Source organism: Nicotiana tomentosiformis, chromosome 2 (genome assembly GCF_000390325.3).
Source record: "Nicotiana tomentosiformis chromosome 2, ASM39032v3, whole genome shotgun sequence".
In the NCBI taxonomy this organism is placed as follows: Eukaryota; Viridiplantae; Streptophyta; class Magnoliopsida; order Solanales; family Solanaceae; genus Nicotiana; species Nicotiana tomentosiformis.
This window is the reverse complement of record NC_090813.1, coordinates 188,458,869-188,530,957: the sequence shown is the minus strand read 5'-3', so window position 1 is coordinate 188,530,957 and position 72,089 is coordinate 188,458,869. Positions and strand designations below refer to the sequence as shown.

The 72,089-nt window shown below is 40.4% G+C and overlaps 1 protein-coding gene, 2 long non-coding RNA genes and 1 other non-coding gene across 4 annotated transcripts; 3 read left to right on the top strand and 1 right to left on the bottom strand.

Annotated features, from left to right (window-relative positions):
- Window positions 1–31,363: 31,363 nt before the first annotated feature.
- LOC138905839 (uncharacterized) lies at window positions 31,364–32,997 on the top strand. Its single transcript, XR_011413589.1, has 2 exons — window positions 31,364–31,851; window positions 32,739–32,997. It is a non-coding gene; the product is annotated as an uncharacterized lncRNA (long non-coding RNA).
- Window positions 32,998–42,912: 9,915 nt separating this feature from the next.
- On the top strand, window positions 42,913–45,834 carry LOC104097580 (uncharacterized). Its single transcript, XR_011414452.1, has 2 exons — window positions 42,913–45,028; window positions 45,102–45,834. It is a non-coding gene; the product is annotated as an uncharacterized lncRNA (long non-coding RNA).
- A 10,524-nt stretch (window positions 45,835–56,358) lies between these two features.
- LOC117277063 (small nucleolar RNA R71) lies at window positions 56,359–56,463 on the bottom strand. The gene has a single exon (XR_004507342.1). It is a non-coding gene; the product is annotated as a small nucleolar RNA R71 (small nucleolar RNA).
- Window positions 56,464–70,184: 13,721 nt separating this feature from the next.
- LOC138906272 (uncharacterized) lies at window positions 70,185–70,739 on the top strand. The gene has a single exon (XM_070194807.1). It carries the CDS (start codon window positions 70,185–70,187, stop codon window positions 70,737–70,739), a length of 555 nt encoding a protein of 184 aa, XP_070050908.1.
- The last annotated feature ends 1,350 nt before the right edge of the window (window positions 70,740–72,089 follow it).

Below are 72,089 nucleotides of genomic sequence, written 5' to 3'. Positions count from 1 at the left end.
AATAATTTGTGCATATTGCATCAATTTCACAAGACAAATACATAATCTGCACAAAGGCTACTGGGTTTGGCCGAACCCGTAAGCAAAGGGCTAGCTCCGCCCCTGGATGAAAATACAGATAGGTATAGCGCATCCCATATATGCGCAATATCTATATAAATATCCGCCCAGTCTTCTTCTTCGTGACAAAACCAAAAATAAATCCCCCCCCATGGCCCCCCATTTTTAAAGCTTAAAAGCTATATTGGAGCCCACCCGTCCCCCCAAAAAATTGTGTCCCCTCCGTATTTTAGCGAGCTATCACCGGATCCAAGGTATTGTCGTGCAGTGGATCTCGTCTATTCCTCGTTTCGGCTCCCAAATCATCAATTTTTTACAATTCAAAAAATTATAAATCGAGATTTTCCGACTTACTTTTTGTTAAAACTCATGTATAAGTGTTAATTAGTTATTTTTACTGTTTTGTATGCTTTTTGTGATTGTTTTGTGATATAATTATTTTTTTATCCGGATTAGTTTATTTATATGATAAACAATTATCAAAAATATATAATATTATTTTATTAAATAATTAGTGTTATATGTGATTTTAGTGTTGTACGTATATTAATATGTGACTTTATTGTTGTTTAGTGCTCTTTAGTGTTATGTTGTGCCTTTAATTGTTATGTGGTGCTCTTTAGCGTAGTAAGACTGATAATAAATTTTAACTTATGGTAGTTGACTTTGCTTATGGCCATGTAGAGTAGTGTGACTTTAGTGCTCTTTAGGATTATGTAGTCTAGAATAAAAATTACGTGCTCTCATTAATAAACTTGGTTAGAGTACTTAATTATGAATTTAATGTATTAGTAGATAATTATCAAATATTATATATGAATCATAAAATAATCACTTGATATTACAAAAGAGACGCTGCCGGAAATTTTGGGTAAAATATGACAGTTAACAAACAAATCGTTACGAATGAAATAAATTTAATATTATTTATTATAGTATTAAGTAGTATTTTTTATATGAATAATTATTGAATATATCTTGATTACTTATGAAAATTAATATTTAATTATGTTATAAGCCTAAAAAATCTGAATAAGATGATAGTTCAAACAAAACCCTGTAGAATTTTAGTCAAAAAATGTAGGAAACTAACATATGAAATATTAATATAGAAAATTTATCAACCTAAGTATTTCTTATATGAATAATTACTAAAATATCTTATTAGTTTTAAAAATTAAATATTTAATTCTCTGTTAACTCCAAAAATATCTGAAAAAGATGATAGTTCAAACAAAACCCTCCCGAATTTTAGTAAACAAAAGTAAGAAACTAACATATAACAAAATAATATAGAAAATTTGTCAACCTAAGTATTTTTATATCAATAGTTATTAAATATATCATGATTAATTATGAAAATTAATTATTTAATTCTCTTATAACTCACAGATAGCTGAAAAAGATGATAGTTCAAACAAAACCATGCCGAATTTTAGTCAAAAATGTAAGAAACTAACATATAAAATAATAATATCGAAAATGTATCAACCTAAGAAATAATATAGAAAATTTATCGATTAAATATTAATATAAAAAATATCGCAATATATTTAAAGATGTTAAACGATTAAATAGAAAAATATTTTAATTAATATTGTTCAATTTACGGACATCGTCATGGAGCTTCCCCTTGTGCATCCCAGGCCTGCATCTCGAGAGCTACTATTGCTCCAGGGCAACCATATGTCTTCACACATCTGGGATGGGCAGTGTCTGTCCCAGACCTTCCACCCCAGATATATAGACGATCTGTGGGAGTTCATTAGGGACAACCCACTACATCCCCGTATAGTTAGACGCCTTCAGCGGACGATTTTTTACAGGATTATAGAGATCGGCCGGTTGCAGTTTGACTGTTCCCCGATCACGGTTATAATAGACCGGTGGCGACCGGAGACGCACACGTTTCATCTACCCATCGGCGAGGCTACCATCATGCTAGAGGACATGGAAGTTCTTTTCGGGTTGCCCGTTGATGGTATATTTGTATCTTACCTGCATGATCTTAGGGACTTTACGGGAGATGACTACCTTCATATGTTGCAGAGGCTCACCGGTTTCCAGCCTACAGAGCCGACTGCGTTGAGTGGTGCCAATCGATTGCAGCTGACACCCGTTAGGCAACATCTGGTGGCGCTGCACGCGGAGATTACTGATGACTCGCCGCCAGAGGATATCGACCGGTAGACAAGGCTGTTGCTGCTGATGATGTTTGGCGGTAATTTTTTCCCGAACACTTTAGAAAACCTAGCCAGCTTGCGATTTCTACATCATCTGGAGTGGCTAGATGATTTACCTAGTTACAGCTGGGGTGGAGTTTTAGCTTACCTTTATAGGAAGCTGTACCGGTCGTCCATGAGCACCGTGAGAGACGTTGCCGGTTATATACCGCTGTTGCAGGTGAAAATATAGTCAATTCTTTACATGATTATAACAAAGATAGTGCAAAATGACTTCCATTTTACGTCCACAATCTATATTAGGTTTGGGCCTGGGAGCAATTCTTACAGTTCCAACCACCTCTGTCACCGATAGCTCCGGATGTACCACCTCCACCGTTTCTCCCACTAGCTAGGAGGTGGGTAGATAGGCAAGGCCACGCCCACGAGGTCGAGTCTCGCCATCATCTCCCTTATTACAGGGATTTGTTGGATTTGCTTGAAGGCGCTCAGGTACATATATACTTAAGTTTACTTGGCCTGGCTTGATATGTCTTGCGTTTACTCACGATTCTTGTATTTAATAAATAGTTCATATGGAGGCCATAGAGCGATGTGCTCAAAGTTGGATTGCCAGATTATTGCTCCCGCAACCGAGCTATGTGGATGTTTTCAACCCATCTTATATGTCTCGATATAGTCGAGCATCATGCCACCGAGCGAGTTCTTTGACAGTTTGGTTGACACCAACTTGTACCTATTCCGCCCACTTGGCAGTCCACACATTACCAGCAGGATGATCGCCGCAAGTTCGACCAGACATACTTGGCCTGGATAGAGGCCCGGATAGAGGATTGGGACCAGAGGTATGGTCTGATTCCGCCATACCCTCCATCTGAACGTTTGTATGGGGAGCATGAGTACATGGGTTGGTATCACAGTATTACCCGACTTCTCATCGGGAATCCCGTTCATCGCGCTGGTAGTTGGTATGTTCCATACGCCGGGAGGCATAATGCACTGGTATATTATTTGTTATACTTATTTATAATGTTACACTACTTTAACATCCTTCCTTAATTAATATTTTATATACTATGCAGGCTATTGGCTTACACCAGTTCTACCAGTTGGGACTGGAGATACTACAATATACAGGTGAGGGAGCGGTAGTTGTGCACGGGCTTGGGCATCAGATTACTGATCTTGCTGTTGCCACATTGAGACGTGCCCGAGAGGATGCACGCTTAGGATATGAGGTTGCTTATGTGACGCCCGAGGAGTACTATCATGGGCCACAAGTGGCCCCTGAACGTGGTAGACGTGGCAAGCATGGCGAGAGAGGAAGGGGTGGCTCACGTGGTCGTGGTGGTCGGCGAGAACGGGGTCCCCAGCAAGGGGGCGTTGAGGCATCCGTGGAAGATATTAGAGATGATCAGCCGGGTGACTACCCTGAGCCACACGATGCTCATCATTATATGCCGTCATTCAGACTTAAGCTGTCACCAGGCACTTCACAGTTGACCCCGTCAGTTCTAGTGTTGATCGCGGTTACGACCATTACATAGCATGAGTAGGATCAGTATTTTCCTGATCGTCCAGAGTCATCGAGGGTTGCTGCTGATCATCCGATACGAGAGGTGCATAGTGGACGACGACTGAGTTATGGCTCATCACCGAGGGTTGCTAAGGAGTTTTCAGGCATGGATAGGGATACATCACATCGGGGAGAGACATCATATCCTTCATCTACTCTGGTGAACCTCGATGTTCCCACAGAGCATTGTGTGGCTACTCAGGCGCATGTTTGTTTGTATTACTATTATTTCAATTTATTTTTACCTTATAGATTGGTCAGTAATATCTAAAGTATTAATATATTTTTAAAGATTTCGTCATCACCCGTCACGGAGACCACATTGTGCGATAATCGCTTGCCGGAGACGGATGATCTTATCTAGGAGCCCGCTGAGATCATGGTATGAACATTAATTTTTTTTGCTAGTATTCTATATTTCATATACTAAAATATCTTATTATTTTATAGGTTACCGATGGCCCAACGACCGCTTCTACCGAGCCTGCCAGCCTTACTAACGATCATGTTGCAGCGCATCCTCCGATAAAGAGGCGACGCGATGAGGATGTTCCTGATAGCGTAGCCGGGCGGGATGGGATACACCTCAGGCTAGCCAATGCTTTAAAGCATACAGTCTGTGCGACTTATTGATATGTATTATGAGTTGTATATATGACATTAAATATATAATAGTAAATTTTTTGATATTTTACATAATTTGCGCATGTGTTTTTATTTTTCGGGTTATTTATTAGTTTAACACTAGAACACAAAAAAAGACAGCTAAACATAAATTTAAATTCATTAAAAATTAAAGATAATACATGACACGTAAAACATAAAAATAAAAAACTACACTTAACGCATACATGTGTTTGTTTAGTCACTATCGCCCATTATTCTATGCTTCGACCGCTGAAATGTTTCTTCCAACCGATTATTTTGTTCTTCTGCCTCTTTGAGTTTCTCTTTCACTGCCGCAAGTTGTTCTTTCAATTTCAAGATCTGAAGTTCGTACTCACCGGTCAGATTCCAAATGTTTAGCATACATGATTTGTAGTATTTCTGGTTAATGAGTTCATCATACCATTCTTCAAAATCACTACAAAAGGGGATGATAACAAAAGACTATTAATTAACATGTTATAAAAAATCTATTAAACAACATAACTTTCAATAATAATAACTTACAACTTGTTTACACATCCAACGTTTGCGTCCTAGATTGCAATTTGACCAACATGGCTTCAAAATCGCACATTTGCTACAGTAACACCTTGGTACGTCATTGCATCCAAACATGTTGTAATGCTCGAAAATAAAAAATTAAAGGAAAGCTGTTTACTTCGTTTGGTTACGACGCAAATAATAATACAAAATGCGCGGGTTTTTTATAGGCAACTAAGAGTGATTTTAGGTTACATAACGCATATTGGTGATGCACTACGTATCGCGTGCTAATGATTTTTTACGGTACAAGTCAGTGCAGCTTTTTTAGGTCGACAGCTTTTTCAGGTCGACATGACAATCCACATAATGCATATTAGTGATGCACTACGTTTCACGTGCTAATGATTCTTTAGGGTACAAGTGGGTGCAACTTTTTAGGTCGACAACTTTTTCAGGTCGACATGACAATACACATAACGCATATTTGTGATGCGCTATGTTTCGTATGCTAATGATTCTTTAGGGTATAAATGGGTGCAACTTTTCAGGTCGACATGACAATACACATAACGTATATTGGTGATGCGCTACGTTTAACATACAAGTTCGTACAGTTTAGTTCTTCTTAAGATGAACAAACGTTCAAGTATTCAAAAACCAGTTCAAGAACCATTAGAACATCCATTTCAGAAATGCCACTAACATTTAATAAGTGGTTTAAGAAGAGGCAAAAAGGTGAAGGTAGTTCAACAGATCCACATGGAACACGTCATAACACAGTCGATCCCTACCTTAAAAAAATATGCTAGGTTGCTATATTGATTTGATTGATGACAAGTGGTATGAGGTTCTACGTCCCTTGAAAAATAATCCTATCAATATACACACCGATCTCAAAGTTGCAGGGCACATTATTGAGGGTGAAGCGCATTCTACAAAGCCTGAAGGTATGTAAATTTTGGGCGAAAAACTACAATGGGTTCCCCTTTACTCAAAAAAATATGATTATGAAGTACTATGCCACTGGCATGGGCTAGTTGTACCACAAACACTATCTGCAACCTTCCAAACAAACACACACAAAGATGAACCATAAGTGATTCGACATTTGATGAAGGAGATTTTAAAGACGGAAAAGGCACTAGCCGTTCATCATGTACTAGATGATCTTAACTACCTACAAGGAACGGAGGATCAGTATTGGGATTTATTAGAAAATGAATAATTGCATAAAGACATTGATTATCCTATTTTTCCAATAGTTGTCGAGTCGAAGGTACTACCTAAGTTTCAACCGCAGACGTTGGACGTATGAGTCCCATATTATTGTAGAAATCAAGCAAGTGGTCTTGTTGATGATAGCGATGAAATACGAAAAATGTGTGTCAACTGAGGCCTAGATTACGATGCCCTCAGTCCGGACGGATGCGTACAAGATGTTGACAAAGAACATGAAGACAATGACAATGAAATAGTGCCAGACAATGACGATAATGGCGAATGAAAATTGTTATGTATTTCTTGGGAAATATTTTAAATTGTTGTATTGAATCTTCAATACTAAATATCAATTAGATTTAACCCTATTGGAAACATAATTTTATTTCATAAATATTGCAAACAACAACATTACAGATATTTAGTACAACAAAAATACTGCAACAAAACACTAAGTTTATGCTTGAAAATTTGGCACATTGGATGAACTGCCACCGGGAGCTGAATTACCACCACTTCCCAAACCAACTGAAGGACATTTACGGCGATCGTGTCCTGTTTGGGAATATATGCCACATTTAAGCGCATAAACGGTATCACCAACATCCATTAGGTTCCGTATCCGCGTTCTTTTTTGCACTTGCCGTTGACACACATAATCCTTGTGACACACCATTTTTAAATGGTTCCGGCAGCCAATAATGCTCAGCACCCAATGTTTAGAGGTGGCCACTATAGGTGTTTACGTATACATCAACACTATATTTTTTATCAACGTACCTCGTTGCCGCAAAACCTGTATGTTGAAAGCACTTCATGGCATGTGAGCATGGCATAGATCGACCATTTCCCACACGAACATAATCTTCTAGATTCATTGATGGTGTGGGTATTATTACCGCGGTTTTGATGCAGACCAGTGCAAACTTCAAAAATATTTTGCTCGCTGCAATACTGCAAAAATGTATGCCACTATGCTCGCTTCCTATATTTCTTAAATCGTTTCATCGAATGTGGCAAAAATTCAACACCCCTTTCCATCGATAATGATGCACTTCTGAATCTTTCAACAAACCTCTCTGCCATCTGCTTGAATGACATCCGCACCATGGCAGTGATAGGCAATCCACGGGCAGACTTCAACAACCCGTTGAAAGACTCTGATATGTTTGTAGTCAAAATTCCCCATCTTCTATCACCATCCTTATGCAAAGTTCACTCGTCAAGCTCATGTCACATCAACTAATGATAGGCTTATGGGTCTTCCTGCCTAATCAAGTCCAGTCGCCTCCTGAATTTACACGCTTGATGATCTATTGCAGCCATCCACATTAAATCATGTAAGCTCTTGTTCGGATGAGCCCTTTGGAAATTGGCCTTCAAGTGCTTAACACAGTAACAATGGTAGGTATACGGTTCCTGTCATGCACGCAAATTTTATATAGAACTTAAAATACCACCATGCCGATCAGATATTAAACAAATACCTGAACGTTGTCTGACAATGTTCTCCTTCAAGTGGTTCAAAAATAATATCCAAGTCTCTTGGCTTTCATTGGCACAAATAGAAAATGCGAGGGGAAATATGCTTCCATTAACATCTACTGCAACGACGATCAACAACTTAGTATCATACTTTCTATAGACATGAGTACCGTCTATGGATATTACCGGCCGACAATGCACAAAACCATCAATGGCTGGTTTAAATGCCCAAAACACATATCTGAATATGAATTCTTGTATTCCCGGAATCCACTCAAGCTTACATTCAACAACAGTCCCGGGGTTAAAGTGTTTCAATGCAGCCATGTACCTGGGTAGAGCGGTAAAGGACTTATCTCAGTTACCATAAACAATCTCAAACGCACGTTTACGCCCGAAAAATGCCTTTCTTTTGGTAATGGTACATCAATATACTTGGTGGACAGATGTTATACACTCTTTAATCTTGTACCTTATGGACGATTCAATGTATGAAATCAAGACAAGAGAAATCAAGTCAACATTCAAGTTAAAATAATTCTCACTGAATATGTCCATATCACAAGTGTGGGTGCCAATGTATTTTCCCACAATCAACATATTTGTTTTCAACTTTCTCGCACGCAGCATCCATGTATAACCTTGAAACCATCTACGAAAAATAACCTTGTATACTTCCGGAGATGATTCATGAACCTCAATCTCACGACACTCTTTTATGTTGTACATTCGCATCGCCCTGCTTACGCGCACTTTATCAGAAAAAGGCATATTCTTTGACAGCACCGTTGGTCTAGATTCATCCCACATTGCTGTCCGAATGTTATCGAGATCCCTTGTGAGGGCATCCACATCCGGCATAGTAGGCAACTGATCAAGGTACGAAATCTTCCTTGAATGAAAGGGCACATGTGAGTCGTACACTCTGGGTCTAACGGGAGGTGAAGTCTGCATATATGGAGCATGCTCATTGGTGGCATCATGCTCCCTCGACAAATTAGGTTGCTCATTCTCATTCTCATCATCATCACCCTCATCAAGGAAGGGTGTTTCATCTCCAGACTCATCAACTTTGCTGTCATAATCACTATCATCTTCCTGACTCTAAGCATCTTTGAGATCCTGATTAAATATATCGTCTTCGGGCAATTGAGTAAGGACAAGACCTTCAAGTTGCTCGTTTTCACTGCACAACGAATAAAATAATGAGTTTTTCAAATTCATCCCAACATTATATATAAACTTTATCTCTTAACTTATAAATCATAATCTGTTAATATCTCATGATGCACATTATCGAGTTGCTGATGACTCCCGGATGGACCCCCATGATCCAAAATACCAAAACTGGGCATATTCCAACTATCCGTTGGTTCATAACTTGTAAAATTCATATCTGGCCGGTACTCTCTTTGGAATATATGAGTATTAATACAAATATCATACATAAAAAAAAATAGTAATACAAAGGAAAATTAAAATTTACCACTTGGCGTGTAGATTATGTAAACTTGGGGAGAAATTATGTCATCGCTCCTCATTCGCCCGTGGAGATAAGTTTAGATCTGGCCAAACTCTTTCAAACGGAACCTGTTCGGATAAAACTTCTCCAAAAATACCACCCGATGATTGAGGATTATCCCTATTTTGCGGAACCTCAATATTGCAAACGTTTTCAGATTTGACGTACATTTCCAATATTTTTATCACAAAAAGTTCCCGGTGTTCATCCGGAGTCCTCAAAAAAACTGTCAGAGTTTCATCGTCCTCGATGTTAAACTTAGCATAACAAGCAACCCCATGCGGAGTAACAGAATATAGATATCTTCCGGTTACTTTAATATTAACTGAACGTTTTCTCACATTCATTTTTTTACATAACAACGAAACCAATCTATCGTACTCCATTGTAAGTGGTAACTTAACAATACACTGTGGAGAACAACTATAGCGTACTGAGTTATTCTCCATGACAACCTCACCCCCCCAATATAATGCAACCCTAATTTTTCTCTCTTCGGATATTGTGACAAAATGCAGAAAGATTTAAGTAAACAAATATTTCGGAATGAGTAAAAGAAAATAAAAAGGATGCAGAAGACTGCCTATCCTAAATGGATTTTAACGAAACAATGAAACTCCTTAAATAAGCAAAAAACTAATGCAATAATTGAGGGTATAACGCATTCATTATACGCATGATAAATGCATGCGCTATACCCACCAATTATTTGTGGGTCAGTAAAATTCAAGTGTAGCGCATGGGTTGAATGCGCTATACCTTAGCGCATTCAACCCATGCGCTATATATAAATTGATCATCAGTTAGTTTTTTCACCTATTTTTATGATTTGAGTAAAAAAAATATCACACTTTGATTCCGGACTCAGTAACAAGTGCTCAATTTGGACATACGTCCTGCCACTTACTTTTACACAAAATTACCTGATAGTAAAGAAAATAAAATCTCCATCACTGAATAAAATCTAAAACCAAGACAATAAGCGGACGTGGTTACATAATGAGATAATTGCAAGAGAACTTATGGTTGAATTAAATCTTTCGCGATGAAAATGCACTTCTTCCAACTTTCAAACACGCCGCTACAGACGATTGTTAGCTCTTAATTACGCTTAAGAATCCTAGTTTTTTTTTTTTTAAAACTTAAGAACCCTAGCTAGTAGAGGCGAATCTATGTGTAACCATGAGGAGTCACTCGACCCAATAAACTTCGGGAGAAATCTTGTATATGTATATGTGTATACCTTGAAAATAGTTGATTTAAATCACTTGACACGCTTAACACTAAAAGCCTTTAGGGGATACAAATTGAGCAAAATACTGGTATCCCCGTCACGTTAAAATTCTGGGTCCGTCTCTACTAGCTAGCCACAGTTAGTTTGCGTCTAATGTTTCTCATCCTGGAATAATACACCTACACATCTTCATTGATATTGTGTTTTTGCTGAAAGGCCGAGAGCTAACTATCAAACTTTATACTATCCGCACTCATTCTTCTCGTCACCAAGATTTATAGTCTAGAGTGGTACCAAGTAAAATTCTTTCATACAATAGATGTGTGATTTCAATTCTCACTGTCCCTCTTCTTTGTGATCTTGTTCCATGAGGGGAACTATAGAACAAACGGTAAAGTTGTCTCTATGTGACCTATCGGTCAAGGGTTGGAGCCATCGAAACAATCATTAATGCTTGCATTATGGTAGGCTGTCTACATCACACCCCTTGTTGTGCGGCCCTTCCCCAAACCCGCGGGATGCTTTGTGCACCGAATTGCCCTATCTTTCCTGATCACATATTTGTCGGAGTTGAGGGGAATGAAGCCTGGTCCGAAATCATTCTCAGGATATGAAAACTTCTCGATCTACATCCACACTTTTCATGTTGCCTTCTAATGAAAGATCTCGAACCAGACGACATTCTCCTCAACAGTACATGTCTCTCTTTCTACGTAATTACCTTGTGAGAAAAAGAAAAGAGAGAGAGAAGATAGATATAGTGTTCTCATAAATGTGTGTACATTACATTTCTTAGGGTTCTTTAGTTTATATGCTTAAGAATGTAGATAGATTCTTATATTTGGGGCACACATAGGCCACTTCATTAAACCATATCCTCTAATGTGCTTTTCACACCTAAGGCACGTACAAACCGATATTCTCACAGTGATTAAACTAACTTATATAGTGATAATATATAGAATACAAACTTGTGTACAAATTAACTGAATTGCGACAATAGATCAATACTGCTTACATAATAACATTTTGTGTATGCCACTGCTTCGAGACAACTGGAATTATATAGAAAATATGAACATTGTCTACAACGTGCACAAATCAAATGTTTATGCTTTATGTGTCTCGGGTGGTTTAGGTTTTCACGCAAGTCCTACATACATGTACTCCCCGTTTCAATTTAGATGACATATTTCGCTTATTGAGAGTCAAACTGCATGAACTTTGACCAATATTTTAAAATGTATTTTTTATCATATTTACATGAGAGAGATTTCAACTTATACTACCTGATAAGCGAAATGTGTCATCTACATTAAAATAGAGAGAGTATATTTTTTTAGGTTTTTCATGCGTTGTTTGGTATTTGTACTGAGGCCCGCCCGATTAAATTCAGATTCGAGTTGAAAAATTTTATATTGGAGGTAAAACGCTCGCTAACAAAGACAATTTCATATTCAGTTTTTGAACATGATATCTCTAGTTAAGAATGAAAAAATACTTACTAGAAAGAATCTCTAGTATGCAGCTGAGATAATTCTAGTTTAAAGGTTGACCTGTTGAAAAGTAAATGATAAGGGAGTTTATTCCCAAGCAAAAGGTTATGTCTTTTATTCCCACTGAGGTAAAGGATGGGTAGCGCTTGGAGAACCTTAATGAACAGAGATGGTACGTAGTGATGCCAAGCTTAAATGGCAAGCTTGTTGCTGGTCCACCTGTTGGAATATAATTTCATAGGACAAAGATAAAAACATTGAGGGGTCTGTTTGACAGGGCGTATGAGAATAATACTGAATATAGTATATTAGTAATGTTAAATTAGTTATATTAAAATTATTTATTTTGAAATTAATTATACTGAGATTATTTCTTATTCATTATTTGGTTTGATATATTAAAAATAACATTCATTGCATAATTTTTTTTAAAAAATTATTTGCTTATAAAAACACCGTCCACACTCTTTGGAAAGGATTTAAAAAATATTTTGAAAGAGCAATTCTATCTTTTTACATGTTTATCTATGTATTAAGAACTATGATTACTAATGCTATGATTTACTATGTATAAGAGTAGTATTTATTAGGATGTATAATTAATACACGTATTAGTTATGCATAGATTAAAAAATACTACTATCAAACAAGTGATTAATAATATTAAAGCTAATATATATATTATTTTTCCTAATATATCCTACCAAACAACCCCTAAGCGCGAATCATGGAAAATTTAATGTAACGACCCGACTGGTCGTTTTGAGCATTTGTATTTCGTTAAGCTATTTGAAGTCTTGAGAAGCATCGTATTATGTATTATGACTTGTGTGAATGTTCGGTTTTGGTTTTCAGGTTATTCGAAATCGATTTGGAAGAATGAATTTAATTGTTGAAGCTTTAAGTTAGAAAAGTTGACCAAATTTAACTTTTTAGTATTTGACCTCGGATTAAAGTTTTGACGGTTTCTTTAGGTCCGGATGGTAATTTTGGACTAGAGCGTATGTCCGAATTTGTATTTGGATGTTCCTAGAAGGATTCAACACTAATTGGCGAAAGTTGGAAATTTGAAGGTTTGGAAAGTTCATAAGTTTGACCGGAAGTTGACTTTGAGGATATCGGGTTCGGATTGTGTTTCCCGGAATTTGAATAGTTTCGTTATGTCATTTGGGACTTATGTGCAAAATTTGAGTTCATTCCGGGTTGATTTGCTATGTTTCAACACGAGTTTTGGAAGTTGAAAAGTTCAAAGTTCATTAAGTTCGGTTTGAGGTGCAATTCGTCATTTCGATGTTGTTATGTGTGATTTGAGGCCTCGAGTAGGTTCGTGTGATGTTTCAGGACTTGTTTGTATGTTAGGACGGGGACTCGAGGGGCTCGGGCGTCTTTCAGATTGATTTCGGACTATTTTTCCTTCATTTTGCACTACTGTGTTCTTCTGATGTCTGGTGTCACATTTCTTCATCGCGATCGCTGACTTAGAGGTGAGATCGCGTAAGGGAAATTAAAGCAGAGTAATTCTTCTTCTACGCGTTCGCGAGTGATTGTTCGCGTTCGCACAAGTTGTGGCAGTTTGAGCATCGCGTTCGCGCTATTGAGCACACGTTCACATAGTGTTTGGGACTGTTCTGTCAGCTGTGTATACCGCGATCGCGAGCTTACTGATGCGATCGCGTATGGCATTTTCCAGGAGCATTGTTTTTCTTCTTCGCGATCGCGGGGGTACTGCCGCGATTGCGATTCATTAATTTGCTTAGTGATTATTAAGTACTCTATTTCGGGGGTTTCGGCCATTTTTGCATTTTTGGAGCTATAGTGCTCGAATTGAGGAGATTCTTGAAGCATTTTTCACCATGTTGATTGGATTTCGAGAATTTCGGAGGTCGGTACGCGCGAGATGGCATTTTTGGAGCATCGTTAGGCTTGCTAGGTATTGGATTTGGGTTGTTCGAGATAAGTAACACTTCTAAATTTGGTGTTGAGGGTATTAAACCCCGAATTACATGTTATGTGATTAATGTTGACGTGACGCGCATGCTAGGTGACGGGCTTGTGGGCGTGCACCGTGCAAATTGTGGTTTAGTCTATTTCATGAAACTGTGTAGCTATCTAATCTAAACATTTCTACTGTACTCTATGTGTTAGAGCACGTGAGCTGTAATTGATGCTAGATACCATGTTTAGGCTATATGCTGGTACCAGTGGGACCCATAGTGGTCGTTCTTTTATTGAGTTACTTGCTTAATTTCAGTTATGTACTCAGTCGCATTCATCATTACATATCATATCTCAGTCTCTGTTATTGTTTATTGTCACATCTCATATCATTGATTTGGGCTACTCAGCATGAGTGTTGTGAGCCTAGAGACTGGAGAGACTGATAAATGAGTGAGTCCTAGGGTATGATTGTGAGGGTATTGATACTATAACACGTGAGTTGTCCGTGCAGATCCAGATATTGATACTGTAGCATGTGAGTTATCCGTGCGGATCCAGATATTGATACTATAGCATGTGAGTTGTCCGTGCAACACGTGAGTTATCCGTGCGGATTATAGCGCTTGGGCTGAAGGAGCCCCTCCGGAGTCTGTACACCCCCAGTGAGCGCAGTTGCTGGCGGTTGTTATGTTTGGGCTGGATATGCCCTATTTTGTACTGAGTTACTGAGTGTGTCGAGTGATTGAGCATGACGAGTGGAAAGTGTGAGACAATGTAATTGAGTACTCTGAGAGTGTGAGTACATGAGTTCATCACTCAGATACATTGCATTTGACATACATACTTGAGATACGTGCACAGAGATATATTTCTTTTTGCTACTCCGACTTTGGTGACATTCATAATTTCAACCGCATATTGACATGTAGGCATAAAGATGTATTTTTCTCATGCCATCTAGAATTGAAACATCTTATTTAGTGTTGAAAGGTTTTTGGAAAAAAAAATCACAGTTTTCAAACTTACTCTTATTTTTGATCTTTTTTACGATTTCGGTAAAATATTTGGGTTTTCACTGATATACTTGAAAGGCAAGCCTATGTTTCTGGAACTGTGAACAATCTGAGTATTTTATCTCTGAGTTACTTGTTTTATTACTTTCGTTATGTTGTTATGAGCTGTTGTTGGCTATTGGTATTGGACCCGACCTATGTTCTAGCTCGTCACTACTTTCAACCTAAGGTTAGGTTTGTTACTTATTGAGTACATGGGGTCGGTTGTACTCATACTACACTTCTTCACCTTGCGTGTAGATGTTGGCTGATGATGGTGTTGTGTTCTATGTGAGCTGGATTTGAAGATGTACATGCGTTCCGGTTGTAGCTGCCTCTTGTTCATAGTAGCCTTAGATTTATAAAAATATGTTTATGTATTATTCGGACAGATAATGTATTTTTTTATTTCACACCAGTGTTGTAAATTCTAATCTTAGAAGCTTATGATTTGTACTACCAGTCCTTGGGGAATGTATAAGATTCAGATATTTTCTTTTACTTAAATTGTCTTATTAAATTTCATTGGAATTTGATAGTTGATAACTGGCTTACCTAGCGGGTTGGGTTAGGTGCCATCATGACTAGTTGGATTTTGGGTTGTGACATGTTGGTATCAGAGCTCTAGGTTCATAGGTTCTACAAATCATGAGCAAGTGTCTAGTAGAGTCTTGCAGATCGGTATGATGACGTCCATACCTATCTTCGAGAGGCTACATGACATTTAGGATAAACTTCCCATATTTCTTTCTTTATCGTGCGACATTGATTCAGCTTGAAGTATAACTATTTGAATTCCTTGCACGCATTCGTATGTGTATGTGAGCGCTCGGTATAAACGGTGTACCGGCGGCTTATGATTCCATGGATGAGGTACGAGATGTAATTTCTATGTGCTGATGATGGGCTAGTCTGGAGGACTTGAGGCCGAGTTTTTGAAGGTAGCTTGAGCACGGGGATTTTGGTTGTGTGAGCACGTGCTTTTGTACTTATAAGTCTGGTAGTATCCCTATTAGTGGAATTTGTGGCTCGATGAGTGGTTGGATGGCTATATGATGAGTATGATGTGACTGCGGGATGTGTTCAGATGGATTGAATGTGACGAGAAGAGTTTTCTTGAGATGTAAAAAGGACTATTGGTTGCTTGATTTCTATCTTGATGTGACGTATAGTCTCGAGTTATGAGTGTATTGGAGGATTTTTCACATTTTTTAACTGTGGAACGAATTAGATTCTCATGCCTTGTTGATGAGTTCAGACTCAGGAAGATTAAGTGATTGCGTAGTAGTTGTGGCTGTGAAAGGGTATAAAGAGATGTTAGTTTGAGGCTAAGCAGGAGGGTTATAACCTGCGAGGTAATCTACGGATGTGTAATTTTTATGATGTTGTGTGGAGGCTTTCTTTTCTACCAGTGGGTTATATTTGTGCGATTTGAGGTTGGATCGGTTGTAATAGTTGACCTGACCATCACGAGGATGAATGCGAGATTTGCACATGATTTGAGGTATTAGATGGTTTGTATTATATGAGCTTATGAAGGATTTAGTTGAATCTCACTGCGGTATTATGGCAGTAATGAGGTTTGGTTATTGTAAGTTATCAGATGTTTTATTCCATGGCTTTGAGCCAGGTGGGGGAGTATGCTATCGACGAGTTGATTGTACGGTTATGTGTTGTAATGGTTTCGATTTGAGGTATACTTGTGGATCAGTTATGACTTGCAGAGGTTGAGATCGAGGATGACTCGAGTAAGTGAATTTCTAGATATGGGTTGTATTACACTCTGTGGGTATATGGAAATCATGGAATGATCGAGTGGTTATTCATGAAGGATGAAGTATGCATGGAGTAGGAATTTGCTTGGTTGCGTTAAGGTAGGGTTACTTCTTTGGGTGTTGTCGTGCTAATGAGGCACAGGTCGTTCGACCCGTTTGGGCGGTGCAATTGAGATTTGAATATAGTGGATGACTCTCGAGAATGGTTCTAATGTATTCAAGATTTATATGTAGCAATTGGGAATTTTCAGGATTTGTATATGGCTAGAAATTGAGATTTACTTTGGATGGTGTCGAGACTTGCGGTATTTCTATATCCTTATGGATTCTACATTTCAGTATCAAGAAGGTGAAGGAAATAACTTTAGATTCGCACAAGGTCTCTTCAGAGTGGGTATCTCGGTTGTGGTACTTTTGGGGTACTTAAGAGGGAATTCAGCGGCTTATGGGCCTTAGGACGGTGTGGTTCTATGCTAAAGTTCGTGGGGTGAGTTTTTGGTTAAGGATCGTGGTATTCTAGCAAGGAGAAGTATCAATTTGAAGGCAATTCGGAAGGAACTCGGAGAAATAGGACAGTTTAGTAGTAGATTGGATCAACACCGTAATGGATATGATCGGTTCTTTGGGTACTTATGATGTAGTGAGTTTCTACAGGTGTTTTGTGGCGATACTCTTGGGTTTGGCGACCTGTGTGGCTTGGTTGAGCTAGAGAGATTCAGTTCTGTCGGCTTGGTTATGTGCAAATGGGCTTCGAAGAGTTCTAGATGATTTCTACAATGGTTTGAGATGGATATTTCCTACCGACGTGAGAAACATGTTCCGTATTGAAATTTTCTCCTGGATGAGATAAAATGGAAGGTTTCTGACTGATCGGGTATGTATTCCGTTTGTGACTCAGTGTTGATTATGAGATTCTTGTACTCTTCACATGATGGTATGATTGATGCGGTGTGTTGTGTGGGATTAAGATTTGCGTGTGCAAGGTCACAATTCAGTTTTGAAGGGAAGGTCATGAATTCTTAGGCAACATGGACGATTTCAGATGACTAGGTGAATGATATTACTACTTGTTATTTCCAGAGAAGGGTGCGTATTTCAGAAGGCACGTTGTGTTTTGACTTGCGGATGCTTCATTAGTATTACAGTACCCTCTTGGTTAATCGACTGCTAATATTCGGATTTTTTCTATGTGGCACGAGAGAATTATAGAAGTATTCCTCATGGGATGATCGTGTGTGAGAGATAAGTTAGACATTCGGGCGGTGGAGTTAGGATCAGATATGGTGATTCGTGTGTTCTATGGATTTGGAGACCGGGAATTCTCAAAAGCAGGTTGTTTCGTGGTTGCGGACTGTGAAGATGTGGCCAAAGCTAGCCAGATGATTGTTTGTGTTATGCTTATGTCATTGTTGACATTCGGAGGGTTAATTATCTATTTGTAGATGACCAAGGTTGATTTGGGGGCCCATTGGTAGGCCTAATGAGGATGTGTATTCTACATCGGGTCGGATTGATTGGCTCCGTACTTCCATTGTGAGGGATGTGCTATTCGGTTAGTGGTTATATTATCCGTGTTCTGATATGTTCTATGAGTTGCAATTCTATGCTACAAAGGGTTGTGATTCGTTGGTTATATGCACACATGGTGCGGTTCTATTGGGGCCTTATAGCGGAATTTGATAGAGATAGGTATTTGGGTGTTGCATGATTGATTGCGCATTGGTTATGTTATTTAGGGTTTGTTTGGCATTGTGTCATTTGCTTCTCCGTGGTTATGGTCATGCATCTTGGGTACTTGATGTCGAGTTGCGTGTGGTTATTGATTTTGAGCAGGGTGGCTTGAGGTATTTCATATGGACCAGTATTTGGATGGGGTCACACATTGCAGCGGGGTTATGTGGAGATACGGTCCTTTGTGTTAGGTTCGTGTGTTGTGGTTCTACAGTGTGTGATGGATTTTTAGCATTTCGGTTATGATGGTACTTGTGAGCTTACAGGATGGTTCTATTATTGGAGTAATTTTTTATGTCTCAGTACGTTTGAATTGTTATGTATTGGTGCATGAAGTTTGTGGCTCTGAGTAGTATTGGTATGGCAAGTCAGTAGAGTAACTTGTAATTGATAAGATGAGGTCGTTGGATCTAGAATTGGTGCTATCGGATTTGATTGCGGTATATTTTTAAGGATAATGTCGCTGATCGACTTAGAAATTTGCTATAGTTCTTGTCGAAGGAGATGGAGTTCCATGACTTGTTGATCTGATGAATGGTTATGAGTTTCTGCGTGTTCTTTCATCATCTGCTGTGTACAAAGGGTTATAGAACAAGGTTTTGCTTGATATGAGGTTTATTACCGGTGTTGGGTTGGTCATCGAGCAGCTATTGCGGTCGAAAGTTATTTCTATGAGTATTTGAGTTATGTGGTATATCATGTGATTGTATCTTGGGCTATGGTTATGGCTTGATACATCTTGTTCAGACTTACACACTGTGTGGATGCGAGATTCAAGTCTTATAAGAAATTTTGGATGATGGAAGTTGGATTCTAAGGTTTACGGGCTAAGGTTGAAGTAATAATCATCAGTTATGTGGTGTTGTCGGGCCTAAATGGAATAGGGTAATGTGGGATCACCCACGGGTATATGCATGGTAAGGTTACACGGCGTTTTGACGGCTTTGGGACGACTCCTGGCACGTTCGAGGATGAACATATGTTTAAGTGAGGGAGGATGTAACGACCCGACTGGTCTTTTTGAGCATTTGCATTCCGTTCAGCTATTTGAAGTTTTGAGCAGCATCGTATTATGTATTATGACTTGTGTGAATCGCCGGTTTTGGTTTTCAAGTTATTCGGAATCGATTTAGAAGAATGAATTTCATTGTTGAAGCTTTAAGTTGGAAGAGTTGACCAAGTTTGACTTTTTAGTATTTGACCTCGGATTGGAGTTTTGACGGTTTCATTAGGTCCGGATGGTGATTTTGCATTTGGATGTTCCTAGAAGGATTCGACACTAATTGGCGAAAGTTGGAAATTTGAAGGTTTGAAAAGTTCATAAGTTTAACCGGAAGTTGACTTTGAGGACATCGGGTTCGGATTGTGGTTCCGGGAATTTGAATAGTTTTGTTATGTCATTTGGGACTTATGTGCAAAATTTGGGTTCATTCCGGGTTGATTTGCTATGTTTCGGCATGAGTTTTGGAAGTTGAAAAGTTCAAAGTTCATTAAATTCGATTTGAGTTGCGATTCATCATTTCGATGTTGTTATGTGTGATTTGAGGCCTCTAGTAGGTCCATGTGGTGTTTCAGGACTTGTTGGTATGTTCGGACGGGGTCTCGAGGGGCTCGGGCGTGTTTCAAATTGATTTCAGACTATTTTCCCTTCATTTTGCACTGTGGTGTTCTGCCAATGTCTGGTGTCGCATTTCTTTATTGCGACCGCGGACTTAGAGGTGCGATCGCGTAAGGGAAATTGGAGCAGAGTAATTCTTCTTCTTCGCATTCGCAAGTGATTGTTCGCGTTCGCACAAGTTGTGGCAGTTTGAGGATCGTATTTGCGCTGTTGAGCACGCGTTCGCATAGAGTTTGGGAATGAGATGGGGCAGTGTTGGTTATCTCTTCACGTTCCCAAGGTTTCTTCAGCAAATGCTTAGTTCTGTCATCTGTGTATATCGTGATCGTGAGCTTACTTCATCGCGATCGTAGGGGTATTGCCGCGATCACGATTCATTAATTTGCCCAGTGATTATAAAGTACTTTATTTCGGAGGTTTCAACCATTTTTGCATTTTTGGAGCTATAGAGCTCGGATTGAGACAATTCTTGAAGCAATTTTCAACATGTGGATTGGGTTTCGAGAAGTTCGGAGGTCGGTACGCGCGGGATGGCATTTTTGGAGCATCGTTCGGCTTGCTCGGTATTGGATTTGGCTTGTTCGAGATAAGTAACACTTCTAAATTTAGTGTTGAGGGTATTAAACCCCGAATTACGTGTTATGTGATTAATGTTGAGGTGACGCGTATGCTAGGTGACGGGCGTGTGGGCGTGCACCGTGTAAATTGTACTCTATGTGTTAGAGCACGTGAGCTGTAATTGATACTAGATACCATGTTTAGGCTATATGCTGGTACCAGTGGGACCCATAGTGGTCGTTCTTTTGTTGAGTTACTTGCTTAATTTCAGTTATGTACTCAGTCGTATTCATCATTACATATCATATCTCAGTCTCTGTTATTGTTTATTGTCACATCCCATATCATTGATTTGAGCTGCTCAGCATGAGTGTTGTGAGCCGAGAGACTGGAGAGACTGATGATTGAGTGAGCCCGAGGGCCTGATTGTAAGGATATTGATACTATAGCACGTGAGTTGTCTGTGCAGCACGTGAGTTGTCCCTGCGGGTCTAGATATTGATACTATAGCACGTAAGTTATCCGTGCGGATTCAGATATTGATACTATAGCATATGAGTTGTCCGTGCAGCACGTGAGTTGTCCGTGCGGATCAAGATATTGATACTATAGCACGTGAGTTATCCGTGCAACACGTGAGTTGTCCGTGAGGATTATAGCACTTATGCTGAAGGAGCCCCTCCGCAGTCTGTACACCCCCAGTGGGCGCAGTTGCTAGCCGTTTTTATGTTTGGACTGGATCTGCTCTATTCTGTACTGAGTGACTGAGTGTGTCGAGTGATTGAGCATGACGAGTGGAAAGTGTGAGACAGTGGAATTGAGTACTCTGAGAGTGTGAATACACGAGTTCATCACTGAGATACATTGCATTTGACATGCGTACTTGAGATACGTGCACAAGGATGCATTTCTTTCTGCTACTCCGGTTTTGGTGACATTCATGATTTCAATTGCATATTGACATGCAGGCATATAGATGTATCTTCCTCATACCATCTGGAATTGAAACATCTTATTTATTGTTGAAAGGTTTTTGGGAACAAAAATCATAGTTTTCAAACTTACTCTTATTTTTTATTTGTTTTGCGATTTCGGTAAAATATTTGGGTTTTCACTGATATACTTGAAAGGCAGGCCAATGTTTCTAGAACTGTGAACAATCTGAGCATTTTATCTTTGAGTTACTTCTTTTATTACTTTCATTATGTTGTTATGAGCTGTTGTTGGCTATTGGTATTGGACCCGACCTATGTTCTAGCTCGTCACTACTTTCAACCTAAGGTTAGGTTTGTTACTTATTGAATACATGGGGTCGGTTGTACTCATACTACACTTCTTCACCTTGTATGCAGATATTGGCTGATGATGTTGCTGTGTTCGATGGGAGCTGGATTTGAAGATGTACCTGCATTCCGGTTGTAGCTATCTCTTGTTCATGGTAGCCTTAGATTTATAAAAATCTGTTTATATATTATTCGGACAGATGATGTATTTTTTTTATTTCACTCCAGCGTTATAAATTCTAATTTTAGAAGCTCATGATTTATACTACCAGTCCTTGGGGAATGTATAAGATTTAGATATTTTCTTTTACTTAAATTGTCTTATTAAATTTCATTGGAAAGGATAGTTGATAACTGGCTTACCTAGCGAGTTGGGTTAGGTTCCATCACGACTATTATATTTGTATGTAGGGGTAACAAACGGGAGGGTCGGGTCGGATATGGGACGGGTAAAAAACGGGTAATGAAAAAACGAATAAATTATCCGACCCGACCCGGCCCATATTTAATATGGATAAAAATGGGTTAACCGGCGGATAATATGAGTAACCATATTATCCATGGCTTCTTGAATATGATCACTTTTGGGAGAATTCTTAGTCTCCTAAACTTGAGGAACCCCCAATTTGAGGCTTTAGAAATGTAAAAGTTAAACTTATTAGTTATCCATTGGTTATCCATTTTCTAAATGGATAATATGGTTCTTTATCCATATTTGACCCGTTTTTAAAAAGTTCATTATTCAACCCATTTTTAGTGGATAATATGGGTGGTTAACTATTTTCTTTGAATTATTTTGCCACCCCAATTTGTATGTATCATGAGATGCTGTAGCTTAATCTCCTTTTGAGTTTAGCTTATTTATTCTAAGAGTGTCATAAGATTGTTTATCAAGCTTTACCTCAAAGATATTTATAGACATCGTTTAACTTAAATACATCGATTGTGATGACCCAAAATATCATATTTAATTTAAATATTCATTTCAGTGTTTGGTGACCTCGAAAAGAACTATTCATCATTCCTCGACTTGCATGCACAGTCCATATAATTTTCCAGAAAGTTTTTATATGAAAATTAATTAAAATACGTAATAGATCTTTAAAACTCAACTGAGTTGACTTCGGTCAACATTTTGAGCAAACGGATCCGGATCAGTATTTTGACGATTTCGGTAGGTCCGTATTATGATTTAGGAGTTGGGCGTATGCCCAGAATCGAATTCGGAGGTCCCTAGCTCAAGTTATAGCCATTTAATGGAAACTAGAAATCTTAAGGCTAAAGGTTTCCAAAGGTTGACCGCGGAGCTCACTTTATTGATATCGGACTCGGATTGAGATTTCGAAAATTGAAATAGCTCCGTTATGTCATTTATGACATGTGTGCCAAATTTAAAGTCATTCCGGATTCATTTAATATGTTTCGACACTCTGATGTTGTTCTGGAACTTTTGGAAGTGCGGGGGCACATGTACTGATTCTCTAATTTGTCCACAATACATGTGCGCATCAATTCCTCTCAAAACAGATTTTTTACTCTCCACTCACCATCAATTTGGGGTCCACGTGTTTTGGATTTTTATGGCTTCTTTTCCAAGATAATCACTTAGGCGGAAATATAGATTCACTCATACATAAAAGAGAGAGAGAGAGAGAGAGAGAGAGAGAGAGAGAGAGAGAGAGAGAGAGAGAGAGAGAGGGGGGAGTGGGGACAATACTTTGAGGGGAGGAGAGGATTTTTGGGAAGAGAGAGAGGGAACGGGGGACAATAGAAAAAAGGGAACTTTTGGGCAGAGAATTGGGAGGTTTTTCGGATAAACATAGGGACAAAGAACTACAATATTGGTTTTTTGTTTTTATATATATGAAAATTTTCCGTTTATGATTTTGGGGTTCTTGGTCATTCATAGATAAAAGAAAAAAAGATTTCAATTCTTCTTAGTTTCAATTTGATTCCAAATTCGAAAATACACAAATATTTTCAAGTTTCCTCTCTGATTTTTGGGTTCCGAAAACATGGAGATTAGCTGAGGTCCGTTGACTGCTCATGAGGTTCAAGTTCATGGTTCCGAATCCATTTTTATTGCTGCCTTGCTTGTTTGCTGCCGGACATTCGAATTTCGGTGCCGGATTTACTTGTAATAGCTTCCAAACAGAAGTAATCGAAAATATCTTATATTCAGATTTGTGGATTTCGGACACGAATTTGCGAGGCAAAGGTTTATTAGAATCTTGAATTTGGTTGCAAAGTGAGGTAAGTATCGTGGTTAACCTTGACTTGAGGGAGTATGACTTATTTGTCTATTTGCTATGTGATTTAATATGCGGGTACAACGTATATGTGAGGTGACGAGTACTTATGCATTGTGATTGAGTCAAAGCATGCGGGTGGAATTTGTTTATCGAGAATAATTGCCTATTTAATTAAGATATTCATGCTTAAGTTTATTATTGGTTATTTGATCATTATTCGTGAAATTATTATTTATTTAATTATTGTTGAATATTTTGGAAGGTGAAGTCGGTATTCTGGTATTGAATTGATTGGTAAGTGTATATTCCTGCATTTAAATACTCTTCCGAATTTATATTATTATTTTCATGGTAAAGAAGAGTGTAAAAGCACGAAGAGTGTTGCCGTGCCATTTGTGAGTATAAAAGCACGAAAGGTGATGCCGTGTCAATTTCAGAGAGTGTAAAAGCACGAAGGGTGATGTCGTGCCAAAAGAGAGTTAAAGCACGAAGGGTGTTGCCGTGCCAATTATTATTATTATTTATTTATCAGTTTATAGGAGGAATGAGAGTAAAAGCACGAAGAGTGGTGCCGTGCCATTTTTATATTATCAGTTGCTCATTTTATTGTTAATGAATTAATTGGCTGCTATGTGACACTTCTCCCCTTTGCATGTTCCCTCCCAAATTTATAAATTGTTATTTATTGTGTTATTGTTGTTTCGTATTTGTATATACTTGTACAGGTTATTTACGTACGTGTCCTGTCATAGCCTGGTCACTACTTCATCGAGGTTAGGCTCAACACTTACGGAGTACATGGGATCGGTTGTACTCATACGACACTCTGCACTTTTTGTGCAGATTTTGGAGTTGGTCCCAGCAGCGTACCATAGACGTGCTCAGATTCAGCTAACCAGAGGAGACTTGAGGTATAACTGCACATCGTTCGCAGTTCTGAAATCCCCTTCTATCTTATCTTAGCTGTGTATTATCTTTTAAACAGCTTAAATTTTATTCAGACCTTTAATTGTATTATTCTAGTAGCTCGTGCACTTGTGACACCAGATTCGGGGATGTATTTTGATAATTCGGTATTTATGATCTTCCGCACTTTATTTCAATAATTGACTTCTATTTAATTTAATTTGCTTAAAAATGGTTAAGATTATTTTAACATTGGCTTGCCTAGCAAGTAAAATGTTAGGCGCCATCACGGTCCCAAAGGTAGGAATTTTGGGCCGTGACAGTTGGTATCAGAGCACTAGGTTACTTAGGTCTCACGAGTCACGAGCAAGCTTAGTAGAGTCTGAAGGATCAGTACAGAGACGTTTGTACTTATCTTTCAGAGGCTATGAAGTTTAGGAACAATATCACTTCTTTCTTATTCTGTCATGCAATTTTATTCTATCATCAATGATTGAACCATTCTATTCTTATTCTCTTGCAGATGGCGAGAATACGTAATGCCTCTACCGACGGACAGGGACTAGAGCCCCCGGTGGCAACTATGACTAGGGGTAGAGGACGAGGCCGAGGTCATGCTAGAGGCCGAGGTAAAGGCAGAGGTAGAGCTCAGTCTAGAGCTTGAGCAACAACACCTATTGTAGAACCTCAGGTGGATCTTCAGGAGGAGGTTCCACTTCAGACTGTACCAGTTTGACCAGTTCAGGTCCTGGAAGGATTCACTGCTACTCCAGTGCTTCAGGACGCTCTAGTCCGTTTGGTGAGTCTTATGGAGGGCATGGCCCAAAATAGTACGTTTCCTGTGGCACCAGCCATCTCACAGGCTGGGGGAGGAGCACAAACTCCCACTACTCCCGCTCTGGAGCAGATGGCTCCACAGTATCAGACTCCAGCAGCTCCGCCAGTTGGGGTAGTTCAGTCAGTTGTTGCAGCACAGGCCAGTGATAGGCCCCCTATGTCTTCTGAGGCCTTATTGAGACTGGATAAGTTTACTAAGCTCTTTCCAGTTCACTTAAGTGGTACACCTTCTGAGGACCCATATGATTATCTTGACCATTGCCATGAGGTATTGTGGAACATGGGTATAGTTGAGACCAATGGGGTCGATTTTGCTGTATTTTAGATGACGGGTTCCGCCAAGAGGTGGTGGAGAGATTATACATTGACCAAACCAGTTGAATCGCCTGCATTGACCTGGGAGAAGTTCTCACAGCTATTTCTAGAGAAGTTCATCCCTATCACATTGAGAGAGGATTACCGCAGGCAATTTGAGCATCTACAACAGGGCAGTATGATTGTTACTCAGTATGAGACCCGTTTTGTGGATTTAGCCCGTCATGCTCTCCTTTTACTACCTACGGAGGGAGAGAGAGTGAGGAGGTTCATTGAGGGACTCACTCACTCTATCAGGCTTCAGATGGTCAAGAAGACCGGAAGTGAGATATCCTTTCAAGCGGCTGCTAAGGTTATGAAGAGGATGGAGATGGTTCTTGCACAGGATAAAGGGCAGGGGTCTGATAAGAAGCCTCGTCAGTTCGGTGGGTTCAGTGGTGCCTCATCTGGAGGTCATCCTTCCAGGACGTTTCATTCAGCGCTCCAGGCATCCCACAGTGCTTCAGGTGGTCACAGCCCTCACGTATCTCATTCCGACCAGCTAGCTTACAGTGCACCACCAACTCCTATTAATGCACCTCCGATCAGGAGTCATCAAAGTGGTTATCCAGGTCGACATGGACAGTTCCAGGGTCAACAGTCACAACAGTCGAGGACCTGTTATACTTGTGGTGATCCGAGACACATTACTAGATTTTATCCTCGAGCATCGGGCAGTTCACAGCAGCAGGGTTCTCATGCTATGATTCCAGCACCAGTTGTTCTGCCACCCGCCCAGCCAGCTAGGGGCAGGGGTCAGACAACTAGAGGTGGAGGTCAGGCCGTTAGAGGTGGAGGCAAGCCAGTTAGAGGCCGTCCCAGGGATGCAGTTCAGAGTGGTGGGGCCCAGCCCCGATTTTATGCTTTTCCAGCGGCCTGAGGTTGAATCATCTGATGCCGTGATTACAGGTATTGTTCTAGTTTGCCATAGAGATGCTTCAATTCTATTTGATCCAGGATCTACTTATTCCTATGTGTCATCTTATTTTGCTTCATATCTGGTGATACCTCGTGATTCTCTGGTTTTCCTCTGTGTGTGTCCACTCCAGTGGGAGATTCTATCATGGTAGATCATATCTATCGTTCGTGTGTGGTTATTATTGGGAGTCTTGAGACTAATGTGGATTTTCTACTTCTTGATATGGTAGATTTTGATGTCATCTTGGGTATGTATTGGCTGTCACCTTATCATGCTATATTGGATTGTCATGCCAAGACGGTGACCCTAGCCATGCCGGGGTTACCTCGATTAGAGTGGAAAGGAACTCTTGGTCATTCTACCATCCGGGTTATTTCTTATATGAAGGCTCGACGTATGTTCGAAAAAGGGTGCCTAGCCTATTTGGCTTATATTCGCGAATCCAGTGCGGATGTTCCTTCTATGGACTCAGTACCAGTTGTTCATGAATTTCCAGAAGTATTTCCTGCAGATTTGCCGGGGATGCCACTCGATAAAGATATAGACTTCTGCATCGATTTGGCTCCGAGCACTCAGCCCATTTTTATTCCACCATACCGTAAGGCTCCGCCAGAATTGAAAGAACTAAAGGAGTAGTTACAAGACTTGCTTGATTAGGGATTTATTAGGCCTAGTGTCTCTCCCTGGGGTGCACCTGTGTTATTTGTAAAAAAGAAATATGGTTCAATGCAAATGTGTATAGATTTTCGACAGTTGAACAAGGCTACTATCAAGAACAAGTATCCACTGCCAAGAATTGATGACTTATTCGATCAGCTTCAGGGTGCCAATGTGTTTTCAAAGATCGATTTGAGGTCTGGTTACCATCAGTTGAAGACTAGGGCATCTGATATACCTAAGACAGCTTTTCAGACTCGGTATGGGCATTACGAATTCCTAGTGATGTCATTTGGGCTTACAAATGCCCCAGCAGCATTTATGGATTTGATGAATCGGGTGTTCAAGACCTATTTGGATTCTTTTATGGTTGTGTTCATTGATGATATCTTGATTTACTCCAACAGTTGAGAGGATCATGAGCAGCATCTTCGGAGTGTGCTTCAGACTTTTAAGAATAATCAGTTATATGCCAAATTTTTAAAATGTGAATTTTAGTTAGACTCAGTTGCCTTTTTGGGGCATGTTGTATCGGTAGAAGGCATAAAAGTGGATCCTAAGAAGATTGAGTCTGTTCAGAATTGGCCTAGACCTACTTCACTTACAGAGATCCGGAGTTTCCTGGGTTTGGCAGGTTATTATCATCGGTTCGTGGAGGGGTTTTCATCTATAGCAAGCCCATTGACCAGACTAACCCAGAAAGGTGTTCCATTCGGATGGTCAGGCAAGTGTGAGTTGAGCTTTCAGAAGCTTAAGACTGCTTTGACTACGGTGCTAGTGTTGGTATTACTCACAGGTTCAGGATCTTATACGGTGTATTGTGATGCATCTCACGCTGGGCTTGGTGTAGTATTGATGCAAGATGGCAGGGTGATTGCATATGCGTCGCGGCAGTTGAAAGTTCAGAAGAATTATCCTGTTCATGACTTAGAATTGGCAGCCATTGTTCATGCGCTGAAGATTTAGAGGCATTACCTTTACGGTGTCTCGTGTGAGGTATTTACTGATCATCATAGCTTACAATATCTGTTCAAACAAAATGATCTCAATTTGAGGCAAAGAAGATGGTTGTAGCTGTTGAAGGACTATGATATCACTATTTTGTATCACCCCAGAAAGGTCAATGTGGTGGCCGATGCTTTGAGTAGAAAGGCTGTGAGTATGGGCAGTCTTACGTATATTCCGGTTAGTGAGAGACCATTAGCGGCAGATGTTCAGACTTTGGCTAATCAGTTCATAAGGTTAGATGTTTCAGAACCCAGTCGGGTTCTAGCTTGCACAATCGCTCGGTATTCTTTATATGAGAGCATCAGAGAGCGGCATCATGATGATCCTCATTTACTTGTCCTTAAGGACACAGTGCGGCACGGTGATGCCAAACAGGTTGCGGTGGGGGAAGATGGAGTTCTGCGAATGCATGGTCGTATTTGTATGCCTAATGTGGATGGGCTTCATGAATTAATTCTGGAATAGGCCCACAGTTCCAGGTATTCTATTCTTCCAAGTGCCGCTAAAATGTATCAAGATTTACGGCAACATTATTGGTGGAGGAGAATGAAGAAGGATATAGTTGCATATGTAGCTCGGTGTCTGAATTGTCAACAAGTTAAGTACAAGCATAAGAGACCTGGTGGTTTTCTTCAGAAGTTAGAAATTCCTGAGTGGAAGTGGGAGCGTATCACTATGAATTTTGTTGTTGGGCTCCCACGGACTCAGAGAAAATTTGATGCAGTTTGGGTCATTGTCGACAGGTTGACCAAGTCAGCACATTTCATTCCAATGGCAATTACCTATTCTTCAGAGCAGTTAGCTGAAATTTACATTCGTGAGATTGTCCGCCTTCACGGTGTGCCCGTGTCTATCATTTCTGATCGAGGTACACAGTTCACTTCGCACTTCTGGAGAGCTGTACAGTGTGAGTTAGGCACGCGGGTTGAGATAACTACAATATTTCATCCACAGACAGGCGGACAGTCAGAACGCACTATTCAGATATTGGAAGATATGATTCACGCTTGTGTTATAGACTTTGGAGGTTCTTGGGATCAATTATTGCCACTTGCGGAGTTTGCCTATAATAATAGCTACAAGTCGAGCATTCAGATGACTATGTATGAACATTGTACGGGAGGCGATGTCGTTCGCCAGTTGGCTGGTTTGAACCGGGAGAGGCTCGGTTGTTGGGTACCGATTTGGTACAGGATGCCTTGGATAAGGTCAAAATTATTCAGGATCGACTTCGCACAGCCCAATCTAGGCAAAAGAGTTATGCCGACCGTAAAGTTCGTGATATTGCATTCATGGTTGGAGAAAGAGTATTGCTCCGGGTTTCACCTATGAAAGGTGTAATGAGGTTCGGAAAGAAGGGCAAGTTGAGCTCTAGGTATATAGGACCATTCGAAATTCTTAAAAGGGTGGACGAAGTAGCCTACACGCTTGCATTACCACCTAGTTTATCAAAAGTTCATCCGGTGTTTCATGTGTCTATGCTCCGAAAATATCATGGTAATCCGTCCCATGTATTAGACTTCAGCTCAGTCCAATTGGACAAAGATTTGACTTATGAAGAGGAGCCAGTAGCTATTCTAGACCGGCAAGTCTGACATTTGAGATATTAGAGTTATCCTTCAGTTCGGGTGCAATGGAGAGGTCATTTGATTGAGGCAACTACTTGGGAATACGAGTTGGACATGCGGAGTAAATATCCACACCTTTTCACCAGCTCAGGTACTTTTCTAATTCCGTTCGAGGACGAATATTTATTTTAGAAGTGGAGAATGTGATGACCCTGAATGTCATATTTAATTTAAAAATTCATTTCAGTGTTCAGTGACCTCAAAAAGCACTATTCATCATTCCTCGACTTGTATGCACAGTCCGTATAATTTTTCGGAAAGTTTTTATATGAAAATTGATTAAAATGTGTAATAAAGCTTTAAAACTCAATTGAGTTGACTTCGATCAACATTTGAAGCAAACGGATCCGGATCAGTATTTTGACGGTTTCGGTAGATCCGTATCGTGATTTGAGACTTGGGTGTATGCCCGAAATCGAATTCGAAAGTCCTTTGCTCAAGTTATAGCCATTTAATGGAAACTAGAAATCTTAAGGCTAAAGGTTTTCAAAGTTTGACCGCGGAGTTGAATTTATTGATATCGGACTTGGATTGAGATTCCAAAAATTGGAATAGATCCGTTATATTATTTATGACTTGTGTGCCAAATTTTAAGTCATTCTAGATTCATTTAATGTGTTTCGGCACTTTGATGATGTTCTGGAACTTTTGAAAGTGCGGGGACACATGCACTGATTCTCTTATTTTTCCACAATACATGTGCGCATAAATTCCTCTCAAAACAGATTTTTACTCTCCACTCACCATAAATTTGGGGTCCACATGTTTTAGATTTTTCTGGCATCTTCTCCAAGATAATCACCTAGGCGGAAATATAGATTCACTCATACATAAAAAGAAAGAAAGAGAGAGAGGGAGTGGGGACAAGACTTTGAGGGGAGGAGAGGATTTTTGGGAAGAGAGAGAGGGAGTGGGGGACAATAGAAAAAAGGGAACTTTTGGGCAGAAAATTGGGAGCATTTTCGGATAAACATAGGGACAAAGAACTACAGTATTGGTTTTTGTTTTCTTCATATATATGGAAATTTTTCTTTTCTGATTTTGGGTTCTTGTTCATTCATAGATAAAATAAAAAAAAAGATTTCAATTCTTCTTAGTTTCAATTTGATTCCAAATTTGAAAATACACAAATATTTTCAAGTTTCCTCTCTGATTTTTGGGTTACGAAAACATGGAGATTAGTTGAGGTCCGTTGAGTGCTCATGAGGTTCAAGTTCGTGGTTCCAAATCCATTTTTATTGTTGTCTTGCTTGTTTGCTACTGGACATTCGAATTCCGGCGCCAGATTTGCTTGTAATAGCTTCCGAGCAGAAGTAATCAAAAAACTCTTATATTCAGATTTGTGGATTTCGGACACGAATTCGTGAGGCAAATGTTTATTGGAATCTTGAATTTTGTTACAAAGCGAGGTAAGTATCGTGGTTAACCCTGACTTGAGAGAGTATGATTTATTTGTATATTTGCTATGTGATGTAATATGCGGGTACAATATATATGTGAGGTGACGAGTATTTATGCGTTGTGGTTGAGTCAAAGCATGCGGGTGGAATTTGTTTATCGAGAATAATTACCTATTTAATTAAGATATTCCTGTTAAAGTTTATTATTGATTATTTGATCATTATTCATAAAATTATTATTTATTTAATTATTGTTGAATATTTTGGAAGGTGAAGTCGGTATTCTGGTATTAAGTTGATTGATAAGTGTATATCCCCGCATTTAAATACTCTTCCGAATTTATATTTTTATTTTCATGGTAAGGAAGAGTGTAAAAGAATGAAGGTATTACCGTGCCATTTGTGAGTGTAAAAGCACGAAGGGTGATGCCGTGTCAATTTCAGAGAGTGTAAAAGCACGAAGGGTGATGCCGTGTCAATTTCAGAGAGTGTAAAAGCGTGCCAAAAGAGAGTTAAAGCACGAAGGATGATTCCGTGCCAATTATTATTATTTATTTATCAGCTTATGGGAGGAATGAGACTAAAAGCACGAAGGGTGGTTCCGTGCTATTTTTATATTATCAATTGCTCATTTTATTGTTGATGAATTAATTGGCTGCTATGTGACACTTCTCCTGCTAAAATTTCTATATCACTCCCCTTCGCATGTTCCCTCCCAAATTTATAAATTGTTATTTATTGTATTATTGTTTTTTCGTATTTGTATATACTTGTACAAGTTATTTACGTACGTGTCCTGTCATAGCCTCGTCACTACTTCGTCGAGATTAGGCTCGACACTTATGGAGTACATGGGATCGGTTGTACTCATACTATACTCTGCACTTCTTGTACAGATTTTGGAGTTGGTCCCAGCGGCGTACGATAGACGTGCTCGGATTCAGCTATTCAGAGGAGACTTGAGGTATAACTGCACATCGTTCGCAGTTCTGAAATCCCCTTCTATCTTATCTTAGTTGTGTATTATCTTTCAAACATCTTAAATTTTATTCAGACCTTTAATTGTATTTTTCTAGTAGCTCGTGCACTTTTGACACCAGATTCGGGGATGTATTTTGATAATTCGGTATTTATGGTCTTCCGCATTTTATTTCAGTAATTGACTTCTATTTAATTTAATTTGCTTAAAAATGATTAAGATTATTTTAACATTGGCTTGCCTAGCAAGTGAAATATTAGGATCCATCACGATCCTGAAGGTGGGAATTTCGGGCCGTGACATCGATGGTATATGGAATTTTTACACTATCATATTAACTTTAATTGTTGTGGCAGGTTATCTGGTTTATTTAAAAAGAAATGATCACTTTTTACCTGTAAAATTCTTTGAATGACCTGACAATATAAAAAAATATGCCTGTCATGTATATAAGTTAAATTCTTACCGTAGACTTCATTAAAAGGTGAAAATTGTAATCTTGGAGCATCCTTAAAAGATGAGATTCCTAATCTTAAAATAAAATAAATTTCTTGCTGCAACATGTATCTTATAATGTAAAAGTTCTTTAAATTGTTGGTGTATATAAATTTAACTCGTCTTTTTTTGTTTACATAGCGACCTGGCAAAAATGTTTTATTTTAAGAGAAATTTTCAGAAACCACTATAGTTTAGTGGCTATTAACTTCTTATAACTACCATTTACATATTTACTTTCTATAGCTAATATTTTGTTGCCACCTGACTGTATTCGATGTATTCGCGCTACTGTATTCATGAATACAGTCACGAACTTCACCTAATAAGTAGGGAGTCCAACTGTTTAATAATGGAAAGATGATCAATTAGTGTGTATCGCTCCTAATTTAACTCAACTAAATCAATTATACAAAACTTTATTGCTATCGGACTGTATTCGCTGTATTCGCGCTACTGTATTCATGAATACAATCGTGAAATTTTTCTAATAAGACAGTCGGGTCCGAAGACAACAATCTCGAAGAGAATGGTATTCATAAAGGCGAATTAAACACCTGCCACCTGATAGCATTTAATGAAGAATATTCTATAGCATTAAGTGCACGATCTATTTCAGAGAATATGACATTCACTGCCTACCATTACACATTCTTCAATGACCCTCATAATTGTCATTTAAGAGGGACTTGATCCTAGGACCTTATTCCCTAGGTGCAACAATAAATAGTGAGCTCTCCAACCATTGTAAAGAGACGTATTTTCTAACAAGTATACATTACATTCTATTAAAAGTTCAATAACATTTTACTTTCTCGCTTATTCATATTGTTATTACTGCCTCCGGAAGCTCTCTGCTCCGGGAATCAAGATTTCTGCTATTTTATCTCAACTTCAAGGCTAAGTCTTATATTTTTGTCTAATATATTTATCATTTTAGGATGAAATTGATTCACTTGTCTATAAACCACGTATAAATTCAACTGTACCATTTTACGGGTAAACAGTTTGGCGCCCACCGTGAGGCTTAGAAAATTGTGTAATTGAATTGATCCCTGTTTCTATTACTAACTTGTTTTATTATTTGTTCTTAGCAAATATCATTAAAAGTGGCAGATAACGATGTCAACATCGCACACAACGTTGAGGCCTAAGGAAATCAGCCTCAGCACGAAGATTCCATCAGTGATACCCGCAACGAGGGGGATGAGGCCATGCCGATTCATGGCGGGAAATATCCACGACATGTTCAAGAGGAAAATCCTGATGATGCTGAAGACGAGCACGTCATTGAAACAGTAAGGATTCTGAGGGAACAAGAAAAGGCCATTATGGGCCATCTCTCACTGCAGGATCAAGTCATGATGGAGTTAAGGCAGGTACTGTCGAGTGCTTCCAACAATGAGATTGGACAAGGCCCAGTTCCTATCGGTGCTCCCGCAAATCAAACAATGCATAAGGTCGATAATAACACCCCGAGGGGCGAAGTCGGCTTTGACAGAGCCAGGGGAAATGGTAGCGGGTCCGGTAACAACAACAAGAATGATCATTTTAAAATCAAACTCATGTAGTTTATGAGGGAAATAAATTCTCGAATAGATCAGATTCCGGGCGCACCACCAGTGTTTAAAGGACATGACTCAAAGAAGTACACCCAATTGTCGTTCAAACCAAGCGCGGCACCAGAATTGATCCCGAAGCGGTTCAAAATGCCAGATGTGCCGAAGTATGATAGGACTTCAGATGATCATGAGCGCATCACCACCTACGCAATGGTGGTGAAGGGAAACGATCTAGCCCCGCATGAAATTCAGTCAGTCTTGTTGAAGAAATTCGAGGAGATCCTCACAAAGGGGGCCCTGACATGGTATTCGCTCTTTCTCGAGCACTCCATAGATTCCCTTAAGATGCTCGCAGATTCTTTCATTATGGACCCATGCTTGTAGAGTTTTTCATTAAGGACTATGCCGGGGCCAAAAAGGTACAGGCCGGAAAGGCCGACATATTCAGGGTTGCACAAGGAGAATTCGAGTTGCTGTGGGAGTTCGTGACTAGATTCCAGAAAGAAAGGATGTTGCTCCCGACCGTACGAGATGAATGGGCAGCAGAAGCCTATACTAAAGTCCGAGAAGTTCCGATGCTTCTCGAAAATTGAAAGAAAGTCTGCTCGAGTTCCAGGCAACAACATGGGAGGATGTTCAATACCAGTACTATTAAAAGATAAGATTTGAAGATAATCAGCTCGGCTTTCCGGTGTCAACCAAAGGCCGAGACCGGGAAAAGAATAAGGAGAAATTGAAGGATGATTTCGACACAAATTGACAGACTTCAAGGGGTTGGTTTTTGCCTTATGAATGAGCCGAAGGACGTGACAGAGGTTTCCGGTCAGCGGATAGATTCGCTACCGACACGAGAACTGATCGCAGCCGGAATAACAGGTCATTGCAGGACAATGAGACATCGGGTTCTTGAGATTCTTCCTACCCCAGGCTTTTCGAATATAACTTCAACGTCAGCATAGTGGAGCTGGTGTCAGCTATGAGGAACATTAAAGAAGCACGGTTTTCAAAACCAATGAGATCCGATCCCAACCAAAGGGATCCTAATTTGTGGTATAAATACCATGGGATCAACGGTCACCGAACATGGGACTGTCGGTATCTGTGCGAGGAGGTGGCGATATTTCTAAAAACCGGCATCTCAGAGAAGTTTTAAGCGACCGGGCTAAAAACAACTACAGGCACAATCGTGATAATATAGAACCTTCGAAAGCAGGATAATATCCCCTACGCTTGACGATCAACATGATTTTCAGGGGGGAACGAGATAAATGGTGTGATATTTTCGGCGGCAAAAAAGACAAAGGTGTCAGTGACCCAAAGTAACAAACTCCGGGAAGTTGCTGAGGACGACATTACTATCATGGAGGAAGATGTAGATGGACTGCTACTGCCACACAACAATGCATTGGTAATCTCTTTAAATGTCTAGATTTTAAAATCAAACGTGTTTTGGTGGACCTAGGAAGCTCGGCCAATATTATTGTGTTGGAGCAAGCCAAGATAATCGGAAGTATCATTCCGGCCACAAAACTCCTCGTTGGGTTCAACCTAGCGAGCGTAACAACCTGAGGAGAGATCATGCTGCCCACAAATGCCGAGGGGGTGATGAAGACGACCCATTTTGAGGTGGTGGATGGCGATATGTGCTATTATATTATCCTGGGGAGGCCGTGGTTGCACGAAATGAAAGTTTTGCCATCAACATAACATCAACTCCTGAATTTCCCAACTCCCGAGGGAATTAACCAAATAAGAGGTGACCAACCGGCAGTAAGGGAGATGAATGCATCAGTTTCCGATAGCAAAGGGAAGGAGCATACAACACAGCAATTACAAGAACTGACGCCTGCTCCCGAGCCGAGCGAAGTCAACCAGGGGGAGGAGTCATCGGTTACCAAGATATTTCTAGGTACCAGAAGAAACGGATGCAACAAAATCCACAGCGGAAGAACTTGAACAAGTCGCGTTGTTCGAAAAGTTCTTAGAGAGGAAGTTCCACTTGGGGACAGGACTAAACCCCGAGCTCAGAATTGGCCGTGCACAAATTAAGCCTTGATCCAACACCCCTCCGGTAAAAGAAAAGTTAAATCACTTGATTGATATCGATTTAATCTGAGAGGTAAAGTATCTTGACTGGCTAGCTAATGTCGTAGTAGTTCCAAAGAAGAATAATAAATTTCGCATGTGTGTAGACAATAAAGATTTAAATAAGGCGTGCCCAAAAGACTCATTGCCATTGCCAAATATTGATCAAATGATTGATGCGACGGTCGGGCACGAGTTTGTGAGTTTCCTCGATGCTTGATCTGGGTACAACCAAATCAAGATTAACCCAGAGGATCAGGAAAAAACTTCGTTCATAACGAATTTCGGCACATATTGTTATAATGTGATGTCCTTCGGGCTAACGAACGCCGGATCCACTTATCAACGGCTCGTAAATAAAATATTTGAGAAAAAATAGGGAAAACTATGGAGGTTTACATAGATGATATGCTTGTTAAGTCCTTGAACTCAACTGATCATCTTATACATCTGCAAGAAACCTTTGACATCTTAAGGAAACATAACATGAAGCTTAACCTCGAGAAATGTGCATTCAGGGTCAACTCCGGTAAGTTCCTGAGATTTCTTGTGTCGCAAAGGGGGATCTAGGTTAACCCCGACAAAATTAAAGCCACCGAAGATATCTCGCACTAGCTATCAAGCGTAAAAGAGGTTCAAAGGCTGACAAGGAGACTGGCCGCTCTGAGCAGATTCATTTCCCGGTGTTCGAAAAAAATGCCATCATTTCTTTGCACTCCTCAAAAAGAAGAATAACTTAGAATGGACTCCGGAATGTCAACAGGCTCTGAAGGATTTGAAAAGGTATTTGTCAAGTCCTCCATTACTGTCAAAATCGGAGGAAGGCGAAGAACTGGTGATCTACTTAGCGGTCTCGGAGGTAGCGGTAAGTGTCGTTTTAGCCTGTGAGAACGAAGGTACGCAATCTCCTATCTATTATGTAAGCAAAATTTTGACAGGAGCAGAAACTCGCTACCCACATCTAGAAAAATTGGCCTTAGCCCTCGTAGTCGCTGCTCGAAAATTAGGCCTTATTTTCAATGTCACCCGATAGCTGTGGTGACCACTTTTCCCTGCAGAATATTCTTTATAAACCTGAATTCTCAGGTAAGCTGGACAAGTGGGCAGTCGAAATAAATGAATTTGACATAGAATATAAACCTAGGACTGCGATTAATTCACAAGTGTTGGCTGACTTCATGGCCGATTTCAGTCTAGGATGGTTACCTTTGGCTACCAAAGAAGCAGTAATGGTGTTAGAATCAATATCAGGAGTTTGTACCTTGTTCATGGATGAAGCTTCCAATGTGAAAAAGTCCGGGCTCGGCATAGTGCTAACCACGCACTCGGGAGAAACCCTAAGGCAGGCCATAAGAACTGTTGCTCTGACTAACAATGAAGCATAGCATGAAGCTTTGATTGCAAGGCTCGATCTGGCACAGGGATTGGACTCTGAGGTCATAGAAATCAAATGCAACTCCCAATTGGTATTAAATCAGGTCTACGGGATCTTCAAAGCCAAAGAGGAACGCATGAAACAATACGTAATGAAAGTCCAGGATCTGCTCGCTCGGTTCAAGGAATGGTCAATTATGCACATCCCGAGGGAAGAGAATGCTGAAGCAGATGCACTAGCCAATCTTGGATCGTCCATGAAAATGAAGGGATCGAACTCCGGCACGGTCGTACAACTTATGCATTCGGTATTGGACGCGTATAGCTATTACGAGTTAAACACGACCAATTTGGTCTGGGACTGGAGAAATGAGATCATTGACTATCTTGAGCACGAAAAATAGCCTGACGATCCTAAGGCATCTCGGGCGCTTTGCACTAAAGCAGCTCGATACAGCTTCAAGAGAGGTCAATTTTACAGAAGATTTTTTCAAGGCCCGTTGGCGCAGAAGGGATTTGCGGAAATCACTCAGGCGTGGATTCCTTAGTGTTAAATTTGATTAGGACAGGATACTACTGGCCCCGGATAGAACAAGACGCCAAGGCTTATGTTCAAAAATATGATAAATGTCAGCGCTACGCACCGTTGGTAAATCAACCGACACAGCCACTATATAAGTATGGGATGGATATAGTCGGACCACTGCCTTCGGCCCTTGGTAAGGTAAGATTTCTTTTAATTTTAATTGACTATTTTTCTATGTGGGTTGAAGTAGGTACTTATCAGAATATCGGCGAACGTGAAGTGGTAGATTTCTTGTGGGAGAATATAATTTGTAGAATTGGGATACCAAAGGAGATAGCCTGCGACAACGGGCCATAATTTATAGGCACAAAGGTCACAAAATTCCTTGAAGATTTAAAAATCAAAAGGATTACATCATCACCCTATCATCTAAGCACAAAAGGTCAAGCATAATCAACAAACAAGGCGATTATACAAATCTCAAAAAGATATTGGGAGTAGCTAAAGGTAAATGGCCCGAAGAGCTGCCAGGAGTACTATGGGCGTACGGGACAACGGCCGAGTCAATCTTGGGGGAAACTTCTTTCTCTCTTGTGTACGGAGCAGAAGCCTTGATCCTGGTGGAAGTAGGGGAACCTACCTTGAGATATTTTTGGGTGGACGAAGAAACAAACAATGAAGCAATGCTGGTCAAATTGGAGTTGCTCGATGAACGTAGGGACTTGGCGCATATAAGGATGGCAGCCCAAAAACAGAGAATGGAAATATATTACAATCGAAGGGCCAATCACCGTTATTTCAAAGTAGGAGACTTGGTATTAAGGAAAGTGATTCAGAACAACCAGGAGCTCAATGCGAGGAAACTAGGTCCAACATGGGAAGTCCCCTACCGGGTTTCAGTTGTCACCCGGGAAAAGTGTCATACGAGTTGGAAATTCAAGACGGAGAGAAGTTGTCGAGCAACTGGAATGTGGCACATCTCAAGAGATACTATTGCTAATGAGCCTCGCCTATACTAAAAGTATGTGCTGCACTCATTTTCTCTTCGTCCAGTTTTTGTCCCAATTGAGTTTTTCTGGCAAGGTTTTTAACGAGGAAGCAATGGAAAGCATACTACGAAGAGGATTCAGTAGGAGAAATAAGACTTTTAAATGACAAGGCAGGCAAGAAAAGAGCCATTACGGAGCTGTTAGATAGTTTTTTGCTCGATAGCAAAGTTCCTACCGGGAAGTAAATTTTGCTGTCGAGCAAATATTACCTGACCATTCACAAATGCAAGCCACTGAGGGTTGTTAGATAATCTTTGGCTCGATAGGATAAATTCCTAAGGGGAAGTGAAGTTTGCTATCAAACTGAAAATTATCTAGCAATTCACTACTGGAATCCACAAAGGTGCAAAACTTCTAGTGTTCAAATTTGCATTCTTCGCATTTGAACATGGGGGGGGGGGGGGGGGAGGGGGGAAGGGAAAAATGATATGAGGATACGAAAACAATGACTGACATATCGACCGAAATACGAAACCCGGAAACACAATGGTATCATCTGGACAAGGGATTGTGCGACCAACCCTGTAAAAATAAGTTGTACAAGTTAGCCACAAGAAATGACAATTTCTTTTTAGTACAACGAATGCTTATGTACTTTTGAAAATGGAAGAAATAAAGTAAAGTCCTTTTATTTCTATCTTATTTCTTATCTGAATAATGAATTAATTTTATCATTTAAAATTTAAATAAATACTTCAAATGCTAGAGCCGCAATGAACAGGAGACGTCCTCTTCAAGAGAACCATAAACATAAGAGGGCCCTCTCCTATGAAACCCTCACGTTAAAGGGTTGATTTCGGAACAACTTGTGCCCAGAATCCAATTACTACTGGGGACAAATACACCCGAAGCCTCACATATCTCGATGTTGAAAACCTGCGAGAATACTTAAACAAAAAGAACGCAAAAAGGAAAACTTGCGCAATACTTAAACAGAAAGTACGCAAAGAGGAAACCTTGCATGATACTTGAATGAAAAGATGCTTATATTGACAATAAATGTGCCAAACAACATAAGTACAAAGATATGAGAAAGCAAGGAAAACAAAAACTAAGTTGCTACATCTCTGAAACACAGAGGAAGAGAAGCATCTACACCCCCAGGAGAAGTGGGTGGAGGACAATTGCTTGTCTTCAGCGTCTATGCCATGAGACATGAGAGGAGATAACCATGGATCGATTAATGAACCTTTATTCCCTAAATATTTTCCACGGGGTAATGTTAAATTTCAGCAAACGTGGCCACGATGCTCTGCTAACCAGCATGGATGATGACAACGATCGTGGGTAGATGGAAAGGTTTGTTACAGTTGTAAATGCCTAATTTTTAATCTTGTCTTTTACTTTTACATTATAATTTTTAGGATTATTATATGTGTATTTGTAGGATTTTTGAGTTAGATTATGTTAAATAATTTGATAAGGGGGTTAAGGGATTGGGTTTTATTATTTTAAAGCCAAAATTGGTCCAAAATGGACCAAAATCACAGGCCCAGTAGCTCCAAGACCCGGTCCAGATGGGGTGCCTGGAATACGTCAAAACGACATCGTTTTGGTTAAGTGGTGAGATTGAATCTCAGTCACTCATCTTAACTTGATCCGACGGTCCAAGATTACTCCCCACCCTAGGTATTTAAAGCCACAAAACCTAAAAAATTGGCCCCCATTTACTCTATTTTCTTCTTTCTTCTCCCTCTCTTCCCTCTCTCACCCTCTCTCTGCACCACCACCCATATCCGCCAGGCGAAAATCACCTCACGGTGGCGGCGCACCTCCAAACCACCCCAAAATTTCACCACTTCTTCTACTCAACCTCCTCTCCATGAATCCGAACCCCAAATCCCCATAACCCATCTCAATCTCCGTAAATCTAAGCCTAACCGAAACCCTAGCCGCCGCTCACCACCACCATACTCCGAAAATTTTATACCACCGGCCTCCTCTCACTCTCCTCTTCTCTATTCCACGCCCCAAAACCTTCAAACCTCTCCGAAAAATGACCGAACACTGGTTAGCCACCCCCACTGCCGCGTCACACCGCACGACCACCCCGGTGTCGTCCACCACCACTGCCTCACCACCCACACGACCCCACAACTCCGTTTTCCGCTTGGCTGGACTTGGAATCAATTTCGGTATGCCGAAATTTCTTTTTTCCAGCAAAATCCATTGAGAAAACAGAACTTTGGGAGTTGATTTATCGCGGTTCGCGTCGTCTTTGAGTTTGAGGGCAACCGTTTTGGATCATTTGGTATAGCCCCTAACCTTTTTTTTTCTCTTCTTTTCTTTCTTTCTTTCTTTGTTGTCCAGTTTCTATGTTCTGATTTTAGGTTCTGTTTTGATTCGTTTATTGTGATCGACTACTGATAATTAGAGTTTTAAGTTAGGTTTATTTAATTAGTTACCTCTATTTAGTTTAGTTGTTTGTTAGATTGTTATTGATTAAACGTGATCTTTAGTGTATTAATTAAATCGTTCACTTAGTTAGTTGATTGTTTAGTTGTTGAACGTCGTCGTATGTTAATAATGCTTGGCTAATTCCTGTTTTGAGCATTAGCTTATGAATTCAGTTGTTTGTTCTATGTTTAGTTTGCACAAATCAAATTGATTTAGCCTAGTTAGTTTGAGTATTAGTTACAATGAAAGTTGTTTATGTTTTGACAGTCCATAGTTGTTTAAGTTTGATTTGTGTTGAGCAAGTAATTTGGTGCTGATGGTTAAAATCTGAAATTTAGGTTATTTTATCATAAAATACGGTAATAGTAGCCTACTTTTTACTAGTAGGGTGGCTGAAATGATATTTTTTCTCCTTGCTTCTGACATTGCAGATTTTCAGGCTGTCCTTTCACCTTTTGGACAGATTTTGAACAGTGTTTAGTACACAAAGTCGGTCTTTTGAACAGACTTTTGGTGAACCAAAATCTGTCCAAAAAATCTGACTTTATTTGCCTATTTAAAAGGCTGCTTTTCTCCTACAAAGCACACTCTCTTACACTTAGAATACACATCCTTACTCACTGAAAAGAGAACACTAAACTTGAGAGAAAAAAGATCAATTTAACATCTATAGTAAGCTGAAAAGAAAGCTAAAACTCATGAGCTTTGTGAGTCGATTCTTAAGTGCAAAACCTTTAAGAAAGTAGAGGGATCTTGTAAAAATTTCTAGAGTGACTAATTGCGGGTTTCAATTACTTCGTTGTTCATCTCTGGTTCATTTTCTTTGGTTTAAGAGCTGCTGGTTGTTGCTGTTTGTTGATGCTGGTTTCTGTTATTTCAGTCATTTCTAACACTTTTACTTTCTGCTATCCAGGTATCCTTATAAACCTTTGTAATGCAGGTTTCTTTTCTTGATAGTTTCGAGCAATTTTCTCAAAAGGATTCGCTGAATGTTTGAGTGCTAAAACCTGCATATTTCTAACCAGTTTCTTTGTTGTAGTTAAATAGTTTTAGTTTATTTTGTAGTGTGCAGATCTATCTATCCCTGTTCCGCGTCGTTAGTTTGAAATACTTGAATCTAGTGCATAATCTAAAAGAACAAGCGGATGAATGTTTAGTATGTTGTGGTATGAGTTTCGCTATGTTTTTCTATCTACAAAGCCATGTGCTTTAGTCCTTGTTATGTTAGTATGCTTTTTGTAAGGTGGGTATGAAAAGCTGGCCGTTTACCTTTGTCAAAATTGGAATCGTTGTCCAAGGTGAATAGTTTTGGTGGAAAGAATATCCACCTTTAGTAAGTCAGCAAATAAAGTTAACTAATAGAATAAGTTCAATTCTTATGGATATCATGTGTACCTTGGTATGTCGCGTAAGAATTTGACTTTATGCTGCGTTTTCTTAGTTGGCATGTAGTTTCACTTTGCTGTAAGGTTTCACTGGAAGTAGATGTTTGGTTTTTCCCAAAATTAATTAACAATAGAGAATCTTATGAGTAGTAGGGACGTCCAGAATTTCTTAATGGACCAACATTCCCAAATCCAAATAGGAGGCGCCAGAATTCATTGAGATAAACCATTTGGATCTGATTTATTTTATTTTTATTTTTATTTTTTTTCTTATTGCAAATGGGCCAAGTAGAGTTATTTCAGTAGGCCCAAGTTTAAACTAAGCATAAGCTAGCCCAAGATTTAATTGTTATATGTTAGTAAAGTAATTTTAAATATCATATCCTTGACTCTTGAATAATTTAATTACTTAAATCACTTCTAATAATTAAGTTGAGCGCTAGGCGATTTTAGGCACGTATCAAATGAGACCATGTATTCATACACGATCCTTGGTCAACATTTAATTAATAAAATGGTCATGTGTGCATCCCGCTCCTTGACTCTTTAGTAGTAAAATATGTTCGACCATGTGTTCACACCCGTTCCTTGGTTAAACGCACGTGTTAAAAAGAAAGACCTTGTGTGCTTACATGCTCCTAGGTTGGCACAATTAATAAAATTTAATTAATTATTAAGCGGTACTAGACAATAGTAATTTAAGGCAAATAAAACACACTTTATCCAAAAATAATTCAAGCTAATTTTTAGTCAATAAAAGCGACCGTGCTAGAACCATGGAACTCGAGAAATACCTTACACCTTCTCTCCGGTCAACAGAATTCCTTACCCGGACTTTGTTTTTGCAGACTAATAATAATAGAGTCAAACATTCATTTGACTAGGGATTCAAATAAAAGGTGACTTGGAACACCCAAAAATCAATTCCAAGTGGCGACTCTGAACAATAAAATAATCCGTACTCAAATTTGTCACTTTAATCGGAAACACTCTTTAACCAACAATCCATAAAGCATAACATTCATATCTTTTTGGGGGTGGAAAAAAGGGGTGTGACAGCAGTTACCACCAAGGATATTATTCTGGCCACGACTCCATCCTTTCCGAAATTGTGGAACCGTACTTGTAAGTTCACCTTTTGTCTTTCCTTCTAGTTAAAAATCACCTCATGCTATTGTCGATCCCTCTTCTTTCACTTATTCAGCAACTTGGTGGACACTACCGAGGGTTGAAGGCTTGGACCATGGGTCCAAAAGATATTGGATGTCACTACGCCCGAGACCCGCACGTGAAAATAACTGGCCTTAAATATGGGTGGAAGGCCAAAAATCATGGTAGGTCAAACTCAACTTGTTTTTACCTTTCGTATAAGAAAATTGATTAACCCTTCTCTTCTGTTGAATTCAGGTCTACCCCAAGGCTCAGTTATCATCCCCGAGGAGGACGTTTTTGCTGATCCTTCAGATGCGACGAGGTTATTGCTTGAGGCCTTTTCCCGAATAGATGTAGTCGGTACTGCATCCGGTGCCAGTGCTTCTTCTCGGAGTCCCCGGTCGGAGAACAAGCAACAAAAAAGATGACGCTCCTCTGCGGCCGTGGGAAAACATAAAATAGAAAAAAGTGCAAGACCCGAGCTATCCTCGGATGATGTGGTGATGATCTCCGCACCCGAGCTGACCATAGACACCGTAGTGATCGACAATGATGGAGAAGCCAGTGATGAGGGGATACTCTACATAGAATATGACGACCTTCATCATCTCAACAAAATGCTCGATCTTTTGAGTTAGTTACACCAACCGAGGATGATGCCTTGGTATCTTCCACTACATCATCTCCACCGCCCGCAGTTGCCCGAGAGGATGATGTCCCTCTTACCCAATCCTCAGTTCATGGGAATTTGGGGCAAAATTATGCTGCCCCCTCTGAAGATCCCCAAAAGAGGAGGAGTGTCACCCTCTCGATTTCTACAATATTCCATCTGTTGTCCCGGCCGGTGGAACCTGCTAATTATTTGAAGCCTCTAGCTTTAGAAAAAGATAGGAATAAAATACAAACTCTCTCTGGAGAGTGTTTGTTGAATAATGTTATGCACAACGCAGCAGCAGTATAATCTTAGTTGCCTTTATTGTTTCTTCTATCATTGTTATGGCAAGGTTTTGAGATTCTATTTTGTAGGCTAACTTTCTTGCTTCCGAGGGCCTTCAAAGGTTGATTCTTGATAAGGAGGAACTTACCTTCGAGCCAGATCAATTGTTGGCCGAGCAAGATCATATTGTTGACCGCCTTCTGGAACTAGAAGCACGAGCTGCTGAGGCTGCTGAATTGGGGGCTCGGTTGCAGCAAAGCGAGCAAGGGGTAGTGACCTTTAGCCAGGAGATTGCCCCGTTAAGGGTACAATTTGAAGAAGCTAGGGCCAAATGGGTTGAAGTCCATAATGTCGTTCTTGTTGCATCCAATCGCGAGGCTCCATCTACTGAAAGATTGAGTAATTTGAAGGCAGCTAAAATGGTACAGTTGAATTTATACATGGTTTATAGACAAGTGAATCGATTTGATTCTAAATTGATTAACAAATTAGACAAAAATATAATACTTAGCAATGGAGTTGAGATAAAACATCAGAAATCTTAATTCCCGGAGCAGATCTTCCGGAGGCAGTAATAATAATATGAATAATCAAGAAAGTAAAATGTTATTGAGCTTTTGATAGAATGTAATGTATGCTTGTCAAAAAATTTGTGTCTTTACAATGGTTGGGGAGCTCACTATTTATAGCTGCACCTAGGGAACAAGGTCCTAGGATCAAGCTCCTCTTAAATGATAATTATGAGGGCCATTGAAGAATGTGTAATGGTAGGCAGTGAATGCCATATTCTCTGTAACGGATCGGTCACTTAATGCTATAGAATTTTCTTCATTAAATGCTACCGGGTGGCAGGTGTTTAATTCACCTTCATGAATACCATTCTCTTCGAGATCGTTGTCTTCGGACCTGACTGTCTTCTATCTTCGGCTCTACGTGTCATTTTTTGGCATGTGATTATTAAATATATACATATTTTACCCTATACAGATAGTCCCCCTGCTTTCTGGTGGCATAACCTTGTGTCACCGGGAAGTTGGTAGAGATACCGTTTTTGGTGGAAAATTCTCTGAGCCCCTCGGAAATGTTTCTGACTGTTGATTAGATGCGCCTCTCTCCACATTTAATGCTCCAAACACGCGTCATCCCATGATTTAGCACTATTTTTGCCCGTTATTGAGGTAATTATGGCCACAATTTTAGCCGTTTATTCCTTTACTTATACGCATCAAACTTCTTCATTTACACTTCATAATTTTCCAAACTTTCTCAAACTCTCTTTACTTAACTCATATTTGTCTTCAACTTTCTCTAACCTTCTTTGTCAGTGAAAACCCTTTTCTCCCTTCTGATAACAATGGCTTATATTTCAAGAAACCTTAGTTCCGCAAAGAACAAAGGTAAAGTTGATGATGTTGCTCCTCCTATGGTGAGCACCATTATTCCAAGAAGTCGTGTAACAACTAAGGACTTCGAAGAGAAATATCCTTCCGCTAACCCTCGCACGTGGGTTGTTGGTATGTATCCTTCTTCCATCCGTCCTTCCAGCATTCCTACTGTGAAGGAAGACTATCATTGCCATGATTTAAACATCATCGCACCTGACCTGGCAGAGCAGATAACCATACCCAAGAAGGGTTTCACGTATTTTTATATGTATCCTTTCACTTTGGGGCCGTTCTCTTTGAGCGAGGAGCTTGACTCCGTTATCGCGGAGTTCTGCATCCGTTATCAGGTATGTCTGGCATAAGTAAGTCCTTATGTGTGGAGGACAATTACTTGTCTTCGGCGTCTATGCTAGGAGATAGGAGAGGGGCTAACCCTGGCTCGATTAATGAACCTTTATTCCCCCAAATTTTCTGCATCGGAATGATAAATTTCAGCAAACGTTGCCACTATGCTCTGCTAACCATCATGGATGATGACAATGACCATGGGTGGATGGAACGGTTCATTGTAGTTTCCACTAGGGACATTATTTCGGCCACGACTCCATCTTTTCTGGAATTGTGGAACCGTACTCGTAAGTTCACTATTTGTCTTTTCTTCTAGTTAAAAATTACCTCATGTTGTTGTTGATCCCTCTTCTTTCACTTATTCCAGCAATTTGGTGCACACCACTGAGGGTTGAAGGCTTGGACCAGTGGGTCCAAAAGATATTGGATGTCACTATGCCCGAGACCTGCACGTGGAAAGAACTGGGCCTTAAATATGGGTGGAAGGCCAAAAATCATGGTAGGCCAAACTCATCGTATTTTTACCTTTCGTACAAGAAAATTGTTTAACCCTTCTCTTCTATTGAATTCAGGTCTACCCCAGGGCTCAAATGTCATCCCCGAGGAGGACGTTTTGGCTGATCCCTCAGATGTGGCAAGGTTATTTCATGAGGTCTTTGCCCAAACGGATGTAGTCAGTACTGCATCCGGTGCAAGTGCTTCTTCTCAGAGTCTCCGGCCGGAGACCAAGCAACAAAAATGATGACGCTCCTCTGCGGCCGGAGAAAAACATAAAAAAGCAAAGAGTGCAGCACCCGAGCCATCCTCGGATGTTGTGGTGATGAGCGTCACGCCCGAGTCGGCCATAGACACTATGGTGATCGATGATGATGGAGAAGCCAGTGATGAAGGGGTTTCTCTATGTAGAAGACGACGACCTTCATCAGCTCAACAGAATGCTCAATCTTTTGAGCTAGTTTCACCAACCGAATATGGCGCCTCAACACTCTAGGGGAGTATAATGTAGTGGAAGATGCCAATTCTAGCTTCCGAGTCCCAGTCGATTTTCCCGGTAACGTGAGGTTGGGTGTCACGACCCCAATTTCCCTCTGTAGGATGTCGTGATGGTACCTAATCTATAAGACTAGTTAATCCTAACATACATGCGGAAAATAACTAAAGTAACGAATAACTCTCAACTACTCAACAACTATTATAAAGAAAACTCCACAACTCAGCATATACTACTTCCCAAAACCCAGCGAATACAAGTCACATGCTTTATAAGATGGTACTGAACATCCCTATACATCAGTGTCTATAAAAGGATAAATAAAATAGACTAGATAGAGGGGGACTCCGAAGCCTGCGGATGCCAGCATGTATACCCTGAAGTCTCCGAACTGAGCTTGCCTCACTAGTGCCTATATTGGTAGGAGGTACATGGATCTGCACAAAACAATGTGCAGGAGTGTAGCATGAGTACACCACAACGGTACCAGTAAGTGCTAAGCCTAACCTCGGTAGAGTAGTGATGAGGTAAGGTCAAGGCCTTACTGGAATAAAAAAGAAACTGAACGAGTAATTTAAAAGTGTAATAATAGTAACAATGAAAATGAAACAAGTAAGAGATATACCAAGATTGACTACACTGAACTAAGGAAAATAATGCATCACAGAAGAAAAACAAGGAATGTTATGCCAAGGAAACAAAGCAATCAAAACTCAAGTGAAGTAATAGAGGAGTACCGACAAGAATCACTACCGAGATATCGCCTCGCAGTCTCAAATCACAAATCAATTCACAATCTTTTCTTATATCACCGCGGGAGCCTTGCATTTAGTTTTGAAAATCATTTTTCCGAAATAATTTCCCGCATTTTAGCCCACATTATCACATTGCGTGGCTTCAAATAGTACCCCTACTAGAAACACGCGTATCAAGCCCACCTTCTCACACCTCATGCGTTTCAATCCCAAAACCTTATACCACCGCATGCTTATCAATATCACAACGAATCACAAATTGCACCTTCGGTGCCCAATATCACAACTTGCCAAGAAACCAACAACAATAGTGTTTTCACAACAAGTAGACCATGGCTCAACCATAATATGCACAAGAGTATCAACAATTACAACCGGAAGTGAGTAACTCAACAAGAATAGTATTTAACCACTTTACAACTTTTCCTCAATGTAAATCACGGCCTTTATAACTCAATACCAATTTCAACGACAAGATATTCCAAAAATAACAATTTCAAGTAAAGAACTCAACGGCTAAATAATAAATAAGGAATAGAGGAACAATACCTCAACTAAACATATAAAGTCAATTAACAAATAAGAGATAAGACAAGTAGAGCATGTGAAGATAGACTAATGATGATGAATATAACATGTTAAGGTAACTCAATTAAGGCATGAAAGGAATCTACATAGCTAAAACCGGTAAATTTCCACACTTAGCCCATGTACACACTCATCACCTTGCGTACATGCCTTTCATATATCACAATTATCACAAACCAACACAAATTCTAAGGGGTAATTTCCCCACACAAAGTTAGACAAGACACTTACCTTTAAACACGCTAACTCAATCCACTAGTAAGCCTTTCCCTCGATTATCCAACTCCGAACAGCTCGAATCTAGCCAAAACAACTTCATACCATAAATATAAACTATAGGAAACTATTTCAAATAATAAAGTTTTGATCTTTGCAAAGAAATAAAAAGTCAACTCAAAGAGTCAACCCGGGCTTGCTTCTCGGAACCCGACCAAAATTACAAAATCCGAACACTCATTCGAAAACGAGTCCAACCATACAGCAATTACACAAATCCGACCTCAAATCGCCTTTCAAATCACCAAATATTAACCTAAGAAGTTTTCATAATTTTCCCTAAATTTCAAACTCAAATCACTAATTGAATGATGAAAATAACAATGGATTGGTGTAATATAGCCACAACCGAGTTAGAATCACTTACCCAAATTATTTCCTTGAAAAACTCTCAAAATATTGCCACAAACCAAACTCTCTAGGTCCAAAAATGAAAATGAGATCAAACCCTCGAAAAATCCCTATTTCTGCCCAGCGATTCCGCTCATGCGACCAAGAGGTCCGCTTCTGCGGAACCGCTCCTGTGGAAAAATGAAGCGCACCTGTGCATGCCACTCAAACCAGCCCCTCCGCTTCAATGGGAAAACACCCGCATCTGCCCACGCACGCATACAGAGGAAATACCGCACCTGCGACCAATGCCCGCTCCTACGCTTCCTTCCATCGCAGAACCGACTTCGCTTCTGCGGAGAGCTTCTCGCTTCTGCGATCCCAGGATCCCCCACTCACTACCGCACCTACGCTCTTGTGGCCACAGCCATTGCAGGTGCGATCACACTAGAAGCAACAGTGCTTCAACAATGCTTAAGGTCCAAAATTGATCTGTTAGCCATCCGAAATCTACCTGAGGCCCCCGAGACCTCAACCAAATATACCAACAAGTTCCAAAATATATAACGGACCTACTCGATGCCAAAAATCACATGAAACAACATCGATTCGATGAATCACAACCCACTTCAAGCCTATAGAAACTTTGAACTTTCGAAATCCAAAACTAATGCCGATTCATACCAAATCAACTCCGATTGACTTCAAATTTTACATACAAGTCATAAATGATATGACTGACCTATTCCAATTTCCGAAATCGGAATCCAATCCCGATATCAATAAAGTCAACTCCCGATCAAACTTTCCAACCTTCAACTTTCAAAGGTTCGCCAATTCACACCAAAATGACTTACGGACCTCAAAATCAACATTCGAACAAGCTCTTAAGACCAAAATTGCCATACGGAGCTATTGGAACTGTCAAAACTCCATTCCGGAGTCGTCTACACAAAAGTCAAACTATGGCCAACACTTTAAACTTAAATCTCCAACTTAGGGACTATGTGTCCCATTTCACTCTGAAACTCACCTGAAACCAAAACCTAACATCTCCGACAAGTCACATAACCAGAATACAACATAGAGGAGTCAATAAAAAGGGGATTAGGGCTATAATACTCAAAATGATTGTCCGGGTCGTTACATCATCCACCTCTTAAAATAAACGTTCGTCCTTGAGCGAGTATAGAGACATACCTGAAGTAGTGAAAGGATGAGGATAACAACTATGCATATCATGCTCGGTTTCCCAAGTCGCCTCCTTGACTGATTGACCCCTCCACTGAACCTTCACTGCAGTAATGTTCTTCGACCTCAACTTTCGGACATGCATGTCCAAAATGACCACCGGCTCCTCAATATAATACAAATCCTTGTCCTACTGGACTGAGCTGAAGTCTAACACATGAGACAGATCACCCTGATACTTCCAGAGCATAGAAATATGGAATACTTGATGAACTGCAGCTAGACTAGATGGCAGTGCAAGTTTGTAGGTCATCTCTCCAATCCTCTCAAGAATATCAAAAGGTCTGATATACCTAGGGCTCAACTTGACCTTCTTCCCGAACTTCATAACACTCTTTATGGGCGAAACCTGGAGCAAGACCCGCTCCCCAACCATGAATGCAATGTCGTGAACCTTTCGATCCACATAGTTCTTCTGTATGGACTTTGCTGTCGGAAGTCGATCCTGAATCAATTTAACCTTTTCCAAAGCATCATGAACCAAGTCCGTACCAAATAGTCTAGTTTCATATGGCTCAAACCAACCCATCAGAGACCGGCACCGCCTACCATACAAAGTCTCGTACGGTGTCATCTGAATGCTCAATTGATAACTGTTGTTGTAGGCAAACTTCGCAAGGGGCAAGAATTGATCCCAAGAACCCCCAAACTCTATCACACATGCACGAAGCATATCCTCAAATCTCTTAATAGTGAGATCGGACTGTTTGTCCGTCTGAGGGTGGAATGTTGTGCTCAATTCAACCCGTATGCCTAACTCTCGCTGTACGACCTTCTAGAATCGCGATGTAAACTGCATACCCCGGTTAGAGATGATTGATACTGGCACGCCGTGAAGTCGGACAATCTCGTAAATATAAACTCGAGCCAGCTACTCTGAAGAATAAGTAGTCACCACTGGAATGAAATGAGCCGACTTGGTCAACCTATCCACAATCACCCATACTGCATCGAACTTCTTCTGAGTCCGTGGGAGCCTAACGAAAAATCCATAATAACCCACTCCCATTTCCACTCTCGAATCTATAGCCTCTAAAGCAATCTACCTGGCCTTCACATGCTGACAATTTAGGCACTGAGCTACATACTCCTTTATGTCTTTCTTCATTCTCCTCCACCAATAGTGCTACCTCAAGTCCTGATATATCTTGGAGGCACCCGAATAAATGGAGTACCGCGAACTGTGGGCCTCTTAAAGAATCAACTCACGCAAACCGTCTACATTGGGCACACATAGCCTGCCCTGCATCCGTAATACACCGTCATCCCCAATAGTGACCTCCTTGGCATCACCTTGCTGAACTGTGTCCTTGAGGTAAAGTAAATGGGGGTCATCATACTGATGTTCTCTGATATGATCATAAATAGAAGACCGAGAAACCACACAAGACAAAACTTAACTCGGCTCCAAAACATCCAATGTAACAAACTGGTTGGCCAAGGCCTGAACATCTAATGCTAATGGCCTCTCCGCTACCGTAAGATATGCTAAACTGCCCAAGCTCTCCGCCTTACAACTCAAGGCATCGGCCACCACATTGGCTTTCCCGGGATAATATAGAATGGTGATACCATAGTCCTTAAGAAACTCTAACCATCTCTGCTGACGCAAGTTAAGATCCTTCTATTTGAACAGATGTTGTAGACTCTGGTGGTCGGTATAGACCTCACAAGGGACACCGTACAAATAGTGTTGCCAAATCATCAAGGCATGAATAATAGCTGCTAAATCAAGGTCGTGGACATGATAATTCTTGTCATGTACCTTCAGCTGTCTAGACGCGTAGGCAATCACCCTACCGTCTTGCATCAACACCACACCAAGGCCAACACGTGACACATCAGAGTACACAATGTAAGACCCCAAACCCATAGGCAACACCAGCACTAGGGTTGTAGTCTAAGCAGTCTTGAGCTTTTGAAAGCTATCCTAACACTCATCGGTCTACCTAAACGGAGCACCGTTCCGGGTCAATCTGGTCATAGGTTCTGGTCATAGGTGCAGTAATAGATGAGAAACCCCCTACGAATCGACGGTAATACCCTACCAAACCAAGAAAACGCTAGATCTCAATAGTTCAAGATGGTCTGGGCCAACTCTGCACTGCTTCAATCTTCTTCGGATCTACCTTGACCCCCTCACTCGACACTACATGTCCCAAACATGCCACTGAATCAAGCCAGAATTCACACTTTAAGAATTTAGCCTACAACTTCTTTTCTATCAAGGTCTGGAGCACAGTCCTCAGGTGCTGCTCATTATCCTCCCGGCTCCGGGAGTACACCAAGATGTCGTCAATAAATACAATGATGAACGAGTCAAGATAGGGCCGGAATACACTGTTTATCAAGTGCATGAATGTTGTTGGGGTGTTTGTCAACCCAAATGACATCACAAGGAACTTGTAATGACCATTCCAAGTCCTGAAGGTAGTCTTCAAAATATCGGACTCCCAAATCTTCAACTAATGATAGCCTGACCGCAAATCAATCTTTGAGAACACTCTGGCATCCTGTAACTGATCAAATAGGTCATCCATGTTTGGCAATGGATACATGTTTTTCACCGTAACCTTGTTCAACTATCGATAATCAATCCACATACACATATAACCATATGCCTTCTTTACAAACAATACCAGAGCACCCCAAGGTGACACACTGAGCTGAATAAAGCCCTTATCAAGCAACTCTTGCAACTGATCCTTTAACTCCTTCAACTCTGCTGGGCCATACGATTGATGGTAGGCTATAATCTCGTGTTTTAGTTGCTTATTGCACTCCAATTTACTGCACTTTATTAGTTTTGAGCTTTAATCGTTAGTGTTTTGCCCTAATTTTGTGTTTTACGCCTTGTAGGAGTGATTTCGAGCTATGTAGATATTACATAATGAATTTGAGCTATTCGGAGCTTTGAAGTTTTAGTAAAAGCCAAGGGATTAAGCTGGGATCACGTTCAGGGGTCGAAAATCACATCTGGATATCAACGCACGAAACAATCTGTACTCTGAGAAATCCCCACATCCGCGGTGCGTGGGGCGCCGCGCGTGGGTATTTTCCTGCTGCCTAACATATTTCAACTCTCTAGATTTCTCCACTAATGCCCCACATGGCGCGTCACCCCATGCGGCACGCCTGTGCTAATTTTACAGAGTAATTATCCTATTTCGCGTAGGAAAAGGTGATTTTATTTGGGCCCGACCCTACTTGGTATAAATACATGGAAAACGTTATTTTTGGGATTTTTGACATATTGGAGACCGAAGGAGGCTAAGGAGGAGAGGGAGAACAAAAGGCACAATGAGTTCATCATTCAATCCTCACTCAAAGACCCGAGTTTGGATCGTTTTATGTTTTCCTTTACTTTAAACAAATTTGTGATGAATTACTCCATATCTATGGAGTAGTTCTCGTTAGGGTTTGATGGATTTGGTGTATTGATATCTGTTTGCGGATTATAACTCTAGTTTTATGTATTGAATCATTTTGGATGAGTTAACTGTTGCATCTATATTCACTTGTTCATGTTATCGAGAGAGGCATAACATGTGATATATTTAGAAGTGAATTATCTAGAGTTAAATCCCAAAAAATTATCTTGCACGTATCCAATCCACCCCTATTTTCTCTTATTGATATCTTCCTTTTCTTAGTCTTTGCTTCGATTGTCATTAGTCAATTAGCTCTAGATTCTTAGTTAATTTTAGTATGAATCACATAAATCTAAATTGTTGATCATCTTGGATAGCAATCTAGCTACAAACTACGATAATACTATTTAACTCCAATCCCTGTGGATATTATATTATATTATACTATATTCGACTAGCGAGCATAATTAAGTGTGTGTTTTGTGCTCGTTAAATTTTAGCGTCGTTGCCGGGGATTGGCAATCAATAGTGTTTGAAATAGTTTGTAATGCTAATTCAAGATTTTTTTCTTTTATTTTTATTTTATTTTTCTCTTTTTACATTTGGTGTTCTTTGACTGTGCGCAGGTTACAGGTTAGATTGGTGCATGACTCGAACTTCTGCGAAGGAAGTGCTACCATACGAGCCAGAAATTGAAAAATAATTGTGACAGCTAAAGAAGGAAAGAAATCTCATCGAGACATCAGGAAAGGTTGGGCAATCCTCAACCAAAGATATGGCTGGAATCGGTGATGATAATGTAAATTTGGCTGCAAGAGAAGCATCACAACGACGAGAACAAGCTGCACGGGATGCATAAGAAACAGCTATTATAGATGCACAAATTATCTACGAAGAAGAGAGGGGTCATAGAATTGCTCAAAATCAACCTTTAGGTGCAGACCAATTCATAGATATAGCTCCCATTCTTGGGAGACCACTTGGCGATTATGCTAGACCGGTCTACAATCAAGGTTTACCAAACCTTTCAGAATTGTTGTGTCTTCATAGGGAAGCCAAATGAAGATCCAAACACACATCTAATGGACTTCGAGGAGATTATGAACACCTTTAAATACAATGGTATGTCACAAGATGCAGTGTATCTAAGGGCATTCCCATTTTCTCTTAAAGATGATGCAAAGCAGTGGCTTCGGAGCTTGCCCACGGGATCAATTAGAACTTGGTAGGAGATGACTAGAAAATTCCTTGATATATATTTCTCCTCGGCTAAAACGGGCAATTTTAGAAGAGAAATCCATAACTTCTGCCAGAAAGAGAATGAAACTATTTTTGAAGCTTGGAGAGGTTAAGGAAATTGTTAGAAAGTGTCAACACAGTGAAATTGAACTCTGGATGCAACTCCAGGACTTTTGGGATAGATTGACTCTGGCCTCAGGTAAAACATTGAGCAATGCAGCTGGAGGCCCGTTGATGAAGAAGACTCCAGAGGAGATAGTCACCATTCTACATGAGTTATCTAAAGATGCAAATCAGTGGCCCTCTGAGAGTGCGTAAAGAAGAAGATCAACAAGTGTTCACCAGGTTGATGCTAACACATCTGTGCAGGTACAACTTGATGTTATTGCCAAAGAGATAAGGAAGCTGGCCTTAGCCTCGATACAAAGCTCCTCACGCAGCTTGTGATATATGTGGAAGAGGACACCCTACTCACGAGTGTCAAGCCTCAACTGAGGAAGTGAATGCTGTGGGAAACTACAATTTTAATGCCATGGGTCATGGAGTTCACCGGTGTTTCATGGAGTTCACCTGGAGGTACAACGAATGCATGACAACAAAATAACTCTAGACCCCAGGGACAAGAAGCTCCAGCATACCAAAATCAGTAGAGGCGGCAATTTCAGCCTCAACAGCCCATTCATTCTGGCATAGAAGATCTCATGAAGGCCTTCATTCAGAAAACCGATGAGTGGATTGAAACTCATAGCACAACTATAAGGGAACATGGAGCAGCTATCAAAGAAATATGCACTAGTTTTCGAAAACTGGAAAGACGGGTTGGGCAGATAGCCACTCTATTATTTGAGATGATTCAAGGAACTCTCCCCGCTGATACTGAGAGAAATCCCAAAGAAATAGTGAATGTTGTAACTCTGAGAAGTGGGAAAGTATTGAAAGATCCCACCCCAATCCAAAAAGATGTGATAATTGCAAAAGAAAGTGGGGAGCATCTGAAAAGTGATAATAATAACAAGAAGAAGAAAGGCCCAACGAAAACTGAGAAGAACAAGGAGGAGGGAATTTCGAGAAGGGATGAATCTAATGAGAGCGAGCATATGCCTACTTTACCTTTCCCTTAAAATCTATATAGAGAAAAGCTGGACAAGCAGTTTGAGAAATTTCTAGATATGCTGAAACAGGTTAATGTAAATTTGCCAGTCACAGAAGTGCTTTCCCAAATGCCAGCTTATGCCAAATTCTTGAAGGAGATCCTGACAATGAAGAGGAAGATAGAAGAGACCTTAGTGGTGAAGCTCACAGAGCATTGCAGAGCAATATTGCAAAACAAACTCCCACAAAAGTGTGGAGATCCAGGGAGTTTTACTATACCTTGCTCTTTAGGCTCTATTAATTTTGATAAATCTTTATGTGATTTTGGTGCCTCTATTAACTTAATGCCTCTATCTATTTACAGAAAATTGGAGAAGGAAATTGGAGAGATAAGGTCAGTGCCAATATCTTTGCAGCTGGCAGACCAAACAACTCTGATACCTGAGGGGATAGTGGAAGATATCTTAGTTCGGGTAGATAAGTTCGTATTTCCTGTGGATTTTATAGTAGTGAATATGGAGGAGAACAAAGAGGTCCCCATATCTTAGGAAGACCATTCTTAAAAATGGGTAGAGCAATATTAGATATACACGAGAGAAAGCTCATGTTTACAGTGGGTGAGGAGACTGTAACTTTCGAGATGAATGTAGAAACGAGGGTGAAAAGAAGCCAACTGCAAGTGTTGAGTGGAAAGTGAAGGGATCAAAATAAAAGGCTGCGGTGAGTGAGAAAGATAAGTGTGGGGTGCACCCCAAGAAGGATGAGAAGAAGCTGACGGCATGGATGTGCGCATTAGTTCGAAGGCGAGGAATGGATCCCGACTTCGACTCAGACCCCGACTAGATGTTCAGGGAAGTTTCCTTTACCTTATGCTTTTTAATTATGTATCATGGGAACATGCCACAACTTAAAGTGTGGGGTGGGGGATAATTGTATGTTGTATGTATATGTGTTAGTTTAGCTTTTGTTTTAGTAGTTAGAGATAGAAAACATTTGAAAAACAAAACATAAAAACTGAAAACAATTCAATTTTTCCCGATAATGGATATCATTCGACGGGTTTCTTGAGGGAGTAAAGTCGAAGAAAAAAGACAAAAAATATTTTCTTTTGATAGGTAGTGTAATAATTCCCCCTTAGGGTTTCTTTGTGCCGCGGTTCTTTTCCAAGGGTTTTGGTTGAACCGGGTGTAATTAGTTTTTATTTTTGTTAGTAGTAGGAAACCTTGTACTGTGATTTGAATTGAAGGTAACATCTCTTAACTTTATTATGCCTTGAGAATAGTAAGTGCTTTAGCTGTGACGCTTGGGCTCAATTTTTTACTCTTGTATAAGTACCTTAAATTGTATGATCTCAACTCTGCTTAACTGCTTTGACTAGAGTGTCTTGATAATCCAATCTTGAGTAAGTTATGTGCCATGTGGGTGTGAGGTTTTGTGTTATTATGTGCATTGCATTTGATATCTAGAACTTGCCTCGTGTGTTTTCAATGCGAAATGGTAGTTTTGTTCAGTCTTGGAAGTGATTTAGGCATTTCTTTGTTGAGCTTTTTATATGCTATTACCCATATAATTGTTATATATTTTAATTAACCCCGTTGAGACTGTTATCCTATTTCTTTGGCAACCACATTATAAGTCTTACCCATTTGTTTGAATTGACCATCTATTTGAACCTTTTACCTCTCGTGAGCACTTGAATTTGTTATGAACTTTGTAAAAGTTGAAGTGTGGAGTGGTTGGTTTGGCTTTTGAGTGGAACTATTGAACTAAGGATAAAGGTGCACTATTTTGAAAAAGAAAGAGCCACTTGAATTGAAAAAGAAAAAAAATATAATTGTGTTATTGTGAAAAAACATTCCTTGATAGTGGTGACTCTTGATGTAATCGTGCTTAAAGAAGTAGGGAATTAATATATATTGATGTGAAGGCAGAGTTATGGTTTGACATAAGCGTGGGGTTTTGAATGGTAAATTGTATGTATTAAAGTGCTTAGGGAGGTGTAGTCTCTTTTATATCTAAATGTATCCTACATGCCCAATAGCCTACATTACAACCAATGATAGTCCTACTTGATCCTTGACTGAATGAGCTCAATTAAGAGTAGTACACTACGGGCAAGCCTATGGTGCATTGCTTGTGGCATATGAATGTTATTCCTAAGAGTGAGTGAATTCTTTCTATCTTGAGTTCCTAATTGTTTTTATATTTCATTGTATGTGGAACTACTCTCTATTGTGCTGTGAGGGCACTTGATTCATGAAGGAAAGGTAATATCATTGACCTCTATGTTAGAGTAAGTGAGCGGGTTATAAATAATGCATGGTGCTTGTGAGTCAAATCTTGAGGCGAAGATGTTGCGGTATTGTAGTTTAATCTGTTTTAAATATTCTTGGTGTGATGAGTTATGAGAGTTGTTTAAAAAGGTCATGTCTATAAGAAGTGTAGTTTGATTGCTCGAGGACGAGCAATAGTTTAAGTGTAGGGTGTTGATGGTAGGCTATAATCTCGTGTTTTAGTCTCTTATTACACTCCAATTTACTGCACTTTATTCGTTTTGAGCTTTAATCGCTAGTGTTTTGCACTAATTTTGTATTTTATGCCTTGTAGTGGTGATTTCGAGCTATGTAGATGTTACAGAATGAATTCGAGCTATTTGGAGCTTTAAAGTCGGAGTAAAAGCCCTAGGAATTAAGCCGGGATCGCGTTCGAGGGTCACATCTGGATGTCAAAAAGCACGAAACAATCCCTACTCTGAGAAATCCCCATAGTCGTGGCACGTGGGGCGCCGCGCGTGTGTATTTTCTTGCTGCGTGACAAATTTCAACTCTCTGGATTTCTCCACTAATGCCCTGCATGGTGCGCCGCGCCTGTACAAATTTTATAGAGTAATTGTCCTATTACGCATAGGAAAAGGTGATTTCGTTTGGGCCCGACCCTACTTGGTATAAATACATGAAAAAATGTTATTTTCGGGACTTTTGACATATTGGAGACCGAAGGAGGCTAAGGAGGAGAGGGAGAAGAAAAAGCACAAGGAGTTCATCATTCAATCTTCACTCAAAGACCTGAGTTTGGATCGTTTTATGTTTTCCTTTACTTTAAACAAATTTGTGATGAATTACTCCATATCTATGGAGTAGTTCTCGTTAGGGTTTGATGGATTTGGTGTATTGATATCTGTTTGCGAATTATAACTCTAGTTTTATGTATTGATTCATTTTGGATGAGTTAACTGTTGCATCTATATTCACTTGTTCATGTAATCAAGAGAGGAATAACCTGTGATATCTTTACATTATATTGTTGGTTGAGTTCATTAATTCTTTATAGTAATCGAAAGAGGCTAGTTGAATCATTAATTAAACCTAGTTAGGAGGATAATTGAGAGAGGTTCTCTTAAAGACCAATCCACTATGCATTCTTGCATATCTTCACATGCTTAAATTGGTTCATCTCGTGAGGTTAAAACTTAATCGAGAGAGGAGTTTTTGCTGAACGTTTGAACTAATAATTGAGTGAATTTTAGAGACTTGATTGAACATTAGAAGTGAATTATCTAGAGTTGAATCCCAAACAATTATCTTGCACCTATCCAATCAACCCCTATTTTCTCACATTGATATCTTCCTTTGCTTAGTCCTTGCTTCGATTGTCATTAGTCAATTAACTCTAGATTCTTAGTTAATTTTTGTATTAATCACATAAATCTAAATTGTTGATCATATTGGATAGAAATCTAGCTACAAACTACGATAATACTGTTTAACTCCAATCCATGTGGATACGATATTATATTATACTATATTCGACTAGCGAGCATAATTAAGTGTGTGTTTTGCGCTCGTCAATGGTGGAATAGAAATGGGCTGAGTGCCCGGTAACAAATCAATACCAAAATCGATATCCCTATCGGGCGTCATGCCCAGAAGATCCACCGGAAATACATCTGGATAGTCTCTCCCTACCGGAACTGACTCAGCGGTAGGAGTATCAATACTGACATCCCTCACATAGGCTAGATACGCACCACATCCCTTCCCATCCATCCGCTGTGCCTTAAGGAAGGACATCACCCTGATAGGAACATAATCTAAAGTACCCCTCCACTCCAACCGCGGCAAACCTAGCATAGCCAACGTCACCGTCTTGGTGTGACAATTAAGAATAGCATGATAGGGCGACAACCAGTCCATGCCCAAGATAACGTCAAAATCTACCATACTAAGCAATAATAGGTCAGCTATGGTCTCAAAACCACCGTGGACACATAAACAGGAGAACTCAAGGAATCACGGTATATACCCAAATATGTAGCAAAGTAAGATGATACATAGGAATAAGTGGAGCATGGATCAAATAAGACTGATGCATCTCTATGAAAAATCGGAACTATACTTGTGATGACTGAGTCAGATGCAACCCCCTCTATCCTAGTCGAAAGAGCATAACATCTGACCTGGCCTTCCCCTCTAGGGCGACCTCCACCTCTAGCTGGTTGTGCAGGTGGAGTGGCAACTGGTGTGGTAACCATGGCCTGAGAAGCCTGAGGACCTTGTGGAATAAGTGGAGCCTGAGTAGTCTGTGGAGGTGCACCCCTCCTGAGTCTGGGGCAAACCCTCACCATATGACGAGTGTCACCACACTCAAAACAAGCTCTCGGAGGACGTGGCTGCTAGAACTGGCTTGGGCCTGGTTAGCTGGTTTGACCGCTGAAAGCACCACGTGCAGGAAGTGCACTAGACAGTGGCGGTGCATAATAGGCAACTTGGGACCTAGGAGTGGCCGGAATACCGCTGGAAGCTGGAAGTGCTGAATGAACAGGACAACTCACACAGCCTCTACCATGATGGGCTGAAACTATGGCACGAGCACCACTATATGTGCTAGAATCTCGAGGCCTTTTGGCCTCTCTCTCCTCTCTCTCCCGATCCCACATACGCTCCAATCTACGAGCGATCTCCACAACCTGCTGGTATGGGGTATCAATCTCCAATTCTCGAGCCATGCTAAATCTAATAATGCGGTTGAGCCTCTCGATAAATCGACGGACTCGCTATTTGACTGTGGAGACTAAAGTTTGTACATGTCGGGATAACTCACTGAACCTGACAGCATACTCTGATACGATTATATCACCCTGGCGCAACTGCTCAAACTCCGCGCGCCATGCATCCCTAAGACTATGGGGAACAAACTCTCTCATGAACATCTCTGAGAACTGAGCCCAGGTGAGTGAAGCTACCTTGGCTAGGCTACCCAACTCATACGCTCGCCACCACTGATAAGTCGCTCCCTTAAGCTATAACGTAGTGAAGGCAACCCTACTCGACTCCACAATACCCATAGTACGGAGGATACGGTAGCACTCCTCAAGAAAACCCTGTGCATCCTCTGAAGCAAAGCCGTTGAAAGTAGGAGGGTGGTACTTCTTGTACCTCTCGAGCCTGATCTGCTCCTCCTCAGATACTGCTGCCCTATCCTTAGGCTGAACTGGAATAACCGGCTACACTGGTATGAACTCTGGGACCTGGTCAACCTGGACCCACTTCTCTGGGGCACGAGCTGCGGGAGTCTGTGCTCCTCCCCCAGCCTGAGATGTCGCAGGAGTAAGTGGAATCAACCCTGCCTGATCTAGAGTGCCAAATATGCTCAAAACCTGGACGAGAGTCTCTTGAAGTGCAGGGATAGTAACAGGTGTCTCAGGTGCCTGCCCTCCAACTAGAGCTATTATTAGCTCCTCTATAACAGCTTGGGTAGGTGCTCTGGCTGCACCACATGCCCATCTTCGGCCTATGCCCCGGCCCCCGCCTTTCACAGCTCTTGCAGGGGGCGCGAGTGTCTGATTATCAAATCCAACTGTGTGTGTCCTCACCATCTATGAGAGAATAGAAAGACAGAGATTTAGAATTTTGAATTCAACAAATTAGCACGATAAGGAATCAAACAAGTGAAATTTTTCCTAACAGTTCCATTACCTCCCGAAAATAAGTACAGACGTATCCGTACCGATCCGCGAGACTCTACTAAACCTGCTTGTGACTCATAACACCTATGAACCTAGAGCTCTGATACCAACTTGTCACGACCCTAATTTCGCTCTGTAGGATATCGTAATGATACCTAGTCTCTAAGACTAGGTAAGCCTAACATACATGCGGAATATAACTGAAATAACGAATAACTCACAAATACTCAACAACTATTATAAAGAAAACTCCACAACTTAGCATATACAACTTCCCAAAACTCGGCGAATATAAGTCACAAGCTCTATAAGATGGTACTGAATATCTCTATACACCATTGTCTATAAAAGGATAAGGAAATAAAATAGACTAGATAAAGGGGGACTCTGAGGCCTTCGGACGTTGGCAGGTATACCTTGAAGTCTCCGAATTGAGCTCGCCTCTCTAGTGCCTGGACTGGTAGGAGGTTCCTGGATCTGCACAAAATAATGTGCAGAAACGTAGCACGAGTACACCACAATAGTATCCAATAAGTGCCAAGCCTAACCTCGGTAGAGTAGTGACGAGGTCAGGTCAAGGCCCTACTGGAATAAATAAGAAACTGAAGGAGTAATTTAATAGTGTAATAATAATAACAATGGATATGAAACAAGTAAGAGATATACCAAGATTTACTACACTAAACTAAGGCAAATAATGTATCACGGAAGAAAAATAAGGAATGTTATGCCAATGAAACAAAGCAATCAAAACACAAGTGAAGTAATAGAGGAGTACCGACAAGAATCACTACCGAGGTACCACCTCGTAGTCTCAAATCATAAATCAATTCACAATATTTCATTATATCACCGGGGGAACCTTGCATTTTGTTTTGAAAATCATTTTCCCGAAATAGCTTCTCGCATTTTAGCCCACCTTATCACACCGCGTGACTTCAAGTAGTTCCCCTACTAGCAACATGCGTATCAAGCCCACCTTATCACACTGCATGCGTTTCAACCCCAAATCCTTATACCACCGCATGTGTATCAATATCACAACGAATCACAAATCGCACTTCAAGTGCCCAATATCACAACTTGCCAAGAAACCAACAACAATAGTATTTTCATAACAAGTAGCCCATGGCTCAACCACAATATGGACAAGAGTATCAACAATTACAACCAGAAGTGAGTAACTCAACAAGAATAGTATTTAACCACTTTACAACTTTGCCTCAATGTAAATCACGACCTTTATAACTCAATACCAATTTTAACGACAAGATATTCCAAAAATAACAATTTCAAGTAAAGAACTCAACTGTTAAATAATAAATAAAAGATAGAGGAAACAATACCTCGACTAAACATGTAAAGGCAATTAACAAATAAGAGATAAGACAAGTAGAGCATGTGAAGATAACATGTTAAGGTAACTCAATTAAGGCATGAAAGGAATCTACATAGCTAAAATCAGTAAATTTCTACACTTAGACCATGTACACACTCGTCACCTTGCGTACACGGCTTTCACATCTCACAACTATCACAAACCAACACAAATCCTAAGGGATAATTCCCCCACAAAAAGTTAGGCAAGATACTTACCTCAAAACACGCTAACTCAATCCACTAGTAAGCCTTTCCCTCGATTATCCAACTCCGAACAGCTTGAATCTAGCTAAAACAACTTCATACCAGCAATATAAACTATAGGAAACTATTTCAAACAATAAAGTTACGATCTTCGCAAAGAAATAAAAAGTCAACTCAAAACGTCAACCTTGGCTTGCGTCTCGGAACCCGACCAAAATTATAAAATCCGAACACTCATTCGATAACGAGCCTAACCACACAAGAATTACTCAAATTTGACCTCAAATCTCCTTTCAAATCACAAAAATTTAGCCTAAGAAGTTTCCCCAATTTTCCAACTCAAATCACTAATTAAATGATGAAAATAACAATGAATTCGTGTAATATAGCCAAAATCGAGTTAGAATCACTTACCCAAATTATTTCCTTGAAAACTCTCGAAAGATTGCAACAAACCGAGCTCCCTATGTCCAAAAATGAAAATAAGATCAAACCCTCGAAAAATCCCTATTTCTGCCCGGCGATTCTGCTCCTGCAACCAGGAGGTCCACTTTTGCGGAACCGCTCCTGCGGAAAAATGAAGCGCACCTGCGCATGCCACTCAAACCATCCCTCTATTTCTGTGGGAAAACACATGCTTCTACGCACGCGCTCCTGCGGAGGAAATGTCATATCGGCGACCAATGCCCACTCATGCGCTTCCTTCCATCGCAAAAGCGATTTCACTTCTGCGGAGAGCTTGCCACTTCTGATATCCCAGCATCCCCTACTTACTATCGCACCTACGCTCCTAAGGCCGCACCTGTGGCCACTCCCATCGCAGGTGTGATCACACCAGAAGCAGCAATGCTTAAGGTCCAAAATTGATCTGTTAGCCATCCGAAATCCACCCGAGACCCCTGGGACCTCAACCAAATATACCAACATGTTCCAAAACACATAACGGGCCTACTCGAGGCCAAAAATCACATCAAACAATATCGATTCTACAAACGCAACCCAATTCAAGCCTATTGAAACTATGAACTTTCGAATTCCAAAACTAATACTGATTCATACCAAAACAACTCCGATTGACTTTAAATTTTGCACACAAGTCATAAATGACATGAAGTACCTATTCCAACTTCCGGAATCGGAATCTGACCCCGATATCAATAAAGTCAACTCTCGGTCAAACTTTCCAACCTTCATCTTTCAAACTTTCGCCAATTCAAGCCAAAATGACCCAGGGACCTCCAAATCAACATTCGGACATGCTCCTAAGTCCTAAAATCACCATACAGAGCTATTGGAACTGTCAAAATGCCATTCTGGAGTCGTCTATACAAAAGTCAGACTACAACCAACTCTTATAACTTAAACTTCTAACTTAGGGACTATGTGTCCCATTTCACTCTGAAACTCACCCGAAACAGAAACCTAACACCCCGACAAGTCACATAACCATAATACAACATAGAAGAGGCAATAAATAGGGGATCAGGAAAAAATACTCAAAACTATCAGTTAGATCGTTACATTGGGTATCGGGTCTCTTCCATCCTCGGTTGATGAGCAACCAACAACTAGTACTGCGGTTACAGCATATGCTTCTCAACCTACAACGCCATCAACTTTATCTCCTTCTTCGCCAACCTTGCCTTCACCACCAGCAACTGTTATATCATCTCCATATGTCGTAGTTGCCCGAGAGGAAGATGTCTCTCTTCCCCAGTCCCTAGTTCATGGGAATGTTGGGAAAAATTATGCTACCCCCTTCGAAGATCCCCAAAGGAGGAGGAGCGTCACACTCTCGGTTTCTACCGGATGCCATCTACTATCTTGGCTGGTGGAACATGCTAATTATCTGAAGCCTCTAGCTTCAGAAAAAGATAAGAATAAAATACAAAATCTCTTGGGAGAGTGTTTGTTAAATAATGCTATGCACAACGCAGCGACGATATAATCTTTGTTTCCTTTATTGTTTCTTCAATCATTATTATGGCAAGGTTTTGAGTTCGTATTTCTATTTTGCATGCTAACTTTCTTGCTTCCAAGGGCCGCCAAGGGTTGATTCTTGATAAGGAGGAACTTACTTCCGAGTGGGATCAATTATTGGCCGAGGGGGGTCAAATTGTTGCCCTCCATCCAAAACTAGAAGCACGAGCTGCTGAGGCTGCTAAATTGGGGGCTCGGTTGCAGAAAAGTGAGCAAGAGGTAGTGACCCTTAGCCAGGAGATTGCCCCGTTAAGGGTAAAATTTGAAGAAGCGGGCCAAATGGGTTGAAGTCCATAATGTCATTCTTGCTGCATCCAATCGCGAGGCTGCCTCTACTGAAAGATTGAGTAATTTGGAGGAAGCCTTAAACTCCAAAGATAATGAAGTTACTACTGGAGAGGATAAGTGTGCCTGGTTGGAGGAGAGGCATAAGAGGGTCATAAAGCACAATAAGGTTTTTAGCTCCACTGTCCGTGACCTTGATGTCAGTCTCTGGGCTGCTAGATTCGAGCGGGACAACCTTTCTACCTAGGTAGACCAACTTAAAGAAGAACTTTAGCGTCGAGCAACTTCCCTCATTGTTGAAAAACATATTCTATCTACATCATGAGGAGAAAATCCTTGCAAGAGGCCAAAGCGGGGTGTCATTGACTTCGATGCCGAAATCGCTAAGGCCTGTGAGCTGGAGTTAACTGCCAAGGGGTCTTCTGGTCCGGCTTGATGCTATCGACTCTTCTGGTTCTAGCTCCGATTTCTTGAGAATTAAAGAAGAACTAGAAGATGATGATGCTGAAGGCCAAGATATTGAACCAGCAGCGGATCCACCCACTTATCTTGGAAGTGCAGATGCTTCTCTTCCTTCGGGTTCCGGAGATGCAACAGCTTAGTTTTTGCTTTATTTTCTTTCTCATATTTTTGTACTTGTTCTGTTTGGCACGTTTATTATGAATAGAAGCATCTTTTCATTCAAGTATCTTACAAGCTTTTCTCTTTACGTACTTTCTGTTTAAGTATTACGCAAGTTTTCCTTTTGCATTCTTTTCGTTTAAGTATTCTCGTAAGTTTTCCGCGCCGAGATATACGAGGCTTCGGGTGTATTTTCCACCGATAGTATTTGGATTCCACGCACAAGTTCTTCTGAAATCAACCCTTTAACATGAGGGTTTCATAAGAGAGGGCGCTTTATGTTTACGATGCTCTTTAAGAGGATGTCTCCTATTCATTATGGCACTAGCATTTGAAGTACTTGTTTAACTTTTAAATGATAAAATTAATTCATCGTTCAGACAAGAAACAAGATAGAAATAAAAGGACTTTACTTTATTCCTTCCATTTTCCAAAGTACATAAGCATTCGTTGTGCTAAAAAGAAATTGTAATTTCTTCTGGCTAACTTGTATAATTTGTTTCTAAGGGGCTGGCCGTGCAGTTTTCGGTCCCGATGATACAACTTTGTTTTCGGGTTTTGGGTTTCGGTCGATGTGGCAGTCATTATTTCCGTATCCTCATATTATTCCCCCCAGTGTTGAAATGCGAAGAATGCGAATTTGGAGCTTAGACAATTGTGTAATTGAATTGATCCTTGCATTTATTACTAACTTGTTTGATTCTTTGTTCTTAGCAAAAATCATTAAAAATGGCAGATATGTCAACATCGCACACAACATTGAGGCCCAAGGAAATCAGCCTCACCACGGAGATTCCATCTGTGATACCCGCAACGAGGGGAATGAAGCCACGCCGGTTCATGGCGGGAAATATCCATGATATGTTTAAGAGGCAAATCCTGATGATGCTGAAGACGAGCACATCATTGAAACAGTAAGGATCCTGAGGGAACAACAAAAGGCCATTATGGGCCATCTCTCAAGGCAGGATCAGGTCATGACGGAGTTAAGGCAGGCGTTGTCGGGTTCTTCCAACAACGCAAATGGACGAGGCCCAGTTCCTCCCATCGCTCTCGCAAATCAAACAATGCAGAGGGTCGATAACAACACCCCCAGGGGCGAAGTCAACTTTGACAGAGCCGGGGGGAATAGTAGCGGGTCCGGTAACAACAACGGGAGTGATCCTTTTAAAATCGAATTCATGCGGTTTATGAGGGAAATAAACGCTCGAATGGATCAGATTACGGGCGCACTGCCAGTGTTGAAAGGACATGACTCAAAGAAGTACACCCAATTGCCGTTAGAACCAAGCGTGGCACCAGAATTGATCCCGAAGCGATTTAAAATGCCAGACGTGCCGAAGTATGATGGGACTTTAGATCCTCAGGAGCACATCACCACCTACACAATGGCGGTGAAGGGAAATGATCTAGCCCCTCACGAGATTGAGAGAGTCTTGTTGAAGAAATTTGTGGAGACCCTCACAAAGGGGGCCCTGACATGGTATTCCCTCTTGCCCAAGCACTCCATAGATTCTTTCGAGATGCTCTTAGATTCTTTCATTAAGGAACATGCCAGTGCTAGAAAGGTACAGGCCCGAAAGGCTGACATATTTAGGATTGCACAAGGAGAATCTGAGTTACTGTGGGAGTTCGTGACTAGATTCCAGGAAGAAAGGATGTTGCTCCCAGTCGTACCAGACAAATGGGTAGCAGAAGCATTTACTAAAGGGCTGATGTTGCTCCCAATCTGAGAAGTTCCGATGCTTCTCAGAAATTGAAAGAAGGATGAGAATAAGGAGAAATTGAAGGATGATTTTGACACAGATCGACGGTCTTCAATGGGTCGATTTTGACTTATGAACGAGTAGAACGACACGGTAGAGGTTTTTGGTCAGCGGATATATTCTCTACCGATAGGAGAACTCATCGTAGTAAGAATAATAGGTCATTGAAGGATAAGAAGATATCGGGTTCTCGATATTCTTCCTACCCCAGGCTTTCCGAATACAACTTCAACGTCAGCGTAGTGGAGCTGGTGTCGGCTGTGAGGAGCATTAAAGAAGCACGGTCCCCAAAGCCAATGAGATCCGATCCTAGCCAGAGGGATCCTAATTTGTGGTGTGACTACCATGGGACCAACGGTCACCATACAGGGGGATGTCAACATCTGCTCGATGAGGTGGTGACATTGCTAAAAAACGACCATCTCAGAGAATATTTTAGTGACCGGGCTAAAAACAACTATGGCCACAATTAAGATAATGCAGAATCTTTGAAAGCCGGAGAAGATCCCCCATGCTTGATGATCAACATGATTTTCGGGATGGGGGGGGCAAGATTAATGGTGTGACATTTTCGATGGCAAAAAAGATGAAGGTGTCAATGATGCACCATAAACGACTCCGAGAACTCGCTGAGGATGACATTACTTTTACGGAGGAAGACACAGATGGACTGCTTCTGCCACATAACGATACATTGGTAATCTCTTTAAATGTCTTAGATTTTAAAATTAAATTTGTTTTGGTGGACCCAGGAAGTTCGGCCAATATTATTCAATGGAGAGTGTTGGAGCAATCCAAGCTCACTGGAAGTATCATTTCGGCCACAAAACTCCTCACTGGGTTCAACCTAGCGAGCGTAACAACACGAAGAGATATCCTACTGCCCACAAATGCCGAGAGGGTGATGAAGACGACCCTTTTCGAGGTGGTGGACGACAATATGGGCTATAATATTATCATGGGGAGGCCGTGGTTGCACCAAATGAAGGTTTTGCCATCAATATATCATCAACTGCTGAAATTCCCAACTCCCGAGGGAATTAAACAAATAAGAAGTGACCAACCGGCAGCAAGGGAGATGAATGTAATCTCAGTTTCCGGTAGCAAAGGGAAAGAGCATGCAGCATAGCAATTACAGGAACCGATGCCTGCTCCCGAACTGAGTGAAGTCAACCAGGGGGAGGAGTCATCAGAATCCTATCAGGTACCAAGATATTTCCAGGTACCAAAAGAAACAGACGCAACAAAATCCACAACGGAAGAACTTGAACAAGTTGTGTTGTTCGAAAATTTCTTGGAGGGAAAGTTCCACTTGGGGATAGGACTAAACCACGAGATCAGAAGTGGCCGTGAACAAACTAAGCCTAGATCCCAACATCCCTCCAGTAAGACAGAAAAAACGTCCTATTGCCGAGGTCAGAAATAAATTTGTCAAAGAAGAGGTAACTCGCTTGCTTGATATCGGTTTAATCTGAGAGCTAAAGTATCCTGACTAGATAGCTAATGTAGTAGTAGTTTCAAAGAAGAATAATAGATTTTGCATGTGCGTAGACTATAAGGATTTAAATAAGGCGTGCCCAAAAGACCCATTCTCATTGTCAATCATTGATCAAATGATTGATGCGACGGCCGGGCACGAGTTAATGAGTTTCCTAGATGCTTGCTATGGGTACAACCAAATCAAGATGAACCCAGAGGATCCGGAAAAAACTTCGTTCATAACAAATTTTAACACATATTGTTATAATGTGATGCCCTTTGGCCCAAAGAACGCCGGAGTCACTTATCAACGGCTCATATATAAAATTTTTGAGAAATAATGGGGAAAACTTTGGAGGTTTACATAGATGATATGTTGGTTAAGTCCTTGAATGCAGGTGATCATCTTAAACACCTGCAAGAAACCTTTGACATCTTAAGGAAACACAACATGAAGCTTAACCCTGAGAAGTGTGCATTCGGGGTCAGCTCCGGTAAGTTCCTTGGATTCCTTATGTCGCAAAGGGGGATCGAGGTTAACCCCGACAAAATTAAAGCCACTAAAGACATCCTGGACCAGCTATCAAGCGTAAAAGATGTTCAAAGGCTCACAAGGAGACTGGCCGCTCTAAGCAGATTCATTTCTCGGTCTTCAAAACAAATGCCATAATTTCTTTGCACTCCTCAAAAAGAAGAATAACTTTGAATGGACTCTGGAATGTCAACAGGCTCCGAAGGATTTGAAAAGGTATTTGTCAAGTCCTCCATTGTTGTCAAAATCGGAGGAAGACGAACAACTGCTGACCTACTTAGCAGTCTCGGAGGTTGCGGTAAGTGTCATTTTAGCCCGAGAGGAAGAAGGTACGCAATATCCTATCTATTATGTAAATAAAATTTTGACGGAAGTAGAAACTTGCTAACCATATCTAGAAAAATTGGCCTTAGCCCTCTTAGTCGTCGCTCGAAAATAAAGCCTTATTTCCAACGCCACCCGATAGTT

What these genes read in the sequence shown, in the direction of transcription:
- LOC138906272 (XM_070194807.1), top strand. Translation starts at nt 70,185, where the DNA reads ATGGCAAAAAAGATGAAGGTGTCAATGATGCACCATAAACGACTCCGA.